The sequence below is a fragment of the Hydractinia symbiolongicarpus genome, chromosome 14 (genome assembly GCF_029227915.1).
Source record: "Hydractinia symbiolongicarpus strain clone_291-10 chromosome 14, HSymV2.1, whole genome shotgun sequence".
Taxonomy (NCBI): domain Eukaryota; kingdom Metazoa; phylum Cnidaria; class Hydrozoa; order Anthoathecata; family Hydractiniidae; genus Hydractinia; species Hydractinia symbiolongicarpus.
In genome coordinates, this window is record NC_079888.1 from 2,373,405 (window position 1) to 2,445,292 (window position 71,888).

The following is a 71,888-nucleotide window of genomic DNA, read 5'->3' on the forward strand; positions in this document are numbered from 1 at the left end:
ATTATTGAGCGTCTTGCTACAATACATTTTCAGTTGGAGCTATATCTCTTAACTTTCTGCGCAAACTGATCCAAATGTTAAAATATTTTATCCTGAAGCAATTTTAATGCTCTAGAATTTTTGTGCAAGAAAACCTGATTCTTTATCGAGTTTTGTCGAGGGGGCGTTCAATAATAACGCTGCTGTTTTGTATAAACGCAAATAAATTTGTGCGACAAAAGTAATAAATAATTCAACATCTTGTTCCGCGTTTTACTAATTTGTTGACTTGAAATATTCCTTTTTAAAAAAGGCTGTAGTCCTTTCAAGATTTTTTTTAACTAGTCGTTAGGCCGTGAAAAAATCCACGGGTTCGCCCGTCCTTTTTATATTGCATTGCGTGCTACTCGCTACATGCACAGCTAAGCTACTATTTTGCATGACAGACAGACGGAGGAACAGACGTATACGGGTATTATAATATAGATTAACATATCTACTTTTTCTGCGTTGAATTTTTTCAAATCAAGATTTTCTTCTCCAGATATTAAATTTTACGTTGTTGTTTTGTGTATTCCGTGTTTGATAAAGTATATACAGTTTAATTGCACAAACCGCAGCATTTCGTGCATTTTTAACACGAAGCTAACACTGATACAACAAACCTCTTTACATTTTATTTAAGGGCACAATGAATCGGTTCCAGCAACCAGTTTCAACACAGAGCCTATCCTTGAATTGCTGTGATATTTCAAGCCAATCTTCCGGTGATCTAGGTACACAAAGAGATAGATAAATTGCTTCACGAAACGAGTCGACTCACACAGGTTCTGTCCATCCTGAATGATAATTTCAGTGTTTGCTGTGTTTCTCCAGTTGCTAAAAATCTTAAAGTTAAAACAAGACTTTTCTTAGCCGGGATACTTTTTGGAAGATCGGTGTTTTATTTTGCAATCCATCCTTCTACTAAACTTAATAAATGTTGGAATCTGTCTGGACTCATTCTTAAGTACCGATAATGATAAGTACCGATAATCTCTATCATCTTTTAAGTCTTGTATAGAGTATTAAAAACACGGTGTGTCTGGCGTTGTTGATAGATTTTCCTGATCCACAATATTCTTTTTTTATTTTTTAACATTTTTTTTATTCTGACCTTTATATCAATGGTAAAAATATAAAAACAAATCTTCGACTTCTTCCAATTCCAATTCATTATTATTCATGTTGCAACTTTATTTTTTTCTCTTTGCTTTTTGTGATTAAAAAGATAATGTCCCCACCGTAAACGCACTTAATCGCAAATCATGCGCACTAAGATATACGCTCTTATACGCACTTAAACGCCCAGTGAGTACCGAGCTTAAGAGTTTCTTTTTAGGGTAGTTGAGCTTATTTTTGCGGTATTGAACCGAAAAGCCTATCCTTGGTCAATACTTGCCATACGTTTTATTGACCTCTCTATAGCACATCATATGCAATGGATTGAGAAATTTTATTTTTTGACATTCTACTTGAGACGCTAGTTTAAGATTATCGTATTTTTTGTAGAGATAAGAAAAAAAACATTTACTTCATAAAAAGGCAAGCATTATCTAAAATTTAGACCAAGTTGACGAAAACAGCCTCAAAGTTGGACAGCTTAAGATTAAGAAAATGTAGTAGAACTAAAAGATATCCTAATTGTGTTTACAAATTGACGTAATGTGGTGATGACAGAGCATCTCATATCCTCAAGTAAGGCACATTTTTTCAATCACAAATAAATTTGCTATGTGCAGTTGTTGTTTTTTCATCCATTAACGGTTCATGACTATATAATATCCGACAGCTTTCATAAGAAGCGTGAGACCAAAGCAGTAAGGAGGAAACTCAAATAAAAGTACCATGTGTTATTCAAAATGTTTTATTCTACTCAACTTGACATACTGGCTGGTAGCAAGGTACGTGTTTATATATAGCATAAATTTTCTAAGATAAAACTGAGAAATTTTAAATTCTTGTTATAGAAGGTAGGATATGTCTCAAACCTATTTGTAGCATTTGTATTTATTTTAGGGATCAGACCAAATAAAGTTGTATTGAACAAGCTTTAAAGTTTAGAAATTCATTGCAGTTATTTGCAAAACAATTGATGATATGGACGTCGCATTGAAACCACTGAATAAAAACAACCGGTAAGACTTGTCGAAAAGTTCAGTATATTCGTGAAAATACCAAATGAAAATTCTACATTTTCCTTTACCAAATCGGGTAGAGAAAAGCTTCAAGCTGCACTTCAAAGGTACATGTTAAGTCTAAATGATAAATCGATTCCACTTGTCACCAGACAATTCGTAAAACACATGGGGACAAAAAGAATAATGGAAGAGTATTTATCTCTTTGAAGAGAGGTAAAACAACCATTGGTTTTGACATTGTCTCCTTTGCATTAGTCTTTGCAAAAAGAGCAAAGAAATAATTGATGAGGCGATCATCAACAGGACATTTAACCTAAGTAAAAAAATGTAGTCAGAATATTAATCAATGCATTAAAAGAGAACAGAAACAATAAGTAATAACCAGAAACGGGAGAAAGACACAACCACACCCTGCTCAAGTAAAGTTGGTGCACTCAACTGTCAAAATACCGAGACCTCCACCTATGCTAAAGAAAGACTGAAAAATGCAAGAACAGGCAAAGACTGTCCTAAAGCTGATTGATCTTTGCGTTTAGAGCTTGACAGCAAATATTAGATGAGGTACCTGTGTACCAAAGCTTCGTGTTAGCATTTTTATATTAGCAATAACCTAATATTTGAAACATTATATGTGTATTTGTTTAATGTTATCTTGTTTTACTTTTAACATTTGAAAAGGACATGTACCTATCATATCAGGATGGCTGTATCTTAAACACGAGCGAATTTTTTGTTAAATAAAAAGAATATGTTTTAAGTTTCCTCAGGTTTCTATTTTGTAACTTAGGCATGTAATGAAGCCAACGGGTAGTCAAATTGGTTAAAAAATTCGATAATAGTTTTAGTTGAAGCGGTTTTGTCAAGACCTGGGACAACAGGTACAATCAAAAGATACAATCTTTGCAAATCTCCCTCCTGTTAAATTGAATTTGTCTGGACTGGCAACATTTGCATCTATATTACATCAAGAGTTAATAATAACTAAAGAAATTTAAGATCTGACATTTATCGACAATAGCCGTTGTCTTCCCGCCGGCCAAGCCAGCCGCATATAAAAAATGCTATATAGTTTGATGGATGGATTTCGCTATGGCGGGTGTCTTTTAAGACAAAATGGAATAAGAATGTACATTCTACGCGTCGATAAGGGCTAAAAAAAGATCAACGCTAGTATTTAATTTTTTTTACATTTTAGTTGTGTTTATAAGTAGCTTTCGATTTTAGTCACTAAAGAGTGTGTTTGAGCATACTAAACAACAATAAGTTATGTTAAAATAGATATTTTGTAATCGATCTAGGGTCTAACAAATTCTAATGTTTATATCTTTGATACTTTTCTAGCTGTTGTTTCTTGTACCAAGCAGTCGCGTTGGACATCACTGATGTATCTATGTGAAATAAAAATTATTCGAATAGGATAAGCGCGAATTAACTGAGCGAAAAGAAAAGAAACGCATGCAGAAGTGACCGAAATAAAATAGATAAAAAAAGGAAATAAACAAAAAATAAAAGAAAACAAAATAAGAACAGAAACAGATTAATTGCGTTACCCTTTAAGATGAGAGGGCACGAATGGCCTGATTATTCAAGTCTAGATATTTTTTACGAAGTTCGTATAACTTATGTACCAGTCCATTTATTTTCTAAAAAAAAGCATTAAATGTTTATTAAAAGATAACAAAATAACCAAATATGTGCAGAATCAATGTATTTTTACTACATATTTTTATTCTACTTAAGTTCTTGCAAAAACGGCAGCTGCCGTTTAACTTGGTCATGTCAACAATTGAACTTATCTTCACTTAAGCTTTTCTAGGATCTACCAAAATGTTCCTTACAAATACCTCATAAATACGCCGGGTATTTTGATTACCGTTTAACTCACATTTCTCTAACTGGAACTATATTTGCATGGATCACATTGCTGCACTTATTTCTTAGATAACGCACGAATGCTACAAGGAAGACAAAATAAATGAACGAAATGGCAAAATGTACTGCTTTAAAACACATCTTATATTCATCATATTTACTTACCTTGAAATCACAAGCACCTCTTCTTCCCTTCTCACCTTTGAAACCACTAAAACCTGGTATTCCATCAAATCCAGTTTTACCAGGTGGACCTCTTAGACCAATCTCTCCCGGTGGCCTTCTTATTCCATTGTCACCTGCATCTCCTCGCATTCCCTATATAACAAACGAAATGAATATTAGAATTAACGATTTAAACTAATCACAATATTCCGCGATTCACGAGTCGACTTATTGATTTTGATTTAGCAACTTTTCCAACACAACGTCTTCTGAAAGCAGGTTAAAGTCGCAGGTGCTAAAATTATATTTGTCAGGTTTTCTGAGAAAAAAGTCAGAAACAAACAAAACAAAACAAAACGCATTTCGCCTTTTGTGCGAATTTCTGTTTTTTCCGTAAACTTTGGCGCTCACATTTCACAAAATTTTTTCTCTACGGCACTTGTTGATACAATTTGTTGTAAAATTTTATTTTTCGTCATTTTTTTCTTTCTCTTGTTACTTATTTTTCTTGTCATTTCATATGTTCCTTAACAATTTATAGGAAGTATTTAATCGAAACTTAATATTTTATTTGCGCTCGATATTTTAGTGTCGCCATTGTGCTTACCGTTTCACCGTGTCTTCCTGGGTATCCCTTTTGACCAGTTATGCCTTTTTCTCCAGGACTCCCTGTATCTCCTTTTACACCGCGATGTCCAGGCTCTCCCTTAGGACCTTCCAATCTACGCGGAGCTTTTACGATATACGTCTAAACAAATTTTTGGAAAATTGAAAGAGAAAAGTTGTGAAGTCTGTGGAGACCTGAAATGTTGATTTAATACTACTTTATTCGGAGAAACTTTCGCAAGAGAAACTTTCGCAAGAGAAACTTTCGCAAGAGAAACTTTCGCAATAGAAACTTTCGCAAGAGAAACTTTCGCAAGAGAAACTTTCGCGAGTACAAAAACTCGCGAAATTTTTGGATAAATTTTCGCAAATCTACAAATTAAAAAATTTCCGCGAGATAAACTTTTGCGAAATCTGAAATTGGAAAGTTTTAGCGAGAATTGATGTGTGAAATAAATAATATAATTTGAAGTTTGCCATTAACTAAATTCCTTCTGCAGCTAGGTCTCACTTTGAGCCTTGTTTTCCTTGAACTCTTCTCATAGTTTGTCATTCTTTCCAAATCCTTTTGCTTGCTGAAGTACTGAAGAACACGAAAACAAAAAAATAATTTTGTCAATGAAAACATTGTAAAAGTTGACTTACTTCTGCATTCCCTTGAGCTGCTAACAAGTTTTAGCGAGATGAACTTTCGCGATTCGTGATTTTTTATGTTCCTATAACAAAAGTGGCCTATATTTTTTATGATAGAAAAGTGTTTTTTAACGATGTAAAGTTCTTTCTAATGGTATGTAAAAACTTCTGTTTACAAACTGGCTTCATCGTCAAAATCTCAAAACAGATCAAGCGCATTTCTAGGCTCGTCTTCTTCCGGCTCCCACGCATTGTCGTCATTGCCTTTTTGCCAGTAACTCGGTTATAAGCCATACATATACATTTGAAACATCATCTGTTTTGTTTATTTCTAAGTTTATTCCAATCTTGTTCCCAGTGCCCGTTGTCTCTTTTTTTATCAGGAGGTCAAGCCAAGTGAGGGCGAGTCAAGAAATAACTTTTAAAATCAGCAAATTTCTTTTAAATTTTAGTGGATAAACTTTCGCGAATCGACAATTTAGAAAGTTTGTCCTGAATAAACTTTCGCGAATGGTCATTCTTAAAAGTTTCACGAGACAAAGTATCGCAAAAAAGGTCAAAAAACGTAAACGTTTCTCCGAATAAAGTATTTTCCTAATTTTATACCATTAGCTTACTTTGTCAAGTAGAGCGTGGTCAAAATCAAAAGAGAATTCTGTCAAGTTTGTAAGGGCACACCCAGTTTAAACAGTAGTTTATTTTTACTTACTTTTTTGCATCCACTACATGCAACACTCTCACCAGGTTCTCCTTGCACGAGAAGCACATCTCCTCTTTCTCCTTTCTGTCCTTTTATTTGCAGCTAAACATTTTTATTAAAAGAATATACATCTTATCCTAGTAACTTCGTAGTATCTGAATTAACCAGATTTTTCGTCTGTGAAACAATTTTGCTTGCTATGCTTTTCAAAACAGATCATAATATACTCGCCTCCTGTAGTAAAACATTTTCGTCTAAAAAATATTTCTTTTATTTTGCTTTCATTATTATCATTGTTTTTTAATTAGAAAATTTTCCATTTTCACAAGTATTAAACTTACAAAAGCAAATTATCAAAAAAGGTAATGTATTACGCCGCAGGAAGAAGGGTTCCATGAAGAGATAATCTTTTCGGTGCGTCAAACAACTTTAGCCAAACCTTGCAGTACAATTCTGTAATTCCATTCTTCTTTAACTCATTTTGAAAATTTTGAAGATTTTCATGTTTAGTTCTTAAGGAAATTCAAATCTTTTTTTAAAAATTTTAAAAACGAGTAAAAATAAAGAAGAATTTAACGCGACAATTTGCAAGTAAGTGATAATTACTGCTCTTTCTCTTAATTTTTAGAAATTCCTCCAAAATTCAAACTTTCGATATTTCGAACATTCTTTTTGACCCTATTACAGTTGCAGATTTTGGGAGTCAACTGTATCAGCAGCAAAATTGAAAACTTGCTACATTAGAAGTCTTGATATGTGCAGGTATCATGAAAACATAATGATTTGATTACGTCAGCAGTGTATATGCAAAAAAAATGTTTTGAAAAATTTGTTTTTGACAAACATTTAAGGATTTGCTGTCATTAGCAAGACAAACAAATTTTTTTTAAAACCGTTTGCACAAAATCGCTGATCAAAACAATTTATAGAAATATGTGCTTTTGACAAACGGTTAAAGATATACAAATCGTTGAAACCTCATATTTTAATATGCATATTTAATATATTTAATTTCCAAAAGACGTTTTTTTCTAGTCACTAAAGAGTGTGTTTGAGCATACTAAACAACAATAAGTTATGTTAAAATAGATATTTTGTAATCGATCTAGTGTCTAACAAATTCTAATGTTTATATCTTTGATACTTTTCTAGCTGTTGTTTCTTGTACCAAGCAGTCGCGTTGGAGATCACTGATGTATCTATTTGAAATAAAAATTGTTCGAATAGGATAAGCGCGAATTAACTGAGCAAAAGAAAAGAAACGCATGCAGAAGTGACCGAAATAAAATGGATAAAAAAAGGAAATAAACAAAAAATAAAAGAAAACAAAATAAGACGAGAAACAGATTAATTGCGTTACCCTTTAAGATGAGAGGGCACGAATGGCCTGATTATTTAAGTCTAGATATTTTTTACGAAGTTCGTATAACTTATGTACCAGTCCATTTATTTTCTAAAAAAAAGCATTAAATGTTAATTAAAAGATAACAAAATAACCAAATATGTGCAGAATCAATGTATTTTTACTACATATTTTTATTCTACTTAAGTTCTTGCAAAAACGGCAGCTGCCGTTTAACTCGGTCATGTCAACAATTGAACTGATCTTCACTTAAGCTTTTTTAGGATCTACCAAAATATTGCTTACAAATACCTCTTAAATACGCCGGGTATTTTGATTACCGTTTAACTCACATTTCTCCAACTGGAACTATATTTGCATGGATCACATTGCTGCACTTATTTCTTAGATAACGCACGAATGTTACAAGGAGGACAAAATAAATGAACGAAATGTATTTTTTTAAAACACATCTTATATTCATCATGATATTTACTTACCTTGAAATCACAAGCACCTCTTCTTCCCTCCTCACCTTTGAAACCACTAAAACCTGGTATTCCATCAAATCCAGTTTTACCAGGTGGACCTCTTAGACCAATCTCTCCCGGTGGCCCTCTTATTCCATTGTGACCTGCATCTCCTCGCATTCCCTATATAACAAACGAAATGAATATTAGGATTAACGATTTAAACTTATCACAATATTCCGCGATACACGAGTCGACTTATTGATTTTGATTTAGCAACTTTTCCAACACAACGTCTTCTAAAAGCAGGTTAAAGTCGCAGGTGCTAAAATTATATTTGTAAGGTTTTCTGAGAAAAAAGTCAGAAACAAACAAAACAAAACAAAACGCATTTCGCCTTTTGTGCGAATTTCTGTTTTTTCCGTAAACTTTGGCGCTCACATTTCACAAAATTTTTTCTCTACGGCACTTGTTGATACAATTTGTTGTAAAAATTTTTTTTTTGTCATTTTTTTCTTTCTCTTGTTATTTATTTCTCTTGTCATTTCATATGTTCTTTAGCAACTCATAGGAAGTATTTAATCGAAATTTAATATTTTATTTGCGCTCAATATTTTTGTGTCGCCATTGTGCTTACCGTTTCACCGTGTCTTCCTGGGTATCCCTTTTGACCAGTTATGCCTTTTTCTCCAGGACTCCCTGTATCTCCTTTTACACCGCGATGTCCAGGCTCTCCCTTAGGACCTTCCAATCTACGCGGAGCTTTTACGATATACGTCTAAACAAATTTTTTGGAAAATTGAAAGAGAAAAGTTGTGAAGTCTGTGTAGACCTGAAATATTGATTTAATACTACTTTATTTGGAGAAACTCTCGCAAGAGAAACTTTCGCAAGAGAAACTTTTGCAATAGAAACTATCGCAAAAACTCGCGAAATTTTTTGGATAAATTTTCGCAAATCTACAAATTAAAAAATTTCCGCAAGATAAACTTTTGCGAAATCTGAAATTGGAAAGTTTTAGCGAGATGAACTTTCGCAATTCGTGATTTTTTATGTTCTTATAACAAAAGTGGCCTATATTTCTTATGACAGAAAAGTGTTTTTTAACGATGTAAAATTCTTTCTATGTAAAAACTTCTGTTTACAAACTGGCTACATCGTCAAAATCACAAAACAGATCAAGCACATTTCTAGGCTCGTCTTCTTCCGGCTCCCACGCATTGTCGTCATTGCCTTTTTGCCAGTAACTCAGTTATAAGCCATACATATACATTTGAAACATCATCGGTTTTGTTTATTTCTGAGTTTATTCCAATCTTGTTCCCAGCGCCCGTTGTCTCTTTTTTTATCGGGAGGTCAAGCCAAGTGAGGGCGAGTCAAGAAATAACTTTTAAAATCAGCAAATTTCTTTTAAATTTTAGTGGATAAACTTTCGCGAATCGACAATTTAGAAAGTTTGTCACGAATAAACTTTCGCGAATGGCCATTTTTAAAAGTTTCGCGAGACAAAGTTTCGCGAAAAAGGCCAAAAAACGCGAAAGTTTCTCCGAATAAAGTAGTTTGCTAATTTTATACCATTAGCTTACTTCGTCACGTAGAGCGTGGTCAAAATCAAAAGAGAATTCTGTCAAGTTTGTTAGGGCACACCCAGTTTAAACAGTAGTTTATTTTTACTTACTTTTTTGCATCCACTACATGCAACACTCTCACCAGGTTCTCCTTGCTCGAGAAGCACATCTCCTCTTTCTCCTTTCTGTCCTTTTATTTGCAGCTAAACATTTTTATTAAAAGAATATACATCTTATCCTAGTAACTTCGTAGTATCTAAATTAACCAGATTTTTCGTCTGTGAAACAATTTTGCTAGCTATGCTTTTCAAAACAGATCATAATATACTCGCCTCCTGTAGTAAAACATTTTTGTCTAAAAAATATTTTTTTATTTTGCTTTCATTATTATAATTGCTTTTTAATTAGGAAATTTTCCATTTTCACAAGTATTAAACTTACAAAAGCAGATCAGCAAAAAGGTAATGTACTACGCTGCAGGAAGAAAGGTTCCATGAAGAGATAATCTTTTCGGTGCGTCAAACAACTTTAGCCAAACCTTGCAGTACAATTTTGTAATTCCAATTTCCTTCAACTCATTTTGAAAATTTTCATGTTTAGTTTTTAAGGAAATTAATATCTTTTTTAAAAATTTTAAACGCGAGTAAAAATTCAGAAGAATTTAACGCGACAATTTGTAAGTGATAATTCTCTTAATTTTTAGAAATTCCTCCAAAATTCAAACTTTCGATATTTCGAACATTCTTTTTGACCCTATTACAGTTTCAGATTTTGGGAGTCAACTGTAACAGTAGCAAAATTGAAAATTTGCTACATTAGAAGTCTTGATATGTGCAGGTATCATGAAAACATAATGATTTGATTACGTCAGCAGTGTATATGCAAAAAAAATGTTTTGAAAAATTTGTTTTTGACAAACATTTAAGGATTTGCTGTCATTAGCAAGACAAACAAATTTTTTTTAAAACCGTTTGCACAAAATCGCTGATCAAAACAATTTATAGAAATATGTGCTTTTGACAAACGGTTAAAGATATACAAGTGTTTGAAAATTTCCGCCAAAGCAGGACTGACTTAGTCAGCCACGTAAAAGTAAAATCATTTTAGAGGGCAAGTCGTAGTGTCTCTCCTCGGGTCTACTATCGTTAGCCCCTGATTGGTAGAAAATTAGCCCCCTCTGACTCCTGCTGCTGAGAGCATGCTTAAAGTTCGACTATCCTTCGTTACAGCAGAATTGTTTTGTGAAATAAATAATATAATATGAAGTTTGCCATTAACTAAATTCCTTCTGCAGTTAGGTCTCACTTTGAGCCTTGTTTTCCTAGAACTCTCTTCATAGTTTGTCATTCTTTCCAAATCCTCTTGCTTGCTGAAGTACTGAAGAACACGAAAACAAAAAAATAATTTTGTCATTGAAAACATGGTAAAAGTTGACTTACTTCTGCATTCCCTTTAGCTGCTAACAAACCAGCAAGTAGAAAAATTAAAATTGTTCCCATAATGAGGAAGGTTCTGGTTGCCAATCAAACTTTATTTATACTTGTCTAAAGAAAATAACACCGTTTGCTGTTACCGTCTAAGAGTCATACTTGGGGCAGAAGAAAAAAAATGAAATCGTTGAAACACTATATTTTAATATGCATATTTAATATATTTACTTTCCAAAAGACGTTTTTTCCTAGATTTAAATATTTTGCGCCGCTAAAATCCAAAAATGGTGGTGGCGCAATTAAATCCTGTAATTTTGAGCAAAACGTATTCAAGAAAAGGCGAAAAGAAAACTTCGAAAGCCATCACGACAAAACCAATTGGCTACGCTGGATTGAAACTGATGCCTTCGAAATTTTTATAAATGCTTCTGAGCCATTATTACACTCCTACTTGAGTTTTTCAGGGCTTTCCTAGTCCAAATGCTAACTGTTACGTCATGTGGAAATGACGATAGTGCTGCGTGTCTGGGCTACCTTTGACCAAATGTAAGAAATTAATGACTACTACATACAGACAATTGGCTATTCTATAACTTGCAAAATTTCGAAACATGGTGAAAAAACCTACTGTTTTGTCCAAGAAATTGCTTTGTCCAAGCTCTTTTGTGGGTGCAAAACTTATGACGAATAATACAATGTATATTTTCTCTAAAAAAATTACAAGCCACAAGCAACATATAAATAAAAATGAAAGAATTAAATTCCAAAATAGAAATATTAACGAGCTGAACACACCAGACAAAAGTTTAAGACAGTAATAAACAATATAAATAAAGACAAAAACAAAAAAAAGGAAAAACAGACAATTAAAAAAGCAGAGGCTAAGAAGAATCAATGCATTGAAGAAAACCCAAACATGTCACCACTGAATTCATTTCAAGTATATCTCATAGAATGCTGCATTGCGTAAAAGTTGTCTTTGATCCTTAATACCATGTTAGTTCGACGAGGCTTAGTATCTTTTCTAAATTACATAATTTCATCTGTTTCTAAATAGAAATAAATCATTCCTAATAACTATGCATATTTACCTTATGTTCACATTAACATGGATGTGTTCACAGCTGTTGCCGTAAATAAAAATAAAGAATTAGTTACGAAAAAAGCAATTAGCTATTATCGTAAGATATAAAAATATTTGGATGATATCAGTCCGTCAAAATGATGTCGTAATACATTTTCGAACACAAGAAAAAGAAAACAACAGTCTTGCAATCAATTCAAATGTTCAAAATTGCTTAATGGACGCACAGAGTTTTGGAGCTAAGTAAAAATGATAAAAATTTGTCAAATTTTAATTCCCAAAAAATATGCTTTAAAAAAGGTTTAAAAATCAAGAGTTTTATGTGTCCTAAAAGACAAAAGGCAATTAATTTTTGTAACGGATTCTTTTTCCAATTTTGTCTGACACTGGTAAAAACCTCCATCGATTGCAACAAAACTAGAAGCTACCTTTCATCAAAGTACATCTTGATTTTTCTTAACTCTTTTTCCAGTATTTTAATACCATCCTCAATATCCTAAAAACGCAAAGACAGCGTCATAACAAATAATTGTAGTGACGCTACGGAAACACGAAATCCAAAATATAAAGAACGAGAGACTCCTCGGATTCTTCCTACATGTGACCGACAAGTCTATTTAATAAAACCCGTGTATGTCTGTCTGACACGCAAAATGGTAACTGTAGTAGCAAGACACACGAAATGCCGTAAATAAAGGACGGGCAAAACCGTGAATTATTCTACAGGCCACCGACTAGTTGTATATTCAACCGACTATGGAACATAACCTTGATTTTTGGATGTTTTGTTTAATTAATTACCGAGAAATAATTTTGCTAATAAAAATTAAATTTAATGCTTATACTGCTTTTAATCACATTGAATTATGTAAGTCCTTGAAACCGTACCCTCTAATTTTTCTTATCCTATATAAAAGTCAAGAAAAGTCACAAAGTTTCTGAATCAAATGACATAGGCCGCGGCGATTATCTCACTCCGACCAATAGGGTTAACTTGGACAAATATTGTTTCCCGTGTGTGATTTAAAAATAGCCAAAACAAAAGTTGCAACAAACCTGTGTACCACAGTCACCTGTAGCTCCTTGGTCTCCTTTATTCCCGGAATGACCATTAGAACCTTCTGGACCCATGGGACCTTCTTCTCCTACTTCACCAACCCTTCGGACCTTGAATCCCTTGCTCGCCCTTTGCACCTTTTTCGCCCTGTTATGAAAAAATAATTTTTGTGTAAAAGTTTGTGTGTTTTTAACACATTGCTACTACAGTATGGTCAGCAAAAAGCAGACAAAGCGATGTAATGAGAAGGAGGAAGGGGGGTTAGTTAAGTGCACTCAAAACCTAGTCTCCTATAAAAACACATCTGTAGTCGCGTGTGCATTTTTGAAACACAAAAGCCATCTTGAGAACGTAGTTAGCTTAAATTTCTTTACTGTTTATAAAAACAAAGTAATGTGGGTCTAGATTTATAAAACACAATTACTTCCGAGCAAATTTTCAGGTTTTTACATTACGTCAAAATCATCTATTTCTTCTATTCCTTCTATTTATTTTCATTTATCTGACTAATTATTCTTTTATGTTTTAAAAGAAAATAAATAAAACATTTATAGTTAAAAAAAAGTATTTACAAAAAACCTTAAACAGCCGCAGCTAAAATTTAGACTATCTTCCAAAAACGTTTCTCTTAAAAAATTTGTTCCTAGAGTCAGTGTCCAAATGAAATAAATTAATTAAGGAATAAGTAAATTAACAGCCGCCACAAACGCAGTTAATGGTTTGGTCGAAATTTCTTGAAGAATATATCCATTATTTCGTTATGATTGGTAACCACAACCGCAGTTACACCTACGACCACACTTATTTTTTAAAAATCACTAGGCTTAGAAAAAGTGTCTGTCAAGCCTAAATGCCCATAAAATGTAATATTCTCAAAAGAAAGTCAAGTTTCCCAGGGAAAAATAAATTAAAACATAACAGATTTAAAAATAGCAAATATAAAACGTAATAGTTTAAACCTGGAAAAGAGAAGAAAATGGAAGGTGTAATGAAAAGGGCTAAGTATTATGGCTTGTTTACCTTTAATCCGGAAAAACCTGCTTGACCAAATTCTCCCTTTATTCCCTGGATACCTTTTTCACCTCGATCGCCTTTAATACCCAAGTAACCCCGCTCTCCTTTTATGCCTGGTTCTCCTCGTTTCATATTGCTATTTTCATAGGAGAACATAGGAGCAATAATAACATCAGTTTGAAGCATCTAAACCAAATAAAGAGCTTTTAAATACTTTTAAATCATTGACACTGGAATTGTATATTAATAGTATTTTTATTCTGCAGTATGCTATGTCAATTAAAATACAACCAAGGAACAAAGTAAGATTTGGAAAGCGTATTTTGTTGTTATTTTATCACGGAATAGTTTAAAGATGATTTTTATAGTGGTTTCCCACAATGATGAACTCGAGCCGTGTTTACTGTGATGAAATAAAGGTTTGGCTTTCTTATAGAGTTTCTTCGAAGCATGTCAATGATTAGAACTAATTCTTAAAGTCATCTATAGCGCATACGTACTTCGTAAACAAAAAAGTACAAAGTGATTATTTTTGCACCTCATTTTAAATTTACTATTTCTAAAACAAATTCGATAGGTCACTCTAATAGTGGTAATTTTTAAATATTGGTCACAGAATTGATCTTAAATCATACGTGAGTAATTCAATCTAGTTATACCAATATCCGGGAAATTTTTTTAGGCAGAACTTACTTGACGACAGATTAGACAGGTTATTTGTTCACCCTTTTCTCCTGGCGGACCAGTAATGTGAGATAAGGCTCCTTTTTCCCCTTTTCCCCCAATCATAGCTGTTAAAACTCCAAAATCTTGGAGATTATGCTTTAGTGCATCCTAAATGAAATGTGATTACTATACAATAATGATACGCAATATTGTATCAATTGAACAGACATTAAAGTACATCAAATCTAAGACTTGAAATTCTAATAAATTTAACACAACTTCTTTAGACAGAGCTAAAATACTCTATATAATCAGTAAAAAATTAGGCGTGACTTATTAAGCAGATTTACCTAAATTAATTAAATCAAAAATAATGAATTGTCGAGAAGGACAAATGTTTGATTACTTCCCACACAATATTCGATAAAACAGTTCCCGAGCTATAACACTAATCAATCTATGATAATGAAACACATACCTCCGGTACTACGCTACCACCTGCAACCACCAAGATTACATGCAAAACAAAATATTTGGCAAAACCATTCATCTTGCTAGGTTAGCTTTTTTTCTTTTTATATAAATAGAGTACTAGAAGAAAAATATTTTTTGTTTAAATTTAATTAATAAATGCGCTCGTTGAATTTCAAACCATAAAACATCTCTCAACAAAAGTGAATTCTACGTAATATACGCCATACATAATCTATTTTTTAATCCCTGCCCACCCGGCTCTCTCGGACATTTCCTTTTTAATTTGGTGCAACAAGGAGCGTTCAATTACCAGAGAGAGCTGTAGCTTGCTTTTTTTCTATGAAAAAGTCTTTCCAAATAAGGTCGCTCATTCAGAGAAGGAGTTCCATTTAGTGTGTTTTGGGATCTTTTATACGTCTTTTGAAAGTAAATAAATTCGAATCTTGTAGTATACGCATTTTAGATGTCTTTTAGAAGATCTTCAAAAGACGTCTTTTAAAAGATGTCTAAAAGTTATCTAAAATATATCTTTCAAAAGACGTCTTTCTCTTCTTGCTATAATGCATCTAAAACGCCTCTTTGAAAAGACGTCTTCTCCTATTTCTAAAAGTGGTCTAAAATGCGTCATTCAAAAGACGTTCGTTTTTTATATAAAAAATTCAATTTAAAAAGACGGGGGTGTTCGCAAACTTAGTTAGCATGTTTTTTTTTTTCGTGTATTAGCTGATGTATTACGTTGTCACTCTTCTATGTGTGGTGTGTTTTGTGACTACGGTTCTGTGAAAATTTTTCTGGAAATAAGCTATTATTTTCTCTCTAGAATCTGTCAACGAGCGTTTTAAAGATGCGGATGAATGAGAAATGCGACACGTGATTGGGACCAAGCTGCCAAGCCCTCCCAGTTAGTGGATCAGAGACATAAGGGGTACATTAAATGTGTAAGCAAAGGAAAAGCCCTTTCGACTTTACTCATTTATGAATTGCATTTATATTCTTTTTGTTTTTTTCTGAACTGACTTTCTATTATTTCAAATATTTATTTTGTTTATTTCGTCCTTGCAAGCGTTACGACGAATTTCAACTACTAGCAATTTTCACAGAATTTTTAAGGTGATTCTTTTCTATGGCCTAGTAATAATAATTAATAATTACAATTTGTAAATATGAATATGAATGATTTAATTGTATAGTGTTTATTATAAATAATATTTTATTTATTTATTTCCGGTTATATTTGCTTACTGTAATTCTAAAATATATTTATTTTTTAAAGTGTCAAATTATTTTTTAAAGTGTCAAATATTTTAATCGCAAAATATTTGTCGTCTTGGTATCGGTATTTCTGCAATTTATTAAAAATGTACGTTTCAAAACGTTAACATACAAAAACGTCTTAAATTTATTTAATAAAATGCCTATATTTTCTAAAAAGTTAAATAAAAAAAGCAATAAAAACCAAGGAAGACGTCTTATAGATAGATAAAAGATGTCTTTCTAAAGATGCATTTAAAAAGTTGCATTAAAGATGCATTTTAGTCGGTGCTATATCTGCAAAAAGTCTAAAAGACATCTTTACAAAGACGCATCGTAAAAGAATTTCTTAAAAACGTCTTAAAGACGTCTTTGAAAAGACGTCTTTTAAAAGATGTCTAAAAGAGATCTTTCGAAATGCATCTTTGAAAAGAGCTCTTTTAGACGCTTAAAAAGATGCATTATAGACGGACATATCAGCGCTAAAAAAGGCGTCTTTTAGAATTGCTAAAGATGTGTAAAAGACGTCTTTAAGAGCTCTTTGTGCCGGCTGGAATGATACAAGTGAATCTGATATATAATATGATACCTTGTCAGCTCATAATGCAACAGCTTTTTACGACTTAAATGTTAATGATGTGAAATGGGCAGCTTTAGACATTTATGTAACTACATGTAATAAGTATTTTAAAAGAAAAATAATATTAAATAAGAATTCACTACACAATGGGAAGGAAATTTGAAGTACTGGATATTTTTTAAAAAGTAGTTTAAATAAAGAGAAATAGTTGACGATATATTGCATTGATTATAAAATTTTAAAAAATACATTTATAATAAATGCCATTATTGTTCTCTCATTTCGACCGCATCCATCTAAATAGAGAAGAAAATACCTCAAATGATACATATCAGGCGGAAACATTCGGTTTGACAAAAAATAAAGATCCTACTTAGACGGGATACAAAAAATGTGTTAACCTTTCGGTTCAATTTTAGCGATTAGACCTTCCTTTGACTTTGGCAGTATTTTTGACACATTAGCCATCATAAAGCTTCTACTGTGCACGCAAATCATTTTTAAAGTGGGGAGGCAACATTCTCATGATAAATATACTTACAAAACTTTTAACCATTGTCCGCAGTCTTTCTATGTCATCCCGCATTACTTCGAGGCCAGTTCTGTATCTGTCTATTTTCTAAAGATTGAATATAGTAACCATTTTATAACGCTCTTGAGAAGATGTTGACGATGAGGTCACAACACAATACACCTTTCCTGAGACCATGAGTCATACTGTTTTTTTATGAATACCATATTTGAATTCCGCATAGTTTGTTTAATTTATGTGTAAAAGTTTAACTTGATACGCCAACAGAAAGTGCTATTTTGAGGAGATATATATCACAGTTAAAGTCTTCTTAATGCTGAAGTTACCATGTCCCGCCTTGTTTTCAGAAAGAGGTTAGACATGCCACAAATCTTTAAATTAGAATAGCAGGTTGTTTACTTGCTGCATTGTTTCGAAATTTTCTTTGTTTATGACATTTTTGATAAGGAATTCAAATCTGTTGTCCGTTTTTCATAAAACTCAACAGAAAAAGTTGCGGCACATCAAAAGAATAAGTCTCGGGAAAGGTGTATTAGCTGTAATGATAATTCTTTTTCAATGCAGGAAAGGAAGGAGAGTGGAGGGATCCAACACTTTAAAGGTTCTGTGTTTCAGCAAAATATCTTTTATTGAAGGAACTTTTTCATGAACAAGTCATTGACCACAAAAACAAGTGCCATAGGAGAACACAATGATAAGCAACATATAAAGACTGACACAAAACAATTTAGCAAGTCAAACAAAATCAAATATGCACACAAGAAAAAGAAAAAATATAATAACGTAATTCTGTTGCTAAAATACTGTTATCTTTTATTAAAAAAATTCAATTTCAAAAATGTCTAGTCGTTATTAATTTTTAATTCTTTCGAATATAGTTCCAGTGCTACGCGTTTAAAAAATACAAAAAATCAGGAATCATTAAAGACAAACATTAATAACAACGTAAATGGCGTGCAATGTATAAATTTTATAATCTACACTGTACTGAACTGCGCAAGTTTAATATCCTGTGCCATTTTTGTTTTCCTTAAAAATTTTATGTATGTTTGGCGAATCATAAATCTATTATAAGTTGGCAAAAATACTTTTGTTTCCGCAAGTCTATTGTTAAAACTTTGCGCACTCTTTATATGAGGAGTCTGTAAAAAGTTGGAGCTCGTAGGAGCTATTTTTTTGTTTATCATACATTATAAACGGAAAATTAGATGATAAATCATTTTCATAATGATGCAGCTATTTGGCTCGCTACAAAAGGCTTACCGCATCAATGTCTCCAGTAGTATGAGTTAAAACTCCTTTTTCCCCTTTTTCCCCAATCGGACCTGGTAAAACTCCAAAATCTTGGAGATTATGCTTTAGTGCATCCTAAATGAAATGTGATTACTATACAATGACAATACGCAATTTTGTATTAATTTATTAATTCTTTCGAATATAGTTCCGGTGCTACGCGTTTAAATAATACAAAAAATCAGGAATCATTAAAGACAAACATTAATAACATCGTAAATTGCGTGCAATGTATAAATTTTATAATCTACACTGTACTGAACTGCGAAAATTTAATATCCTGTGCCATTTTTGTTTTCCTTTAAAATTTTATGTATGTTTGGTGAATCATAAATCTATTATAAGTTGGCGAAAATACTTTTGTTTCCGCAAGTCTATTGTTAAAACTTTGCGCACTCTTTATATGAGGAGTCTGTAAAAACTTGGAGCTCGTAAGAGCTATTTTTTCTTGTTTAATACACATTTTAAATAGAAAATTAGATGATAAATCTTTTCGTATACGGATATACTTAGTAAATGATGCAGCTCTTTGGCTCGCTACAAAAGGCTTACCGCATCGATGTCTCCAGTAGTATGAGTTAAAACTCCTTTTTCCCCTTTTTCCCCAATCGGACCTGGTAAAACTCCCAAAACTCCAAAATCTTGGAGATTATGGTTTAGTGCATCCTAAATGAAATGTGATTACTATACAATAATGATACGCAATTTTGTATTAATTTATTAATTCTTTCGAATATAGTTCCGGTGCTACGCGTTTAAAAAATACAAAAAATCAGGAATCATTAAAGACGAACATTAATAACAACGTAAATGGAGTGCAATGTATAAATTTTATAATCTACACTGCACTGAACTGCGCAAGTTTAATATCCGGTGCCAGTTTTGTGTTCCTTTAAAATTTTATGTATGTTTGGTGAATCATAAATCTATTATAAGTTGGCGAAAATACTTTTGTTGCCACAAGTCTATTGTTAAAACTTTGCGCACTCTTTATATGATGAATCTGTAAAAAGTTGGAGCTCGTAAGAGCTATATTTTTGTGTATCATACATTATAAACGGAAAATTAGATGATAAATCATTTTCATATACGGATATACTTAGTAAATGATGCAGCTATTTGGCTCGCTACAAAAGGCTTACCGCATCGATGTCTCCAGTAGTATGAGTTAAAACTCCTTTTTCCCCTTTTTCCCCAATCGGACCTGGTAAAACTCAAAAATCTTGAAGATTATGCTTTAGTGCATCCTAAATGAAATGTGATTACTATACAATAATGATACGCAATTTTGTATCAATTGTACAGACATCAAAATACATCAACTCTAAGACTTGAAATTCTAATAAATTTAACACAACTTCTTTAGACAGACCTAAAATACTCTATATAATCAGTAAAAAATTAGGCGTGACTCATTAAACAGATTTACCTAAATTAATTATATCAAAAATAATGAATTGTCGAGAAGGACAAATGTTTGATTACTTCCCACACAATATTCGATAAAACAGTTCCCGAGCTATAACACTAATCAATCTATGATAATGAAACACATACCTCCGGTACTACGCTACCACCTGCAACCACCAAGATTACATGCAAAATAAAATATTTGGCAAAAACATTCATCTTGCTGGGTTAGCTTTATTTCTTTTTATATCAATATAGAGTACTAGAAGAAAAATATTTTTTGTTTAAATTCAATTAATAAATGCGCTCATTGAATTTCAAACCATAAAACATCTCTCAACAAAAGTGAATTCTACGTAATATACGCTATACATAATCTATCTTTTAATCCCTGCCCACCCCGGCTCTCTCCGACATTTCCTTTTTAATTTGGTGCAACCAGGAGCGTTCAATTACCAGAGAGAGCTGTAGCTTACTTTTTTTCTTTGAAAAGGTTTTTTAAACATAGGCGCTCATTCAGAGGAGGAGTTTCTTTTTACATTTTGTGTCCTGGGTAATTATGATACATGTGAATCTGATATATAATGTGGTACTGTGTAAGTTCATAATACAACAGCTTTTTACGACTTAAATGTTTATGATGTGAAATGGTCGGGTTTAGACATTTGTGTAACTACATGTGATAAGTACTTCATAAAAAGAAAGAAAAAAGAATTCGCTACAAAATGAGAAGGGAATTCGTAGTACTGGATGCTTTTTAAAAAAAGACGTAGTTTAAATGAAGTCAAATAGTTAACAATATATTGCATTGAATATAAGAATTCTATGCCATTAATGTCTCACTTGGTCCGCATACTTCTAAATAGAAAATAAAAATAACTTTAAATGGTACACAGCAGACAAAATAAAAATTACCTACACGGGATACAAAAAATGTGTTAATCTTGCGGATTTATTTTAGCGAGTAGACCTCCTTTTGAATTTACCTGTATTTTTGTGTACGTGGGTTACCCAATTCATTTTCGAATTCCGGAGGCGACATTCTCAAAATAAATATACTTACAATATTTTAACCATTCTTTGAAGATTTTTTACGTCATCCTGCATTATTTCGAAGAGAGCTCTGCACCTTTTTAACTTCTAAAAATTGAATATAATATTTGTTTAAGTAACGATTTTAAAACACTCTTGACAAGATATTGAAGATGAGGTCACAACACAATTAGCTGTAATGATAATACTTTTCTAATGAAAAGAGGACGCACTGCCCCGGAAAAAACGGAGTTAGTTTATTGCTTTGCTATTAAACAAACTAACAAGCGATGACAACCAATTAGGCCCATTCTGCCAATTTATATACTTGAAGACCAAAAAACAAATAACATGAAAGCGAGTTTAGTTATGAGCAAATTTTTAGTTTACAGCAAAGTAGTGCATATATAGTTTGCAAAATTGCTATATATATATATATATATATATATATATATATATATATATATATATATATATATATATATATATATATATATATATATATATATATATATATATATATATATATATATATATATATATATATATATATATATATATATATATATATATATATATATATATATATATATATATATATATATATATATATATATATATATATATATATATATATATATATATATATATATATATATATATATATATATATATATATATATATGCCTGACACTGGTCTTTTCTACTGGTTTGTTTTTATGATAGTATCAGTAAGTGCCGCCATTTTGTAACAGGATGGGGGAGGGTGCATTTTGTAAAAAAACATATGGCAAAAAGTATATGGCAAGTACAAAAAGTATGTAGTTTGTACATTATAACATGACAACAGAGATAATATCGTAATTCTAAAATTTCGTATTAAGAGAGTTACCATGTTGGAGTTTTTTTGCGCAAATGAAATTTCTAGTAATTTTTTTCCGCGAAAACAAATTTTTCCTCACCAGACAGACAACCAGTGTACTAAAATAGATTAAGGCTAAGATTATGCCAAAAATTAAGCACGTTCACAGCTAAAATTCAGACGTTGTGATAAGAAAACAATATGTACAAGACAATTTATTTTTTCATTCTTTTCCTTCTTACTGGATATTAACCTGAAAATAATAGATTACCATTAAAGGAAGGATTTTCTAAACTTTTGTTCTTTATATTGCCAACAAACTGTAAGTGTTTAGGTTAACCATCACAATGCTTCATACAATTATATGATTGTTGACAGTTAATAAGATGGAGTAGAGAGAAACAGGGTTTGTGACAGACTTAATCATAATAGTAAATAGTTGAAAATATTAAAAAAATGCTAAAACTGCTTTGTTAATTACTCATGCATAGCTACAACCCTGGTAAAATGATTGGGAAATGTGATAAGAAATCTGGTATTTTTCATTATTCTTAATGATGAAATCTATTTTCTCTCTTCCTCTTCCCCGTATCATCCTATCTGATTTTCTGGGAAAAGGGAGAGCTAAAAATAAAATTCTCTGTAAAATTCTTGTTTTCATAAGTATTTCTTCACGAAGGGAAAAATTAAGATTAAAATCACTGGGGACGTAAGGGAGTTTAACTACTTTGTTTTAATTTAAAAGTGTTTCACCACGACGGGTGAAAATTTCGCCTAAAATCACTGGGCACAAAGGGTGGTCTATCTCCGTCGTTTATATGTAAATATTTTTATCGACAAAGGGTAAAAATTAGGCTTAACATCACTGGGCACGTACGGGAGTTTATCTACTTTGTTTTGCGCTATTCCATGTAATTAACGAGTCAAGAAATTAACGCAAATTAAATTACCGGTCATGAAATTAACGCGATTCAATGAAATTATGATTAAATGAAAAGGCATTTAATTAACGCGGTTGAGCAAATTTTTTTTCAGAAATGCATTTAATTAACGCGAATTTGAGAATATGCGATATCACACGAAGCAAAAATTACGGCAACAGTCGAACCCACGGTAGTGCCGCGGTCTCTATTACAAGGCTGTTTGGCAATAGAAATAAAAGTTTTGTTTGGAAAGACAATGTTAAAAATTTAAATAGTTTGGAAGAAAAAGTGCTGTTAGTTAATTTTCCACTTAAATCAGAGTATGAAGATTATACAAAAACTATTTTAAGAAAAGATCGCTAAAAAACAACACCGTTGAGCTATCGTCGGTGGGGAGGAACTAGTAAAAAATTTGTAAAAAAAATTAGATTTTTATGTTTTTTAAGCTTTTAGACATTATAAAAAAATCACCAAATTAACAGTATTTTAATTAACATGTCATGAAATTAACAGTGCTTAAATTAACACTGCATTTAATTTAATTTTATGACTCGTTCATTTCATGGAATAAGGTTAATACAAAAATGTTTCTTCACGAAGGGTAAAAATTTAGCCTAAAATCACTGGGCACGTAGGGGAGTCTATCTAAATGTGCATAAAAATGCATTGACGTTATAGAATATTGCGTCACTGCAATATTTGTACAAGGGAGAAAGAGGGTGGGGGTCTATTCCCATGAAGATTTCAAAATGTTCAAGGTAAGTTTTCTAGATTTTGTCAGAACTCTAAATTTTAACAACACTGAAGTATAATTTCGGCGCGTATTTTTGAAGATTTGTACGTTGACTGTTACAGTACAGCTTCACTTTGGAAATACCAGGGTTTTTAAAAACATCAAGCAGTGACTTTGGGCTAAATTGCGCAACGTCAGCTTGTTGCTGACTGTATTGAATTAAATCTACTACGTTATACTAGTCGTTAGTACGTGGAAGATTCCGCAAGGGATCAATCGCCCTATCGCATATATTTACCTCATCGTTCTCTCGTGTCTACTTGTTCACACAAATTAAAGAAATTAAGTCGTCAATAGTTATTACCATTCTCAGAGGTTCGGTTCTCATTGATAATAATCATTGACAGACAGACAGGCAGGTTGACATTTCGTGCATTCTTTCCCGCTTCTTACCATGACGTCATGAAAATTACTGGCACGAAGGTTGTTACTATGATTATAGGTTGTTATTATTATGACAATTTTTTTGAAAGGATAATCAATTAAATATTATATATACTAGCCAGGAAACCCGGCGTCGAAACGCCGGGGTAAGCCACCAGTAATCAAGTATTGATTATTGGTGGCTTAGGTGGAGGTAGACATGCGGCTTTTAGTAAAGATAATGATAATGCCTGAGAGAAACAAAGATAAAAAAATATACGAAATAAATAAAACATTACCTTGAACTAAATCAGGAATAAAGTTTCCAAGATAAAATTTCATTTATTAACTCAGTTTTTAAGCTTTCTAGAAAAAAGGAAATAATTAAAATGATGGTAATATAAAAATATAACAGGTTCAGGCTTGCTGGTCCCCCGAACATTTTATAGTGTTCGTATTAACTGCTTCCTACCTCTCTCTGTTGTTTCGGATGATCAAGAAGAAATTGATTTATATCCCATGGAGTTTATTAATTCCTTAACTCCAAGTGGTATGCCACCACACCAATTAAATGTCAAAGTTGGATGTGTTGTAATGTTGTTAAGAAATCTGTCCCTTAAAGACGGTCTTTGTAATGGTACAAGGTTAATGGTTCGGAATCTGCGTGCAAATGTTATCGATTGTGAAATTCTTACCGATATCCGTAGAGGTGATCCTGTGTTAATTCCGAGAGTGTTCCTCTGTCCAAATGATACAAATCTACCCTTTTAAATTAAACGCACCCAGTTTCCTTTAAGATTGTCTTACGCATTGACTATAAATAAGAGTCAAGGCCAAAAGAGAAAGTTGGTATATACTTGCGTAGACCTTGCTTTAGCCATGGACAATTGTATGTTGCTTTTTCACGAGCACGGTCATTTGCTGCAGTAAAGGTAAAGGTTGTCAGTACTTATCAACAAGGTTATGTAGGGAATAGATGTTTCACAAAGAATGTTGTTTTTCCACAAGTGTTGTAAATATTTTAATTTTCTATTACTGATACAATGATTGACAGCAAGTTACTGTTTACCTCTTGAAAGGTATGTGGGCTGTACTGCAACAAGTTATTGTGTACCTCTTGATAGGTATGTGTGTTGCGTTTCAGGCAAATTACTGAGTACCTCTTTGAAGGTATGTTTGCCATGTTCAGTAATCTGTTCAAATTAATTGTCCTGTTCAAATTAATTGTCACTTAAAAAAACAGTTCTACTCCCTACTTCACCATGTTGTTATTTCTCATTACTGTGTTTCCATTTTTTTGAATGTGTTTAATTAGCTGAGTGTTTTATAGGGTGGGGTGCATAATTCCGTGGCTTAAAACATGTTTTCTACTTTTTTATTTCACTTAAAAATACAACAATTTTGTGTACTTGCAAAAAATGAAGACAAAAACGGGGGTACAAAACCATGTCTTTGCTGTACTACTGCTGTATTGAAAAACATGATCACTACTCACCCTCTATTTTTTTCCTTTTAGTCAAACAATACAAAATTATAATGGCGGAACACATAAAAGAGGGTATTGTGGTGGACAAAAGTGTCAAAGAAGCCGTGGTCCAGGAGGGACGTGTAAATGAAGAGGAACATGTTGTAGAGAAGGTGGTTGAAGGTGGTTGTACAGATGTAAGTAATCCATTGTAACCATCCATCAAAGATCTTTAAATCTCCAAATGCAAGATTTTAATCTATCTTACAGTTTATTCTTACTGTCACACCATTTTATTTTTAGGAACTAACCTATGCTCGGTACAAGGAGTACCGAAATGTACATAAAGGGCCGGTTTCCAACCTATGCTCGGTACAAGGAGTACCGAAATGTACATAAAGGGCCGGTTTCCAACCGGTCCTTTCAATTTTGGCAAAAAAATGGTGGGAAAGATAAAGACGGTTTTCAATGGAAAAAAAAAACCTCCAAAAAAATTGAAAAAAAAAGAAAAAAATAACAACATTACAAAAAATTATATGCAAAAGTTTAAGGTGATGAAAGAGGCTATATGTAGCCCACAGCTATAGGTACGTAGCTAGCTAAAGAATAAAAATTGACGCAGCTAATAAACAACAAACTAAAATTAAGCAAACACCAAAGATGTAGCTAGCTAGCTAGCTAATTGTATTCTCACAAGTAGAAATAGAAATTAATTTCAAAAGTAGAAATTAGGAAGGGTAAAAACGGCAAATAATTAATGAGATACTTTCCAAAGAATTATTCAGGAAAATTTCTTGTCTTATCTTGCCATAACTTCGTTGCTACATCGTATTTTCTATTTTCTTATCCGGGCAGTAAAAGTGTAACAATTGCCGCGGAAAATGCAATGCTTATTGATTGGCTTATACATATAATCAAGACTGTTGATTGGGTAATTAAATCGAGGCACAAGTGCAGGGAGGAACAGGATAATTTATGTAAATATTTATCCGGTGAGGGTTAAAACATGCGATAAACGGCGATTGAGGTCACGGGGGTAACTATTATTAAAAATGGCGTATTAAAGTAATTCATTCATTTTTATCTCTTAATTTATTTTTTTCATCAAGGTTCATAACTTAAAGTAATTAAATTAAATAAGGTAATAAATTAATTTCTTGAGTTTAGTTCAATTAATTATAAAGTTTTCCATTAAACAACCCCCTGTTTTCTAAAAATTCGCGGAAAGATCAAAGGAATATCGGTAACCCTTTTGAACAGACAGACAGACGACGGCTATTATTATAGAGACAGTAAATTATATACAAACAAATTTGTTCTCTCATTGACTCACATTGAAAATCTAAATAATAAACTAAAACCGGTGATAAAATTATGTGTTGGAGAAAATAAAATTAAAAACATTATTACGAACTTCCTTCTCTTTTTCTACATATGAGAAGAGATGGAATAGGGACGCTAGCAGCATTTAATACTAACCCTATAATAACTGTTTATGAGGGCAATACCGGAGAATATTGACCGACGTCAAAGTATTGCCCAAGCTTGTGAGGGTAATACGTGACGGAGGCCAATATTCGAAGGTTCGAAATGCAGTACCCGGGTTATTATCCGGGTACTGCATTTTACGACCAATAATATAACATTATAAGCAGGACGTAGAAACCATGTTTTTATAGAAATCCCATAACTATTTCCATATGGAACGTACATTCGAACTAACTAATATAAATTTTTTTAAACCAAATATCGTGTAAACATCACACGATTTTATTGTAACTGCAACATGAACTCTTAAAAACACAAAAGTAACTTTCAATTTTTGCGTTTTGCTTACTTTTTTCCGTGTTTATTTACACTTAAAGCTACCATATTTAAACTTTAAACAAGGTTGCTATGGTAGCGGGCAATACCGTGGAATATTGGCCGCTGTGACATGAGTTCAAACCAATCACATTGCACAATATTCAGAAATATTGATGCCGCCCTTTTACCCGAGTAATAAATCTATATTATAATACCCGTATACGTCTGTCTGTGTGTCTGTCACGCAAAGTGATAGCTTAGCTGCGCAAGTAGCGAGACGCACGTGATGCGGTATAAAAAGGACGGGCGAATCCGTGGATTTTTCCACGGGCTAACGATTGTATACTATAAATTCTCCCTTAAGAAGATTATTCATTCGGTCTTTTTCGTTTTAAATTAACCATAGGCGAGAAAAGTCTCTGATTCTATAAGTCTACTTCTGGCTAAACTGATGTGTTTTTAGATACGGAGAACAGAACTTGCTTGGTTTAACGATTATTTATGTAATATCACGACTCTTTATCCTCTGCTAAACCAATAACATCTGGGGTTCCACAGGGGTCAGAATTTTCACCATGGTTTAATTGTGTTTTAATTTAAAATCCGAATCCGCCTTTCTCTCTTTCTTAATATTTCACAAATAATTGAACGTTAGAAAACACATTTCCCAAAGTTTTTAACCTGAAAGAAGCTGAACTTTCTTGATTAAAAACTTTTCCTCTCCCACCTTAAAAAACATGCAAAACAAGTCACAAAATCGTTGGAAATCCCTTCGGCATTTATTAAACTCATTTAAAACGCACTTAAACCACACTAATACACACAGGTTACCTACTGTCTGCCAAGTTCCAACCCAAATTTTTCCTCACTGCTGCTTGATATGTAGTGTTCCACAAATTCTAAATAGACATATTTAAATTTAAAAATATATCTGGTAGACGAGAGAAACTGACAGAGTGGTTACATATTTTCAGAAGGAATTTGTCAAGTAAAGATATTTTTATAACAAACTGCTAGACCACGCATCTGTCAAAAAAAGAAGACCAGAATCGGGTTTTTACGCTAATATAAAGATGTTAGAGAATACAAGATTGAAAGGGAACTGAAATTATTCTTGCGGGGAGCAGCGAAGCCTATATCCTCATTAAATAGCCAAATATAAGTGACAGTAAGTACAGTGGAGAGTATATAGCTTTTTTATACGATTTCATTCCTATACATCTAAAATTTTAAAAATTATGCCATTTTATCAGTGTTGCCCAGTAAGTTTATCTTGTTATTTGTTGGTTTTTCTTTTGTAAATTTCTTATTAAGGGAGACGTGTCTTTCCCAAACTGTACACCGATGCCGTATACCATTCTTGTTTCGTTTAACATTTTTTAGCATTTTTTGAAACATAAGATTTTAAACAACAATGTCACTGGCCCGTGGAATATTGCGTTCGGAACAGACTGCGATACTGCTAATGCGGGATATATTTCATTAAATTAAATTCGCTATGGAAAATCTAAAAACCGTTTGATGGGATAACATGAAGCAGGTGAAAACTTGTTTGTTATACGATTCGATCAAAAGGGCGCCTACGATTTTTCGCTTGCGAACCTAGGGGACCCTGACAATCGCTCCACAACCCTTTCCATATTGATTTACAAATCTGATTTTTCACCTAATACCTTAGATCGTTGCGGTCTGTTGTTTATATTTTTTTACCTGACCATATACGTAAACATACCCATTGTTCTGGATGCAAAATTAAAATATTACGTCACGCTGCAACTTATCTATACCGACCTAGGTAGGTTATTGATGAAATACCTTTGACAAATACATAATCATGGGTAACATTACGACAAGAAGAGGCAACAACGTTTGGTGTGTTTTTTATTCGACCTGTTTTTTCAAGAGATTGAAACTTTTCTAATAGCAGTTTTTTATTTTTCATGACTGTTATTGGTGATGGAGAAGTAAGTACAGAAGACATATCTAGAAATTTAAATGTAAAACATTTTAAAATAACCAGCTACATCTATTTTAAAACCTTGATCGCATAAAATTTAATATTTGGCAAACTTACCACTTCCTGCACCACTTCCATTGAACTCTGACGCAGTGGACGGTTACAAACTTGTTTCTCAATAGTCATATAATTTTCTCAATCGCTTTTGAAATCCAAGAATACGATTGTAACAAATTCATGAATTAAAAATAAATGCGCTGAAATATTTTAACCAATCCGATCGCGAAAATGCCATTGCTTTGTTTTTTATTGCACATGCAGAAAACATTGTCTATCGTTACAATTTAAAAATACTTTGAAAACCTACATTTTCTTTTATAACCTTGTTATTTAAATTATCAAAGACACTATGTACATTCTTACCCCCCCTGTGTCTTTTTGTCCTTAAATGCTCTGTAAGTACTCTCGTTTACAGGTTATTTTTGTCTTGTCCCGTAACTTCTCCCATATTTTTTAACTACCTGATGCATAAGATGTAATTATTATTTATCAAATATTTTATCAAATATTTACACTTCTCATGTGAGAGACTTTTTGTTAAACTTTTTTTTTGAACACTATATATTTTACTAGCAAAGAGTATATTTATTTAGAGATCTTTATCACAAATATGTGCAATTGGTAAAAATATTTCTTTTCTCCTCACCAAGATTTTATGTTGTTTTTCACCAGTTTTGGCTAAGTAACAGAAAGGAAAATTATTTTTGTGCATAGCTATCTGGAAACTTTTTCTACATCAGAAAGAAAAACTTGCTACCGATTAAATAATACCTTGGAGGAAAGAATACAGAAGGAGAAACAACTTCATTTCTGTACGCTTTAAATGTATTAAATTTTCTATTGTTTTTAATTTCAAAAGAATCAGTGCGTGACGTGCTCGACCGAGTCTTTTTCGCAATAAATGATCAAATTCCATATTCTCCTTTAATAGGGGCTAACTTTTTTCTATTGAAATCTGACTGTAACACGCTGCAGGCATGTGATATTCGTATGGAAAGTGTGCATAATATAAGTCGGTAAACATTGCTGTTAAAAACTTCAACAGTACATTTGGAAATAAGCGTTTAACCATGATATTAACCTATTTTTGCAGGCTTGAGTATACCACTTTGATCATGAAAAACAATATAGATAGATATGCGCCGGACGAGTGCCGACAAAATGTGTGCTGGATTAATGTTTATTCTAACTAAAGAAATAACTTCGTATAACAGAACGTCGTTTTAAAACAAAATATAACCTTTTTCTTTTTGTTTACGAAAGTGTCGAGCATGTGCTTCTTCGCTAATTATGTTAACATAAGAACAAAAGAAATTTTACCGATTTCAATATGGCTTCTTGTTTTGATAATATTATCAAATTCATCATCAAATTATCTAATTGTTTTTATAACCAATCATAGTTACGAATTGTTATTCACGAATAATTTAGTCACACAACCGCCAAAATTTGAAATTAAGTTTCTATACAGACACCTGCTAGAACCTCACGCAGTGTTTCAATAGAATTAAAAGAGTTGTTTCTCCTTCCGTATTCTTTCCTCCAAGAAAATACATACCTAATCAGGAAACCAGTTTTAGTTTTTTAGTTTAATTTCTTACCTTTACCAATAAAATTTGAGAAATTTTCGAATAAATTGTCTTGCTATTTTCTACAAGATTGATTTAATTATTGTGACTTGATAATTAATAGGGATTTGTACTTTTTAGGTCGTAAATTATATAAATATTGCATAATGGAGGCAATCAATGAACCTAAAAATTGTTAAAAGTACAAAAAACTCTAAGTTTGCTTTTCTTTTTTTCAATTTAAATTATGTGCATGTGCTATCTTCAATGTTGTATACACTTACACCATTAACAATGTTAGAAATTATGTAAGATTTTAAATAATCACTACTTTTGTATTTACATACACAGACCATCGACCCCATGAAGATAAAAAGAGAAGCACAATAGCAAGAAAAAAGCAAAAGGTATAAGCTGAACTTGGCGAAAAGGAAGGAATGTTAACCATGAATAAGGAGGTTATGCATCTTAGATCACAAAATACAATTTTATCTAGAGAAGTAAATCTCGCCAATAAACCATTCAACCTTATAAATAGCAGTGTTTTATTGGAGCCATCCTAGCTTTCCGTTTTTTATGGTTTGATTTCTCCAAACAAACTTCTTATGGAAATTATTAGCGATATGCTTAACAACGTCAGAACGAAAACGCATTTCTGCGAATTTTCATCATGGTCTGACAAAAGAAAAATGTTGGAAAACATAATAAATTATACTGTGGAAAGTTTATCATTTCTTGAACATGATAGTTTAGTAGGCGACGTTTCAAAAGATCCTTCTCCCATCATCGGGCAAAGGAAAATGATGTTGAGGATGTATTTATATAGTTGCAGGGAATCGAAATTTATAAAAATTAACCAATCAGAAACGAGCTGATAATTACAGTTAATTACGGTAATTAACATTTTCGGACCTAGATGTAGGTCACTACTTTTTTCTGTAGGGCTAGTAACCAAATCTCGGGAAGTTGATACGAGATGCTGTTTATGTGTTTGTTACGTGCTACACTGTTGATGGTTTCTTTAATCTTCCTGGCTGTTGTTCTGGATTCTCTGTCAATGATTTTCTTCTCATCCCAATTAAACTGATGACTTTTGCTCCAGCTGTGGTCCGCAATTTCGTTTTTCTTCACATCTACGTTTCTCACTGCGCGCATATATTCTTGTATTCATTGCTTAAACTTTCTTTTTGCTTCGCCTATGTACATTGCATCACAATCTTTACACGGGATTTCGTAAACAACATTACTTGTTTGGTAAAGAAAAGCCAATCATGCGGTGCTTGTCCTATCATAAAAATTTTTGAAGGTATTCTGTGAGAAAATCCAGCATAATTGTGGAGGAATGGACCCACAATGGTTGAGCGACCAAGGTTATGTATTTGATTCAATTCTTTAAGGTTATGTAGTAATCTTAAGAAACAATTTTTAGCCGTCAAGAAGCCTAATTTTACAGGGCCTTCTGTTCAGTCAACGAGAGTTTCCCAAAATGGCTGTGGTATACATGGGATGTGTATATGTTGTTTAAGCAGTATTTGTCTCTTATAATAATACGATAATACGGAGAGTGTGTCTGTGTGTCTGTAACAGACAAAGTGGATGCGTTCATTTTCCTTTGATGTTGCCGAAAATATTACATATTTTCTTACAAGAATAACCACAATTCTAACAAAGCTGACCATTAGTTTTAATTGTCTACTGTTCTAAACAAATTACCTAATGTTTTAATCTAAAATCCCAGCCTACAAAAAAACCAAAAAAACTTGTACGTTTTTTTTGCTGAAAAAAGCCGCAAGATTTAGTTTGTTTGCATTATAAATCATATGATCAACATAAAACATTTTCATTTGCTCAAAAAAAATCAAAACACGGCATCAAAATAGGGTAATTATATTTATTGGAAAATCCAAGTTTTCCTTGACGACCAAAGCAGCCGCACGTTTTTGAAATTCAGGAAGACGGACGAAGAAAGTATAGGTTACTTGCTAGCTATTTACATTTATAAATATTAAAGGAAAACAAAATTTATATGTTGTGACACATTCACTATTTTGGGTTAAGAGAGAAATTAATTTTCTAAGTACAGTCAAAGAGAGAAAGAGAGAGACATCAATCAAGATAAAGAATTAATTTATAGCTAGCTAGCTAACTAGGAGTTTTAGTAAGTAATCAATTTTTTTTATTACAATTAGAATTCCCATAATTTTTTAATATAGTTGGCTAGCCAACCGCGTTTATAAATTCCTTTGTCTTCCTTTGTCAACGATAAAAGACGTAACAGGCAAGGTTAATAAGGAGAGTGTGAAAGTAAGAAATTTCAAATTTATCTTTAGCTAAACTTCTAAGACTTTATAAGAATGATACTGGTAAAAATAACAGACATTGTTTATTAATTCATAAAAAATGAAACGAGTTTGAAAGTTGTCCAGAATAAACTTTTTTTAGTCTGAAGATGTGCTTAGTTTAGTTAGTAACGAAAAGCTTAACAAATAAATACTTCTTAACTTTCAAACTTGTTTTATTTTTTCTCAAATAATGATACTATTTGCGCAATACATTAACGAAACAAAACTATTTCTTCTGGTAATGTTTACATTTTAACAAAAGAGTGATTCTAGAAAAAAAGAGGCTGGTTTTGACTTCATTGCTAAATTTCATTATCAAGGAAACAATAAAACTTACTTAATAAGCAAGTCAAATCCTTATAAACAAAATGTTCTTGCCCAATGCTTGGTTTTTTTTTGGAGAATACACATGTTCACGTCCTCAATTAGGCATTGTTAAATCTTTTTTTATTACAAAGCAATTTAATTTTTTTTTTAAAAAAAAGCCATTTACAAAAGGAGGTAAACTTCTATGAGGGCTCTGATATAAGAGGGCTCTGGTCGTGATAAGAAGTTTAGCACTATTTTTGTTCAAAATTTTTGAACATTTCCCATTCCTTGACATACCGTTATGAAGCTATTTCTTAGCTTACTGTATGTAGGGTTACTGCAAAAAACATACGAAATTTTATTATTTCTTCAGAAAATGAGAAATATAATGCCAATTGAAAAAGCCTTAATCAAACACGCTCTGTTTACTTCCTTTTTTAATTCAGAAAATTAGTGAACGTTTCCGTCTGTACAGACATTTAAGTCTGTACTCAAATAAATGTTTCCCGATTTGCAGTATGATATTCCATAACAGCTACTCCACCAGGTTTAACTGTTTTCTTATTTTGTTTATTAGAATTTGTGGTAACTAGCTAGACTAGGCTGTGTATTTTTCTCCAATGTCAAAAGAGTAGTAATAAAAGTAACAACCCTAAACGTGCTTTTAGGCTTTTCAATAATGCTGGTGGGTATTGCAACGCCCTGGGAATAATCAGAGGTTAGTAGGTCTCATTATGGGCCAAATGTTAAGTATTCCTCAACATGGTGAACTGCCACATGAAGTTCATGTAAACTTCATACTACGTGCATCAATTATTGATGATGTGTACTTAGCTAGGCGTAGACTTGCACAATGTGTTGCGTCTTTGCGTTGTACTGAAACTGTTAACCATGTCAACAGCAGGCGTCATAGTGATGCTGTAAGGCAGGCAGTTCGTAATGCTAAAAGCAACGAGCAAGCTGCCAACAGACGTGCTCAAGATGCTGACAGGCAAGCTGTTTCACGTCATTTAAAAATACTAATCATGCTGCTAATAGACGTGCTCAAAATGCTGCGGCACGTCGTTTAGAAAATACTGATCACCCTTCCCGTATACGTGCTCAAGATGCTGCAAGGCAAGTCATGGCTCAACAATGGCGATTTTTATATGGTATCGTGGTTTTTGATATGGCATCGTGTTGGGGTCTTTACCCTCGTGCTCGCAGAAATGCCCCATACTATAATGTTGCACGTCGACATGTATTGCCTAGTGTTTATTATTTAGGTATTATGAACAAAAAATGTGAGTATTGTCAAGCTGTTGAGGTTTGAAAATGAAGAATGTTTCAAATGCTGTCATAACAGCAAAATTGCACTTGATAATTTGTGCAGCTAAGGCAACTGTTAACAAATAGTGATACTGATCAGGCACGGAATTTTTAAGCCAATATACGTAAGTATAATAGTGCAGTTTCGTTCGTTTCATATGGAGTAAATCCTCGACCTTCCTCTGCGGTAAAATATGGTATCGTGTTGGGATCTTTACCCTCCTGACGGACAAACTCCTGTAAAGGCTGATGAAATAGCTAGGGAAGTACACATGTGCATGAGAGTTGCCAGTTATCGAAAACGATACAACTTGCTACACCATGACGAAGTGGCCGCAGTTTTTGTTGGCCAAGATGGAGCTACAGCTGCAGAGATATTGTTACCTACGCACGTGGAGGCAATTTGCAAAATACTTTTGCGTTATCTGCAAATTTAGAGCCGATGGTTTATTCTCTATTTCTTCCAAGGGGGTGAACCAGGTTGGTATTATGGAATATCCCATGTTACCGAATGTGCAACCCGTAGTCGAAATAATACTGAATGTTGCAGTATGGAAATTAAAAAGTCCCGATAGTTTGCAACACGGTTTATCAAAACTTATTACATTACTCCAGGATATTCTTTCTCTGTCCAAAGTTCATAACATTCAAAATAGGCTTTATTTTGGTGATGGTTTAAATATAATTTACCATATTATGGGAGATGCGAGAGTTACTAGAAGGATGCGAGAGTTACTAGAATGATTCGAGTGGATGAAGTCAGACGTACCAAAATTTCCTGCATACAACGTTAACACACTCAATTTGAAAGAAGACTTATCCGAAACAATAAAAGAAATTGCACACCATGAAGAATCACCAGATATACTTGTTTTCACATGTGTAAGAAAAATATCTGACGAGGTAATATCCAGGTACGAATTGTCAAATTACATTATCGATCCATTAAAACATAGATTCAGTCAAGTTATCCGATTACTTGAACTTGTTTACAGATTTATCAGTAATGTTTTATTACAAAATCAAATTATCTTGTCCAGTGATGACTGGAAGGCTGTAAGAGAGTACTTTTGGAAAATAACAACCGCTGAAGTTAAGAAATTTACAAGAAAGGATGCTTATGCTAAAATATCAAAAGAAAACAACAACATACTGTATTATACAATACGTATTCTACCAGATCAGAAGTTCACTAACACGAGCACTATGACAGATGTTGTTAGATTTGACAAGTTCCACATTTTTTGTACCAATTGTTGATAAGTATTCACCTATTGCTTATAGTATAATCAATGAGGTTCATTGGTACCACCCTGTTGCTAAGCATTCCGGTATCGAAACCGTTCATCGATACGTCATGAAGCATGTGCATAAAATGGAAGGTAGAGGACAAGTCAACCTCGTCCCCAGGACCTCTTTTCGCTTTTTTGATATCGGTGATGGCGCGAAGAAGAAGGCCCTGGTCCCCGCCTGTCGGATTTGCAATATGATTGGTAGCCTCACTTTCACTAATTATGCTTAAAATTTATAAACATTCCGCGAGTGAGACGAGTCGCCCGTATCATCAAGTTATAAACAAAAATAGTAGCCCCTCTGTCTGGTTGAGTGTCTGGTGCGCACATGGGAAAAGAAACTTGGATGGAAAATAAAATAAAAAGAAGAGGCAATTTTTTCATTCTGAAAATATAAAATAAAATGTTATAATTGGTTTTTCTACAGAAATGAATAGAGATATTTATGTAGCTAGCTATTTACAAGAAAAATAATGGTTTGTTGTTGATATGTAGTTTTGCAAATATATACATCATATATATACACTATGTGGCAATCTCAGTACTAGCTAGCAGTAAAAATATTTTGCCAATGTAGGTGTTGTGATTAGCTAGATGATAGTATATCTATAAAATAATTAAGAGTAATATAGCGAGAAATAGTAGGTTTGTGTACTCTACAAGGTATTTTCAAATTGGTAATCCCAAAAACTTAATTCAGAATGAACAAAGAAAATAACAAGGTAAAGTATATATACTTTTTGTCTATAACTAGCCTACATTTTTTTTAAAATTGAGGAAAAAATTTTTATTATATTTTTAGGTACAAACTACACCAAAGAAGTTATATGTACGAAAAGAATACGATGAATGTCATTGCAGGGTATGTGCCAAAGCCTTCCAAAAAAAGCATATGGTGAATATATTTTCAAATAAAGCAAAAGAAAAACAATTGCAACAAAAAATTATTAGAACATGTGGACTTGATATTACACAAGAGGATTTTTTAACAAAGTTAATATGTAGAAACTGTCACACGTTTATAAATAAAATGCGGGAATTTCGAAGGTCATGTCAAACTAATCAAATCGAGCTCCGACAAAAAGTTTCCATTAAGCGGCTGAACACTTTTTCACCCAGGAAAGACCAGGACAAAAAAAAAGGTGTTATTGGACACTACACAATGTTTAAATCAACCAAGAAAAAGGTTACAAATGTCTGTTTCTGACAATAAATCTGAAGAAAAATCAAACAACAATATAGCAACACAGGATATTTACAACAACACATCAACAATAAATATTAAATCTGTATATAATAAAGACAGTGACAAACTTTCATCTGAACCTTTTAATATATATCAGCAAAATGCCATTGAGAGAGCAATCCATACCAATCAGCCATCTGCTTTATCACATGTTATCACACAAGTACCGCAAATGGATATATTACTCAAAAAGGACATAACAACTAAAATCAATAATGCTGGCAAGAAACTGTGTAAAAGGAAAAGCAACTCATCTTTTTTACTTAGTAAGGATTATACACAGTTGTCAAGCCATACAACAGATGAATTGTGGAAGGAATTAAGTGGTAATTTTCCTTTTGTTGTTGACATTTTCAATACTTTGTCGGATAAATCATGTGATATTGCTGACTCTCCGAATGAGCTAAAAATACAGTATTGTTTTTTATATGCAATCTTGATGAAAAACAGATGGCATGAACTCAGTTTAATTCAGAGAATCAATAGTGTTTTGCTGATTGAAGGTGGATGCAGCAAACAGGTAAGGTTTAACATATATATACTTTCATATTTATCTAAAAAAAATTATAGAACATAAAATTTTCCTAAAAGTTTACAGAACAATTAAAAAATAAAAAGGAACAAAATATCAAGAACACCAATGTCTCTGTCCAAACCAAAATAGATTTGGTGTGTCAAAATGTAAGCGTCATAAGCATATATAAGAAAAAGTAAGCATATGTTAAGGCTGTGCTCAAAATACACTAGGCTTATATATAAAAAAGGTGTAATTTATCTCATGCATACATTTTGCATTTAGCTGCAAATCCGACTAAACAAGCTTGGTATTTGTTTGTCTCCTTCAAAAAAGACCAATTTGTTGGAATTAACTGGTGGGCATTTTCTTGACTCGACAATTGCAAAAATAAAAGCAGGTTGTACATTTCGGGGAACAGGCGATAACTTTGATTTAAGAATTTTGAAAGAACATATGAGAAGTGATAACGATAATGAAGATCTACACCTATTTGCCACCAATTTTCTGGAAAATCGTATCAACTTCACTAATTTTCCAAATGTTACACCAAGGGCAGATATCACAACAGTTCTTAGAAGTAAATTTACCTTAAATCAAGCAGAATGGAAAGCCTACATTAGCACAACAAAAATTCTCATCGCTCGAGTGCTTCTGCAATTCTTTCCAAAGTTCAGTATCTTTAAGCAAATTGTTCCTAGCCACATAGAACACAAGTACACGAATAATTTGAGCAAAAAATCATTCATTGTTTCAATGCCAATAATGGATGCAAATGAGAACAAATATGGTGACTGTGTGAAAATACTAAGGACATATGAGGACTGGATTGCAGAACTATATAGTAAAGCTGGCTTGTTGCAAAATTTACCCAATCGGGAACATCCACCACTGCCTGAAGAACCTGCTTCGGTTGGTCAGACACAATCACATACGTTGTTTACAGAAGGTGATGTAATGAAGGAAATGAAAATTCCATTTTCCGGAGACCAGTTAACACGTGTGCGTTTTGCAGGTGCCAAAGACTTACTGGCTGGATCACACACTCCTACAGATCGCTTTGAACATTGCTTGCCTTTTAAGCCTGTAATGTGGCATTGCAAGGCTTCTCTTCTTCAATATTCCTACCACTTATTACATCAAGGTGATTCTGTCAATCAACAAGGACTTTTGAAATGTTTTAGAGAAAAATTTAATCGAAAAAAATGCAACACCCTCCAAAGTTCTTGACTCATATAATGGCAGTGAAGAATTATTTTTAAGCATGGGAAAGGCATATATTGTAACTGCTGCAATAAAATTCTTTGGTATGACTAATCTAGATGATATCCATTGTTATCCACCTAATCTGGCACATAAGTCTACAGAAGAAAAACATCAGTATTTTGATCACGTTTTAACTGAGTTTGTCGACACATACGTTCTTCAAAAATTTGTCACTAATGAAGATGACTATGTACAGAACTATGGCCTATGCACAATTTTTTTAACTCTCTTACTGATGCAGTTAAAAGACACAGCAAAAGAGGGAGATGGAGACAGAAATCTTATTAACCAAAAATTACTTTTGGTTGTCTTCAAATCATTAGGAGCTTAAAGCAAATATGCTATTGAGATGTTTCTCAGCATAGCTCAGATGGAATGCTTATTAACTCCCAGACTTTCTGAGGAGTTTAAGTGGGTTTTTTTAGCAACTGGAAAGGTGGGAAAGGAAATAATGTAGAGGACGATTTGGTACAAGAAATAATAAATAGAGTGACAAAGGGAATTGTTCAGAGAATGGGGGCAAATAAGTCAGTGAAATCTATCAGCAAAATCAGCAAGGCAGCAAATGGAATTAAAGAGATTGTGGAAAATTTTGATCAAAATGCTAAAATACATGCATCATCGACACATCATACAACGACTGACAGTATGAAGGATGAAAAAGAAATGATAAAAGATTTAATACTGCTTGATCCATTTAACTACATAAACGGACAAAAACATCACAGTTTTCCTAACATTAAAAGATCGCCCTTGCGTTATTATATATATATATATATATATATATATATATATATATATATATATATATATATATATATATATATATATATATATATATATATATATATATATATATATATATATATATATATATATATATATATATATATATATATATATATATATATATATATATATATATATATATATATATATATATATATATATATATATATATATATATATATATATATATATTCCAATGTGGAGAGCAATTGTGAGTGCATATCATTTAACAGGATACCATTACAAAGTTGCAGGGTAATCGCGAAATCCCTTTGCCTCGGCAGCCCAGGGACTCGAACCCGGGATCGTCGCATCAGATGCACCGCGGGCTCTTATCCACTGAGCAACGTCGTCGGCAAAAAGGATTCGTGAGAATCCAGACAACTTTGGTATTTCGGCTAACAAGCCTTCGTCAGCGGATACCAGAGCCAGTATTGAGCACTGCAGGAACTCTGGGGCAGCTCGAGCTATATATATTCCAATGTGGAGAGCAATTGTGAGTGCATATCATTTAACAGGATACCATTACAAAGTTGCAGGGTAATCGCGAAATCCCTTTGCCTCGGCAGCCCAGGGACTCGAACCCGGGATCGTCGCATCAGATGCACCGCGGGCTCTTATCCACTGAGCAACGTCGTCGGCAAAAAGGATTCGTGAGAATCCAGACAACTTTGGTATTTCGGCTAACAAGCCTTCGTCAGCGGATACCAGAGCCAGTATTGAGCACTGCAGGAACTCTGGGGCAGCTCGAGCTATATATATTCCAATGTGGAGAGCAATTGTGAGTGCATATCATTTAACAGGATACCATTACAAAGTTGCAGGGTAATCGCGAAATCCCTTTGCCTCGGCAGCCCAGGGACTCGAACCCGGGATCGTCGCATCAGATGTTCCTGCAGTGCTCAATACTGGCTCTGGTATCCGCTGACGAAGGCTTGTTAGCCGAAATACCAAAGTTGTCTGGATTCTCACGAATCCTTTTTGCCGACGACGTGGCTCAGTGGATAAGAGCCCGCGGTGCATCTGATGCGACAATCCCGGGTTCGAGTCCCTGGGCTGCCGAGGCAAAGGGATTTCGCGATTACCCTGCAACTTTGTAATGGTATCCTGTTAAATGATATGCACTCACAATTGCTCTCCACATTGGAATATATATAGCTCGAGCTGCCCCAGAGTTCCTGCAGTGCTCAATACTGGCTCTGGTATCCGCTGACGAAGGCTTGTTAGCCGAAATACCAAAGTTGTCTGGATTCTCACGAATCCTTTTTGCCGACGACGTGGCTCAGTGGATAAGAGCCCGCGGTGCATCTGATGCGACGATCCCGGGTTCGAGTCCCTGGGCTGCCGAGGCAAAGGGATTTCGCGATTACCCTGCAACTTTGTAATGGTATCCTGTTAAATGATATGCACTCACAATTGCTCTCCACATTGGAATATATATAGCTCGAGCTGCCCCAGAGTTCCTGCAGTGCTCAATACTGGCTCTGGTATCCGCTGACGAAGGCTTGTTAGCCGAAATACCAAAGTTGTCTGGATTCTCACGAATCCTTTTTGCCGACGACGTGGCTCAGTGGATAAGAGCCCGCGGTGCATCTGATGCGACGATCCCGGGTTCGAGTCCCTGGGCTGCCGAGGCAAAGGGATTTCGCGATTACCCTGCAACTTTGTAATGGTATCCTGTTAAATGATATGCACTCACAATTGCTCTCCACATTGGAATATATATAGCTCGAGCTGCCCCAGAGTTCCTGCAGTGCTCAATACTGGCTCTGGTATCCGCTGACGAAGGCTTGTTAGCCGAAATACCAAAGTTGTCTGGATTCTCACGAATCCTTTTTGCCGACGACGTGGCTCAGTGGATAAGAGCCCGCGGTGCATCTGATGCGACGATCCCGGGTTCGAGTCCCTGGGCTGCCGAGGCAAAGGGATTTCGCGATTACCCTGCAACTTTGTAATGGTATCCTGTTAAATTATATATATATATATATATATATATATATATATATATATATATATATATATATATATATATATATATATATATATATATATATATATATATATATATATATATATATATATATATATATATATATATATATATATATATATATATATATATATATATATATATATATATATATATATATATATATATATATATATATATATATATATATATATATATATATATATATATATATATATATATATATATATATATATATATATATATATATATATATATATATATATATATGCTAATTGAATTTTTTTTTGTGGATGAAATTGCAGATTTCACCAACTTTGTCATACCATGGTATATATATATTGTTTTTTACTAACCTATTTTAGGTGCATATTTGTCTATTAAAGCATATAATTCGTTAGAACACCTTTCATTCCAAATATCAAACATAGAAAGTAAGTCTGATTCACAAGAAATAAATGCTAATTCTCTCAGGATTTCATTTACGATGTTAGTGTTAATTTTACTGTGGAAAGAAAATATCACGTTTTCATCAGAATTGATATCTTCAACCGTTTTTAACAATTCTACTTTAAGCATCTCCATATCAGCCCCAACTATGTTGCGTGCTATCTTCCTATTGTCGTCAAGTGCGTTTAATTTGATATCAATTGTAGAATCAGCACTAACATTACAGTTCTTGCAACAGTTAATCTGAGTTTTACTCTTAAATCCAAAATAGTTTAGCAAAAACACTCTGAGACATCTATCCCATACTTAGATGCCAAATCAGAATTGTTGAAATATAAAAGTGAATCACAAGCTACACCATTTCTTCCTCCTCTTCCAATTTCTTGCACAAATGACTCTAATGTTGATGGAGGACTTATGTGAATAATATTAGATATATTTGGAGCATCAACACCCATACATAGAGCAGTTGTAGCAAATACTACTCTAATTCGTGAATCTGACTTCTTTAACTCCTTCAATATAACCTCTTTCATTTGTGAAGTACAAGAAGCATGAAACTGTGCAAACAATCTTGCTCTAGGACAAATATTGTCACCAACATAATGATTTCTTATAACATTTTCAAATAATTTGTACCCATACCCACAATATCTTAAATGCATGTAAATTATTGTCATGGGATAGTGTTCTCTTTGCACGTTTAATTTTTCAGCCAACGGTTTGAGAATAACTTCAAATCCTTTCAAACCCAAGTTAGAGTTTGGGCGTCTTTGTATGTTTAAATACACATTTTTTCGATTTGGCGATACAGCAATGACTTTATACGTAATAAGGGCGAGCGATTTAATCAAATATTCTACAGTGTCTGGTGTAGCAGTAGCGGTTAGAGCCAATGTAACAGCATCTGGAAAAAGTGCCTTTAACGTAGACAACTCGCTAAAATTTTTTCGGAAATCCTCACCCCTATAAATTAAATAAAGCACATTAAAAGTTTATATTTTTTGAAGATACACATTATATATAATATATGTTATTTTATGTAGCAATATACAAAGTTTTAAATTTATGAATTTACTTGAACGGCATAGTTTTATTTATAATATATAGTATGTATGTATGTAGTTTTAAATAGAGAGAGAAAAAATATTTTGTTTATAATAATTAAAAATACACACTGGAAGCTTGAGTTCACCATTGACAAAGTCAGGGTAGGCGAATTGATTCGTGAAGTGGAGACAACATCCAAAATAAAGTTTTACATTGTCGCATAACAAACATTTTAAAATTCGTTTCTAGCATAAAAGTGTTCGCTAGCCCTGTCTTTTTTTAAAAAAAAATACACAAAAAAATGATTCACTGGAGTGTTTTTACTTACCACATGCTTACACAATGTGCTTCATCTATAACACAACTGACAACATTTTCTTGGTAAACAGAACTTTTTAGCAATTCTCGTCCTCTGATACTAAGCAGAGATTCTGGGTGAGCAAATACTAGTTTTAATTCGCCATTTTTAATTGAAATTGGTATTTCAGGCTCACCATTCTCATCACACGAAAACAATTTTTCAGGCACAACTGTTTTCTCCAAATGAAGCACCCCAGCACCAATACCTCTCACTTCTAAAACTTTCAACTGGTCCTCTATGATAGAATTAAGAGGGCACACCACCAATACTATATTTTGGACACTCTTTCTTGGCAAAAAGTCTGCCAACAAATGAAACAACAAGGATTTCCCAAGTCCAGTAGGTAAAACACCAATAACATCATATCCATTTAAAAGATGCTCGAAACATTTAACTTGCTGTGGCTTTAAGATAATATTATTTATGTTATTAATTAAAAAAGTTTGTTGCAATCTACAAAATAATTGCAATATCTTGTCCATTTTGAAAAACGGAACCCTTTTAACACTTTAACTCGCCGTTCAATTTTTGAAATAATTTTAAATTCTTAGTTTTACTCCATATATGGATGTCACATATCCATATAAAGAACTTTCGACATTTAGCAAAAGTGCTGACGCTACAGTCTACACCCAAGATTTCTGGGTGTAGAAAGCGGCCGGGTCCAGGGCCTTCTTCTTCGCGCCATCCCCGATATCAAAAAAGCGAAAAGAGGTCCTGGGGACAAGGTTGAGGACAAGTAAAAGTTATCAGAAAAAATTGTGAAAAATGTCGATATCTAATTAAACGTACTATCGAAGTTGCTATGGGACCGATCTCCAATCACAATCCCAACATCGCTCCTGCGTTTTACGTGTGTCAAGTCGATCTAGCTGCCCCATCAGCCACATTCACGGCGCGCGCTTTTGAGGTATAGCCAAACTTGTGTGGGGAAAAAATCTGAAATTCGTGCGCTTCGACAGTTCAGTTTGTTAACAAATCAGTGTAGGTTGTATCAAAATGAAATTTTATTGCAGTTCATCTTTGTTCTTTAACAATTATTTAACGAAAGATGAAGATGGAAATAAACTAAAGTTTTATCGTTTACCTTGACAGCCTGACATTCAGAGAAAAGATGAGAAGATGTTTAAAATAACAGGAATGAACTTAAAAATGGCTCCTTATGCTCTGCACATTGGAAAGATGGCGTAAGAAAAGGCACAGATGATTTACCAAATATAATTGTACCCGAACCTCAGCTAGCAAAATTGAAACTTCGCTATAGCAGAGCTAAGATAAAATTGGATGCAGCTATCGACCCTTCAATTAAGATGAAGCTAGCTTATAAAAATTCAAAACAAAAGTTAAATGCTGCTTTAGAAATTAGCCAAACATTAGCCTGTTAAAAAACACAATGAGAGTGCTTATCAAAAGTACAACACCAAGAACAAAAAGGAATTTAAACCGTCGTTTAAATTGCAAACAAAAACTGCCAAGTACAGAAGACCTCACTAAAGAAATCATTGAGGTCAATTTACTGTTAGAGAAATGGAGGGTGAAATTGAAATTTTAAAAACATTGCAGCAAAAAATAACTACACTTGAATCTGAGAATGCAGATATTAACAGAAAGTTGTAAAGTGTACAACAAAAGGTATTTACATACGATAACATAAAACAATTTCCACAAAGGTTCAAATTTTTGTGCGGCTTGGAAATAAAAAAATTCAATCTTGTCATGGAAATTATGCAACCTTATGTACATCTTGTACCTTATGGCGATTGCAACCTAGTGCAAAAAATAAAACTGTTGATGTTGCCACACAATTCCTTACTGTTTTGGTAATTTGTCACCATGGAATTGATATAAGATTCATGGCTTATATTCTTGAAAAATCTGAGACAACAGTTCAGCGAATTTTCAATGCCTGGGTAATTTTCCTCGCTACGTTATTCAATCGCATCGACTTAAAACCCAGTCATGGTTATTTGTTACGCTAAAATCATTCATCGAAACTTGAATTCACAGATATTGCTATTGATGCAATTCAAATTTCAGCATGCCGGATTTGTTTTCAAATTCAGTGAAGCAGAAATTCAAGACAATTTTAACATTGCTTCTACGCGTATACACGTTGAAAGATTTATTGGCCGTGTCCGAGATTGGACTATATTAAACAATGTTTGGCCATTAAATCAAATGGATCTCCTTAGTTCTACTTGGATAATGCTTTGCCAAATTGTAAATATAACAATGCCTCCAATTGGCCCTAAAGAGTAGTGTGATCTGTTATCGTCATATTTCTTTAAGCAGTGCGTAAGAAACGTATATATATAATACTCTTTCCTAGTGGAGGTGTTATTTAAGTTTGTTTTTGTATATATTTTGTTACGAAAGCATAATGTTTTTTTAAAGTCATATGGTATTAAAATCGTCTATAAATTCAACAGTTTGTACCGATTTAGTGAAAGTTTTGACGAAAGTCCTGAGTGATTTTAATGCTTTAAAGTCCAAATTTTTTTCTAAGAGTGCTTTTCCAAGTTGTTCCAAAACTCTTGTCTCTGTGTATGGCCAATCATATATTTTTTGATCATTTATAATACAGTCGCAAATAAGTGTTATGATGTCCAAAATCGGATCATCCCTTTTGATGGGAAAAACGTACCATTTTGAATCTCAAGATGGTTAGAAACCAAAACACAAAATTTCGCGTCTGTGCATGACATCTGCAATTGACATTGAACAAAATAATTTGGAAAGTCCAATTTCTGACTGAGAGAGAACAGTGAAAACATGTTCTGATACAGGCTTTTCTAGATCTAACTTTGCATTTAGGTCCTGGATCATTGAAGAAACATTTCTTTTAGAGTAGGACTTGTCAGAATCTGCAGCACTAATAGCCATCTGCTTGTTTTTCTTCATACTAGCTGATTTTAGATTAATATCCTTTAATGGTATCATGGGAATAGATCCTTTTGAAATTCTGCGGTGCCATTTCTGAAATTTTCTGTACATGTTAATTCGAGTATTTTCTCTTTGGTATCGGTAAAGTGTTTTAAAACAACAATAACCAATACCAGACGAAGGAGGCCATAAAAATATATAAGAAGACATAAAATCACGTTTATGGATTTAAAGGGTAGACTTCACAAAGAAATGGGAATTAAATTCGAGACATGCCCTTTTGGGGGACACTTTATGCATGGTAAAGTAGTAAGAAAATTAACACTCACAATATTCATCCTTTCAAGACCTGTAAAGAATAGTTGGTATACATTTGTTATTTATTTATTTTTATTCATTTCAAATTTAAGCGTTTTTTTTTTTCGTATTTTCATATTTTCTGTGTGTTTATTTTAGTTTGAACCTTGTTTAACAACAAGTTCCAAACAATTCTATCGGGGTTTTTTGTCATCCCGCGAAAACTTAACAGCTATAGTCTGAAAAGGGTTCTTAACTGAGGGCTCAACTTACTAAAGAACAGGCACTCGCTTAATTGTAAAACATCACGACGATTGCGTCGATGCTGAAGTACCTACTAAGAATGTCATTGGACTGCACTGTGAATAGGGGACATGTTGCTATCTGGTGCACCCATGGTTTACGAATTTGTAAGGCACATCAGAAAACCAAAATTAGAGTTCGTAGCGTCTAGAAAGTGTAATAGAAATATTTATTAACAAGAAATATCTGGAAAATCGATGAAATTTTGAAAGTAAAAGTATTAGTATGCTTATCTATGATCATTCTCTTAAAGTAAATAATCCGCGAACTCTGACAATGCTGATGATACTGCTCTTTAACAGATAAATACAATTTGCAGTTTCAAAGTTATAGTATGCCTAAAGCCATTTTTAAATCCTAAAAGTATTTAAATGTTGTGTTGGGCATGCATATATATCTTTGTTCTTTTAGGCGAAGTGAAAAGTCCAATGCATCCTTGTTCTTTTAGGTGAAGTGAAAGGTCCAATGACTTATCTTCACGTGGTACACATCGTTGAGGAATTAGCATATAAGCTAATACATGTTTATTTAAAACAATAAATTTTATAACAATATATGCCTGAATTATTGACTATATTTTAAAAATGTTCAAGAAGACATTTACAGTTAAGAGTGAAGTGATTTTCACATTTCTTTTAAACTCAGTTAAATTTAAAGTGGTAGAAAGACGTTGAAAACTACATGTGCTGCTTACATGCTAATTATGAACTAAAAACCAGGGCATAAACCCAGTCAGTGTGTTTGCAGAGTAGTTTTTGTATACACCACAGTATATCTACATAAAAAATGACTGCACTAAAATTCTTACATAGTACATTTATTGTGAGAGACACTGTAGAGTAAAGCAGTAAATCAAAATTTTATTTTGTTGACATACTTTGTTGTCAAATCACATAAAACTACTGTTACACTTTTTAAAAATGTACAATATTGAGGTTTTATGTTAATGGCAAACAATATCAATTAAGGAAACCTACTTACAAGTCCTCAAATTGAAAAGCCAGGTATCTTTCACAAGCATTTTTATAATTTTTTTATTAAATTAAATATGTTTGCTAGCGTTAATTGTTTTTAAAATAGTAGCATCACATAACATACACACATTTACTATTCAAAACTTTACAGGTATACGTTCTTTTTAGTATTGTATCAGTGCTGGCAAGGCAATGGAACGGCAAGGCAGGGGTGCATGACTTTAATAGAAAATCTCCACCTTACAACTCAAAGATTGCGTATACTCAATATTATCAAATTTATCTCAGGTCAATATACAGTGAATCATAGCCATTACAAGTATTTAAACAATCGGTCATAACGACATATCATTTTTTGATAAATCTGAGATTAACTTGGTTCCAATGACAACAACATTAAAATGTCAAGATATAGAAATAATCAGAGAAGTCTTACTTAAAGATTACCTATTATATGAAAACCTGGTTGTTGTAGGTGCAAGATAATTATGTTTTTCCTAGCCCTGTCCAGGATTTGAACCTGGATCTCTCATTTGCATGAGTGTCATAGCCATTAGACCAGCAGGGCATAAACAGAAATATATATACAAAACTTTACAGGTGAGTATTATATACACTTAGGAATTTACGCTGGTTAAGCCACAAGTAACTGTGTTACCTGGCGCTAAACGCTTGATGGAACAATTAATACAAATTTTAAACTGTACCACACAATCATAAATCGAGTGAAACACACAACATTTAAGGTGTGTCGGGTGTGTAATTATATTTTTCAGATTCACAAAATATATATTTCCTTCAACTTTAGCTTGAATAGAAACACAATTTACATATTGTGCCATGTCATAGCGAAAACTGTTTCACAAAATGTTCCCGGTAAAACTTAAAATATATATGTACTTTAATCTGTGGTGCGCCATTAGTATAGGTAAACAAACCCTTTCAAAAAAACTTTAGCACAACTTCTGTTAAATAGAAACACAGGTAATAGCTTGTCGTTAACACTAGGCTGAGTGATTAGTACAAATATACTGTGGCGCACATCCGAAAAACTTTAGTTCAAATAAACAGACAGTAAACACCCTGTTGTTATCCTGCACAGCTAAAACAATCATGCAGCACTTTTATTTTGCGGAAAAGTTTTTGTAACATTTAAAAATAAAAACACTGCTCAAAACCTGTTTTTATGCTCCTAAAGAATCCTACAATATTTTATGGGAAAAGTTTGTGCTAGATCAAAAATTAATCATAAAATCGGACAGCCGTAATACATTTTTAAAAAAACCTTTACTGCAACTTCGGTTTAAAAAAACACAGCGGAAACAGCCTGTTGTTAGCCTGTGCAGCTAAAAATCAAATAGCAGTATATGTTTTGTTTGCAAACAAGTTTTCATGACAGTAGGATAAAAATCTCTTATTCCAGACTGAACAAAAACATCATTAGAGCCACATGTGTAAGGATCGGGTCAAGTTACAAAAACAGAAATTATTGGGACATTATTTGTATACATATCGTGAAATTAGGTAAAAAATAATGAATACACTTGGAGATTTTCAATACATGTTGACGATTGAACGAGATATCTATCTACATCTACATCTATCTATCTATCTATATATATATATTGAAATAATTTTCGCTTCTGCAACTTAAGCCGGATGTATGCTCAGCGGCAGGGTTAAAAAAGTTTACTTCCTGACGTGTGTACAATATATATAGCTAGCTACAACCGTCCACGAAAATATAGCTCTTTATTCCCCCTTAATGTTAAGAACTGCCCATTTGTGGCTAAGCAACGTAAACAATTACACGTGACATATAAACATTTACTATCTGCAAAATATCTAGCTGGCTATGTTTGGCCATTTTGTGGACGATTGTAGCTAGAACAAGCTGTATGATGGGACATTCCTACAGAGTAGAATTATCTCACTCACTGTGTAGTATATATGTATAATAGCTAGCTGCTAGATAGAGGATAGGTAGAAAATCAGTCTCAAACAATTTTTCTATGCTAGCTATGTTGCTGATTTTATGCCAGCAAAAATATCAATTTATTGCTAGCTACATGGGTAGTTCTATCCCAGCTAAGTAGTTAATTTTCTGCAAGCTTTGTAGCTAGTTTTATGCTAGCTATATTGCATTGTTTGTTTGTTTTTATGCTAGCTAACTCTTACAGTAGCTAGGTAGCTAAATGCTATCTAAGTTCTATTATTATTCTATCTAAATCTGCAGTTTTAAGCTAGCTAGCTTTAGGTGTGAGTGAGAATAAGAATGGGTTCATTACATGTAAAAAATAGTGATATACAAGCGAGCTAAACATACCCTTTCTTCATTTTCTTGAACAACGAAAAAAAAAAAAAGTTAACGAAAGTTTGAGTTTGAGGCGCTATGTGTCCGAGAAAAAAGTCATGTGATATTAGTGAAATTAATATGTGTATCACGTGGCTAAAAATTGTAGGCAAACTTAATCTCAACTGGAAACAGCACTATTTACGCTTGGTTAAAAAACAACAAAAACTCCATCGCCGTGCTAAAAACATATTGTCTCGCTTACTAAAAAATGTAATTAAGAATGACCATATTAAATCGCTGGGAAACTGACTCAAAAACGGCCGAATTTTGGATATTTTTGATGTATAGGGGGACGAGGCGCGGAAATCGTATAGAAATCCTATATACTCTCCACCGTACTTCCTTTTTCTTTTATATTTGGCTTATTTAATGAGGAAATGGGCTCCGCTTCTCTCCGCAAAAACTAAACGCCGACGCAAACACAAACAAAAAAAGCACACGTAATTTACAACCAGTATAACAATTGTCATTTAACACAGAAATAATTTTACTCACGCATACATTGTTTATTGTTTAAGGGCATTATTTAAAGAATTGTTGAACTTTGACTCCGAGTAGTAGATATTGGTGAGCATGCGCAAAGGAGAGTTGTTACGGGAGAGTGGAAGCAAAGTGACGGAGAAGACAGACGTAGTTTTATTTTAACGAATAGATATTGTGTTTTTACATGAGCTATATTTTATTGTGTGGGCTATTCCCAACTCGGGCAACTTACGGCGCGTCTTTAATTTTTTCGGGAGAAGCACGTGTATACCGCGTTTCTTTAAATTATTTCCCGCGTTTTACTGTTTGACGTGTTCTTTTGACGTGCTGATTTTGTGGGAGGATACATCGCTGACATGCCATTATTTTTAAAGTGTGGGAAGAGAGGAGGGCAAGAAGGCAGCCATCTTCTTTACGAATGTCTTTTTGACAGAAATGTTTGGGACGTATTTGTAACAGAACACAGAAAAAAAAGGTTTGACACATTTAGTATTGTATATATTTGATCTTTCCAGCTATAGGTAAAATTATATACATATATATATTTTACTAAGAACTCCCAAAAGTGTTTACCTGGCTAGCTAAAGTTTAAATTTTTACCATCATGGTTTGACAGCTAGCTAGCTATACCTATAGCTATAGCTATATAAACAGCAATATAAACAGTAATAAAAAACAGTCAGTCAAAAAATACAAACTCTTTATGTAGGTCTTAGATCACTGCAGATTACAGATTAGCTAGCTAAATAGTCGTGGGTGCAAATCCCGCGTCTGTACAAAAGAGTAGCTTAATTAGAAAAGCAGTTTAGCTAGCTAGTATTCTCTTGCATTAGTAGGGTACGGATATATGCACCACATAATGAACCGTAATGAGTGAAAGTTTTTGGGTGCTTTAGAAAAGATTTTGTTATTTTATTTTTAAACTGATCTGAACTTGTTTCATGGGCGTACGTCTAAAAGTCCCTTAGTGGTTGTTAAAAACAATACATCTTTAATTTTCTAAATCAAGGATAGCTAGCTGATAAAGTATATACAAAAGCTATATTTAATAAAAGCTGTTGAAAATAATATGTATATACTCACAAGTTTTAATGTTTATGTTTTAACGGGAGTATTGCACAGGTTTAAAAAATCGACAGGCAATTAAAATGCTGACTTAGAAAAACTTATTTTTTGTGTAAAGTTAAAACAAGACCAGACTTGTGAGATTTGACCTTTTTTATAAATATTGTCCTCAAAATTTCTAGAATATAATATTTAAAATATAAACATTGTTTAACAATATATATATTCTGAAAAAACAAACACTTTATATCTTCCTCCATTAATCTAAAAGTTTCTGAGCAATGTTTTTTATTTTATATTTTTTCCTGTAGGTGTTATTTAACCGCAAGTCATTTATACTTGGCACCTTCAAATTTTTGTCTACAAACGGTTTTTCCCAAGTTTGAATACAAACTTGTGCTTCCTGTTGAGCATCCATAATCAATTTGCGGAAATGAAAAATTAAATCTTTACACCTTTTTCTTGACTTTTCGTTTTTTGTATTTTTAAATAAGACATGATGTTTATCAAACTCTTGCAATTTTACTGAGTGTCCAATAACATGTGCAATCATCTTACCAACGCTGGACACAAGCAAATCGCTGCTCTGTGTAACAACCATTTTTGTTACTAACTTGGAAGAATGATTTTCCTTTACCTGTATAAATTTTTCAAAATCGACGGCTTTATCATCCATGTCAAGTATTCCAGGTTGTTTCATCATCATACACAACTTTGACAGTCAGCAGTAAATGTCCAGCATTGAGAATTGATGCATGGTCTGACCACAGTATAAAATATCTTGCTAAAGTTGAATATTTATTTCTCAATATACCCATTTGTTCATGTTCTAGAAAGATTTTCTTGCGTATTTCGCTTATTGAAATGCATCTACCAGAAACTGTAAACTCCTCTATTGATATATGACCATTTTTCATTACTATCTTTTTATACTTTTTTGGTTCAATTAAAGACCCAAGTAAGATCTCTCTTGATTCAATTTTTTTTAAAACTTCCTTCTTTATCTTTTTAAATGTGGGAGACATTGGTACTGAAACACCACTATCATCTGTAAAGTATATATATACATCTTTTTGGTACAGTATTATACATTTTACAATTTATAGAACAGTAGTATAAAGTTCATAGAACAGATTATAAAGTTCATAGAACAGTAGTAGAACAAAAGTAGTATATAAACATTAGAATATTTAAAACTACAAATTTGTGTGATAAAAATACAAAATTTATTGTGTGTAACCTTTGTTTTTGTACAAAAATTGTAAAAAATCATACAGCCCAGTATAGTTCTAACTTGTTCTAAAATTAGTTTTACATATGTTGGAAACAGTTGCTGTACATATATTTATAGATGTATATATATATATATATATATATATATATATATATATATATATATATATATATATATATATATATAAAATATATATATATATATAAAATATGTATTTATAACATTGCTTTAATATTGGATAAAAAATAAATAAATTTGTTCTTACCAATCATTCTTTCAACTGCTTTTTCTTTATTCTCAAGATACTGACTGGATCTTGATTTTTTGTAGGTAGATTTGGACTGTCTGATTCCCAAAATCGTATCCATGACTTTGCCTTGACCAAAACATTTTTTTCCAGGCATTTTTTAATTTTTGTATTTTTTTGCCTTAACTCTCTTTTCTTTTCGCAATTTGTTTTTACTTCCGCAACGTTAGCTGATTTCACTTTCGTCAAAATTTTAGTAAACGGTGTATCAAATATTTTATCCCATTTGTCATTGACACTGTCAAGAACAAACTCGGCTGCTCCTTTCATATATGAAATGTCATTTTTTGTGTGCGGAATTTCGAGAGTAATATTTATTGGCGTATCTGGTGTATTTGTGATATCAGCTAAGGGTGTTTTCAACAGATTAGGTTTTTTGCGTCCGTGTGTTGTTGAAATTGGAAATGTATTTATATCGGCTTTAAGTGAACTGCATCCTACACATTCGTGCCTTGTATGATATTTTTACTTGTCACTGTCCAGCTTTAACCACTTTTCTCTTGAAAACTCCTCCAGGTACTTACACCTTTTTTCGCCCATTCATTTAAATTTTCTGACAAATGCATTAAGCTCGCCGGCCTTTCTGTTAAAGTATTCCTTAGTTAATGATTGATGCGGAAACATAGCCAAAAAATTATTAAAACGTACATCTTTGTTGCGATAACTAATACTTTGAGTACTGCGTATTACTTCAGCTCTCATAAGCGCACATTGAAAAAAAGTTCCCATACTGCAGTAATTGTTCGGCAAAAATAATGTTTATATATTTTACCGCCTTAAGCTACCATTTTCAATTTTCGCGCTTCTGCTAACATTACAGAAAAACTCGACGTATTCCCGACACTGTCGTCAAATGTTGACGAAAATGCCCTATTTTTACGAAATATTTGAAAAACTGTCGGAAAACAGTGTTCTCACTATGCGCGGGCAACCTGTAAATATTTTATCTGTCACAATTCGTGCCTGATATGTCAGTGACTAACAAAAAAGCTGTTAAAAGTTTCCGGGAGCCGTATTTTTGAATAAATTCAATTAAAACGAACCGACAAGGAAACTTGAAATCGACGCTGTGACGTCATTTTTTAGTTTATAATTTTAACAGCTTTTTTTAAGAACAGTCCATCAAAAGCTACGTTTTAGCCTAAAAACCGACATGAAAAGTTTTTTCCCCATAGTGAGATCACTACATTGGCCTTTTAGGGACTGTCCGTAAGTTGCCCGAGAACACAAAGTGGAGCCTTCGGAAAGATAGTATACGATTAGTTGTGGATTTTACACATTGGTTTTACAGAGTGAGATCGTGATTATTATGCAACAAACGAACGTAAATTTGTGAACTTTTGGTTATATGAATCAAGCAGTTATTATCGATAGAGAACATTTATTTAAATCAAAGGTGTCGACGGAAAATTTATTTATTGAGTTTTGCTCAAGTGACATAATTTCTAATCAATCAAACTTTTCCTGCATACGTTTATCAAGGTCATTTTGGTTTTATTTTACAACTCAAGTTTCATCACTGCACATTAAACTAGAAAGGTCAACGATCACTGATTTTGAACAACACTTGTACAGCAAAGATAATACAGTGTAGCTATGTTAAAAAACTTCGCATACATAATTGATGATTGAATTTCAAGAACTAAAACAAACAACTGTGATTAGTTTACAACTTATGTAATTGAACAATACAAACAATACATACGAAAATCATATGTTCGACGATATGAATGATAGCGCAACGAACTTCAAACGAACATAACTCATTGTCGCGAGTCATGGTACTATTATTACAAGCTCGTGAGCTTGTATTAAAACGCAAATGTGTCCCACAAGATTGGAAATTTTTGCTTCTCTGAGCACCGAAACGGGAGTAGTGGTGTGTTCGAATCTCATCTGGGTAACTATTTTTACTTTTTTTTCTTTGCTGTTATAAAATTTATTTTTTAAAAAGATAAGTTAAGTGTTCAAAAGCATTAATTACCTAAATAGTAAAGTAAGGTGTTTCCACCAAAGTTTACAAAAGTGAATATAGGCAGAATTATAGAATTTGGGTCTCCCCAAATGTCGTGAAAGTAGTCTACGAAGAATAAAATTTTCACAACATTACGTAAGAGAGAAACGGAGACGCTCCACCATATCAATTTATACATCGATTTTACAAAATTTGGTCAAAATGTAAGCGGAAGGCAAATGATATTGTAAATAATGAGGAGAACGGAATTCTTTTCGCCACGCTAATGACACGCCAATATTGAGAAATATAATTTCAAAAACACTCCGAAAATACGTAAAATTGGGTTCCATATTATACAATGGTTCTTCGCCCTAAAATCAAATAAAAAAATAAAAGAATAAGTACATACAATTTAGATAAATTATCAATAAATGTTAGTTTAAAAACGGATAAAATCAGTAGTAAATAGTACATAGAAACTGACTTAAAAACGCGTTACGGTAGAATGAAGAGCGTAGGAATGCAAAGGACGATATTGAAACCTGGAATAGAATGGAACATTGAAAAAGAAATCAAACAAGATTGTCAAAATAAAATCAAAAGAAAGAGATTAGAATCAAATTGATAATGCACGAGCAAGAGGTTCGTCCCTATAAAATTGCTTTGCTTTTGAATAAAAACTATTTTTCTCTTTTATTTGTCTGACCGCTAAAAGAAGTTCATCAAATATTAAAAAACAGAAATGTTGATGCACACAGCTTCAAGGAAACTGAGCATATATGATGTGATATTGTCAACACCTCTGGTAACTTTCACCTCAGCGTCGAGGTGACAAAGGTTGACAAAGAAGTCCTATTGACAGTAAAAAATCTGCTGGAAGTCTACATCCATCCTAAAGGAATATGGATCGAAGATCGTGACACGAATCCGGAACTACCCGTGCACATGATACTTGGTTCTAACGTGTACGTCCAGATCAAGATTAAAGTGTTACCGTTGGAGGTAGCGGATTTCATGTAGCAGAAAGGACAAGATTCGGTTGGTTCATTATATCGCCTGGCGTAGATAACGAAAGCAAGATGTTTCTTACGCAAGGCTTTCATCAGGATTATGACAGACTGTGTCGTTTGGATGTGTTAGGGATGAAGGATCGTCCTGAAATAGACCAAGTGACGGTGTTCAAAGAGTTTAGAGAACAATTGATAAGAAGTGCAGAAGCGTGGTATGAGACAGGCTAAATGTGGAAAGAGTCTCATCCGAAGCTGCCAGATAACACATCTACTAGTTTAGCTCAGATGAAAAACTTGCTGACAAAGCTGAGAAGAAACCCACTGTTGATGGAAGAATACCATGCAAAAATTCAAGAACAACTGGGGATGAGAATTGTCGAAGAAGCACCTGCCGAACTAGAAGGCAAATTTTACTATATGCCTCACACAGCTATAGTGAGAGAGTCTGTTGAGAGCAAAAAGATGCGTGTAGTATACAATATCGTCAAAGGGCGATAAAGGAAGTGTGTCGTTAAAAGAATGCCTGGAGCCGGCTACCTTTGCAAAGTCAAATTTGGAATATCTTAATTAGGAATCGGATGCGACCAATGATCCTGCCTAGAGATATAAAACAACTCGACGTAATTAAGAAAGGGATCCGCAAAATACTCGGTTTTTGCGATTTTGAAAAGTGCATCTTTTGAAAGTCGCAGAAATTCACTTTTAGTGTGTCCTGGGTCTTGGAAGTGATATTATATCTGGTCTGGCATCTTTCAAATTCTAAATTAAGGCCTGATTTTCACCGAAAACCGTTTGTTGCTTTTTATATAGCTTGTTAAGGTATACTTTTTACATGTTTTTGGTAGATCGCACGCTTATGTTATAGTGTAATGATGCGATTACTATGAAATAAGATGACTTGTATGGCTAGTTAATAGAATCAAACGAGTCTATAGATTTCCAATGTTTATATAACGAGATATCTTACGAAAACATCATCCACTTCCTTCACCAGTGGTTCAAAAAGTACTCAAATATGATAACCATAGCAGTAAAATGGACGCAGGGATTATAGCACTTTCCCAATATGTTAATATTTCCACATCTTTATATGCAAATAAGCATGCAGAACGTTGGAAAAGCTAGTTTAGGCTACGTAGCCAAAATCAAAACAAACATAGGAGAGGAAAGCTCAACGTGCAAAACAAAGACCAGAACGGACGCTCGCTCGAGAACCAATCAAAAAATGCCACGTCATTGGACTCGACAGAAAATGGCGGGGTCTTGGTGAATCTCTTTGGTTTGTTGTTAGCAAGAAGTAAGTAAGGAGGTAAGTAATATATTTCCTTTTTTATAATGTACAGGTGGTGTAAAAACTATATACCCAAAAAACAACCATTATATATGGCTTTCTGGTTGTGCAAATAAATATAGTTACAAAACTGATTATTTGATATGCTTAAAACATAAATATGTAGAGAAATAATTTACAAACAGGTGGCAAGCCAGCACAGTGAACTCAACCTGTTAGGTCTTTGGAAATAAGCTAGAGGTTGTACTCCTCTAGAGAAAATGCCTCTAAAAGCACAATTCTCCCTTTTTACAAGGAATTAATTTAAAAAATATATAAAAAAATAAAAAGGACACAACACATTTGAAAAGATGAACAGAACTTTAACCAAGGGCAGGTAGGTTTAGACCCATTAATACTGCTTAAGAACAAGATGTTTTTTTGAGTTGATGAGACGGAAACGCAGGGTTTTCTTTTGCAGGTTTGGGTTTATTGTATATTTTAAGCTATTATTATACCCCAAACATTGGAATCAGTTTGGTAAAAGGATAACGACTAGAAGGATAACGAAAAGTATTCGTTTTAAGTTTAGCTATTAAAAAACTTTGCAGTCAGGTCACTAAAAAGTGAAATAAACAGATAGTGTTCTAGGATTGAAAGATTAGATGCTCAAAAGATTACATAAAAGTGTTTTCATCATGAGAAAAAATATAGCCAGACATATTTTTATTATTACTAGACAATATATTTTTTGTTTGTTTTGAATTTTGCAGGTAAAATTTTAAAGCCTTGTATTTTCAAATTATGATTAATGATGCACGAGGGTGCTGATAAGCAATAGTTTTTACTGGAGTTCGCCTGTTGGAGTGTTGCCAAAAGTGTTTCTGGAATCTATATAGCTAGCTAGAGTCTCTTGCACGCAGACAGTATATACATAAACCATTATTATTCACTGCAAGCGTCACTTTTTTGCCAGCAACTGTTCTACGGCTTATCGGCATCCTCATTATGATGCATAAACAAGCTTGTGGGGTGTTGTGGTCAAACCTGGAAAGGAAATGAGAATATGTTTTTTTTGTTTGTTTATAGTTAAATATCTTAACAGTTATGTTCTTGGATCCTTTGACATGTGGTTTTGAAGGACCAACATAAACTTGGAAAAAACGTCTCGCAGTCTGATGCATCAACAGTTTATCATGAACACTTGAGTGGTTTCAAGTTTTACAAAAAAATGCTATCAAACTGAAAGAAGCTAAATTATTTTATTGTTTTTAAAAACATTGTCATTTGAAGCATGGGAGAAACCGTGTATCAAAGAAAAGAGAAAACATTCTTTTATAAATTGTAAGGGATGTATTTGCGATGAAAAATACTGCATACCACTTGCCTTATTTCCAATTAAATCTAGACCATTGAGAAGAAAAGCGACAGATGCTGAGTTATTTAAACCAAAAAAGAAAATTTTGTTAGAGATAACTGATGAAACTTTTGCTTCTTTGGATCAGAATTTCAAATAAGATCACTCCATCTCTTTTAAAAAAACCTTTACGCTCTCAAAAAGGTCAAAGAGAAGGCAAGAAAGGCTGAAATTTGCAAAAATATCAAGTTGGATATAGAGAATCAGTGGAAGGAAACTTCTGTTGCAAGGTATATTCAACAGTATATTATATTGAAAATGAAAATGCAATTTTTAGCATTTTTTTATTCAACTTGCTTGAGAAAAACTTCTGAAATAGCTCAATATTTTTCAGATGAAACCATTACTTCCATCGCATCTGCAAAAATGTGTTCTAGAGAATCATTTTCGTTTTTTCAATGAACTTGATAATTGAATTCATTTAGATTATATGGCACGACAACTTCAAAGAAACGACATAATAGACTAAGAATAGCTAGGTCATTTGAGAGCTATGACAGTACATTAGAAAGATCAAACAATACTTTGAATGAAATTGCTGCTGGCTTAAAGCAACCACATGACCAGTTGGGTAGACGTGTTAACTATAGTTAGGATTCAGCTGGCTGTCTCAAAAAAGTTAGCAGTTTACCTGATGGTCATCCAATCAATTATGCCCAGCTTGCCATGAATTCAACTCATTGAATGCACAAGGAGAAAAACCAAAAAACTCTGGACAGGTAGTTAAAACATTGCTGGATGAAAGTGGTTGTGACTTGGATCGCTTCACACCAGTTAGTATGAAAACTAAGTTGAAAGATCAAAAGGAGGTATAAGTTGTGGTGCAGCGTAGTCTTCATAGTATTGAACCTTATAAGACAGTCTATATAGTCTGTAGAATAAGTGAAGAAGTTATGGATTTTTCCAAATTGATATGAATATGAAAACTCAAATTCTTGTTTTCATTCATTTTAGGCTGACTGGTACAAATATCTCAATACGAACAGAAGAAAGAAGTGCGGAGGTTGAAGCTCAATTGAAAGAACAGGTTGCTAAGGTAACTCGCTTAAACGTACATAAAACGTCGGTGAATATATTCTACTTTTATTTATTTTATTATGGTATAGGGTGTATATTCGATTGGAGAGGCACTGGGCCCGCAAGAATTTGACAGACAGAATTAGAAATGAAAAGATTGTAGTTGAAGGTATTTGATTTTATACCGTGGATAAATTTTCGCGAATTTCGGTAAAATATCAGCCAAACTTTAAATAACTGACTATTCGCCAAATTAAATAATCACCAAATTTAACACAATTTACTTTTCGCCAAATTTGAAAAAAAATTGTTTTGTTTTTTAAATTATGAAAAGAAAAATGTTTTTTCCCAAAAAACGAACTTTTTTTATATTCACAAGTTTTATAAATACAAGTATTTTTTTACTCTCTGACAAACCTTTTTTATAAAACATTTCAAGACGCAAAAATTTATATCTTTGTGTCATTCGCCAAAATAAATCCCTGCCAAAATAAACATCTTTTTCGCATTTGCTAAGTTAAATCCTCGCCAAATATTCCATTTTGATCATTTGCCAAATTAAACACTTTATTTTTAAATATTTATCCCCTTAAGGAAATTTTTTGTATTTACCTTACTGTATTTTGCAAATACACAAAATCCCATTGTTGAATGGTTCAAATGCTGTTGTATACTTGATTGTATTATAAACATTTTACTTGCGAGTAACTTTATCTATGCTCATATTCTTGTAGGAGAAGAGAAAAACATGGATGTCGTACGACAAGCATTGACAAGAAAGCATGGGCCATATCTTCAACCACATCCAGATTCATTTTATGAAAACATGGACAACAGAACATTGGAATTGGAATATAAAAGATTAGGTCAGTATTGTATTTTCTGTTGGCTGTAGCAAACGCATCCTTTAAACCTAAAGAACAGCAAACCTTGTGTATTCTTCTTCTTCTTGAGGTGAGGAAAACGATCATATACAAAATAATACAATTATATATATTAAATGAACAAATCTTCACCATTATAGGTGATTCTCCTGCATGGCAGTTTGAAGCTCGTCACAACAAGGTGGTCATTATTTTTGCTGGACTTGTGGACTATTTGCAGAAAGGTCCAATGAATTAGATCATGTATTCATTCTAAAACACATCACTTCAAGAAAAAATCTTTTACATAATGGCAACAACACATGGCCAAAGAGTGATTGGAAACAAAATCCTTCATTACACTGAAAACATGTCAAAAGAAGGTATTGTTACTGATTTACACGAACGTGATGTCAAACTGCAATTGGCATCCAAAAAAGAAGATTATTTGAAATTGCTTGATCGTACATTGTAGGGTGCACAACGTGCTGCAGCTTTGATGTACCAAACAATAAATTCTTCTTTGAAAGAGCTAAACTTGGCCAATCATGAAGTTCTTCCATGTGAACCACTGCATGATATAAGTGGACACATTCAAAATCTTTTGCATGACCTCCCGTATCATCTACACAGTGAACGGAAGCTGTTAGAGCAAACAATAAACGCGCCATTTAGTGGAAAAAAGCCAAACGTGGCAGACTACAGATTGTGTTTAATTGACTGTACACGAAATATTTGTGGAAAGATGTGATCATTGTCGTGCCCCAACAATTATTCTGCGTTTACACAATGTGACATTTCTCCATGGATTAAAATTGGGAAAAATTATTACCTGTCCAAAGTGATTGACAAAACGAAAGTTATATGGGCAGTATTTCCGTTCATTGATAGCTCATGCACCAGAGCAATACCGGCTGTTTTCCGGTCCAACAACAAACATTGATAATGAAGAAAAAATTTTCAATTTTTTGAAAACATCGAACCACTGGGTTGTTAAATGTTATTTTGAATGCTTTTTTGATATTGCAAGGCAAGGAAAGCACATCAAGTACCATTATTGAGGCGGGTGTGTCAACGAAAATTGGAAAATAGTAAAAACTTAAGACACCAACCAACACTTTGATACCATATTATTTCATTAAAAAGAAACCATGGTTATACCAATCACACTTAGAAAGAATCGCAGATTATTTGTTGATTCCAGAATTTTGGAAGGAAAGCGACAGAATTCTTGGACACTGAAAAAAATTTTGACACCCTGAAAAGTATTCACCACTTCAGAGAGTATACGATCAAAACAGAAAAAGAATATTTGGCTACCTATTGAAAAAAGTGCTTAGTAAACCCAGGCAGAATACCCGCATTTAAAGTAAAAATCTGCGTCAGTGACGAAATATTTACACAACAGCTAGCTACTATCAGCTTTTCCCAAACTATGAAGCAAGAAGATGAAATACTTACCAATGAAAAGATTCAAATCAAAATGTTGGATTCGGTGAATTTAGAATCTTTCATGGATGTTTCCAAAGGTGAGGATACCATTGATCTTGCTAAAGGATCAGTTTTCCATTTAAAAGGATCATCCATTATTGTTCCAAATGAAGAAATGCCTGAAATTGCGTGAATGAGAAAAATGAAGAACAACAAAAATATAATTTAAATTCGAAAAAACTAGCCATCACAAACAGTTGGAGAACCACTTTCAAACTAATTTCAATGAGAAGAACGAATGACTTCCATTTCCAATTTTATTGATTTCTATAAAGTTTTTTCAGATTCACTTTTTGAACGGCACAGATCACAATTTTTAAACATAGTGGGGCCTGGTATGAGACAGAGGGGGCAATTATATAGACCAGTGGCACATTAAATATTTTTTAATTGTTCTTACGAAACAAGGGTGTGGATAAGACCTAGAAGTTCCTCCATCGGTGGAATACTAACAGGCAGATTTTAGACTATTTTTTCGCTGCACTTGATAAGTGCTGTGGTAGTTTTCACATATCCTGCACTAAAGGTATGGCAAAATGAAAATCATTTTGAAAACGCTGTACCCGTCTGCAGCACTTTAGCCAACTTACATGATGTCATGAATGACTGCTCCTGCTATTTCTATAACTTCTTCAACTTAGAGAATAATAAATGGAGCTACTTTAATTTCTTGTTTTTTTATTGCAAGTTTATATTATGAATTCATTTACAGTTGATGTGTTAATTTTTGATGGTGAATCAAGTTGCTAGATATATTTCTTTTATAGATATATTTTAGATATATTTTTCCTATATTTGTGGCGCCGTAGATTAGTGGTTATAGCTCTCGCACTCTGTGCGGGAGACCGGGGTTCGATTCCTGTTGACGGCGATTCAACATGGGCGAGTGAATGTTACCATAGCCTCGGGTTAACCCAAGCCATGTGAGGAGATGGCACATTGTGTGGGCTGTTGGATGTTGCCAGGAGTTGTCTAGTGGAGCGCGGGCCCTAATTAGGTCTGCGTAGCTCAAAAAGAGCATTAAATACTCTAGGACTCTCCATCTAAGCCATGGACCCTCCTGGAAATAATAGACAGCGTATATCCCTCGATATTTGTGAGGCTAGCCATGTAAAAAATGCACATCTATCATCTATCAAATTGCTAGATATATTTCTCCGGTACTTTTTATATTGGTGGTTCTCATATTATATGTGACAAAAATATATTTAGCTAGCTAGCTATACAAGTTACGAGACTTTTAAGAGTTATTCCATAAGAAGCTACAAAATATTTGCAAAGCCACTTGTTAAGCTGGTGTGTTGGTATGAAAACGTTTGTATACAAAACTAGTAAAATTACCAGGAAATATATAAAAAATGACAATTTTACTGAGGATTAAAAAGCTTTCCACAATATGGCGCTTCTATCCTTTTCACAGTCAAAGCTCTAACAAATCTTCACACGAGGCTTCATCTTTAAAATAGCGGACCTCGCTATCGTGGTTTCACGTGCAATATAAATATTCTGTATACGGAAAAATGAGTGCGTATACCACTAGGCCACGCATTAAGACGATTACGTCATTTGATTGCCGTATTTATTTGCTTATTTATTTTAATTTATTTTATTTTTATTGAAAACCCGGGGCAGCGAAAAACCTGAAATTGCTTCCTTAATTGCGTCGTTAAGCGTTTTTACAAGTTCGCATTAGGAGGGAACAGCGTGACTCGCTTAGATTCCAATAGATGGAAGACCAAACTTCATTACGCATCAGGGTTCTACGATTCACTGGGGCGGTTTTCCGTCTAGTGCGGTTTTCATACAATCGCCTTTTTTACTTGGAGGAACAATCGAGTGTCATTTGGAATAATACCAGGAAGACTATCGGAAGGTGGTGCAGCAGCTTAGGTATGGCATTTATGTCGATGACATTATTGCAGGGAATAAACGGCAACAGAGGTTAAGAAGCTGAAACAGTTGATCAAAAAGATTCTTGGGGACGCCAAATTCCAACTTCATGAATGGCGTTCGAATGTCCCTGAACTTGTATAGGATGAAATGTTGAGCGACATCACACGCGATTAAACGTATACTAAACAACAACTCGACAAGGAGAATACAGAGTCTGCGATATTGGGAGTAACTTGGGATTAGAAAGACGATACTATCGGCGTTAGAATTGAGAAGAAAGAAATCAACCCAACTAAGAGAGGCATGCTACAGGAAACAAAATCTTCCAACCGAGATAAAAGTACCGCGTTCTATACCATCCTTCCAGACGGAAATCCATCCAGTAAGTCTCACGCCATTGCCGATGTGAATAAAAAAGGCACATAGGTTGATTTGTACGAAGTTTGCTATCAAGATTCAGGTGTTAGCCAAGGGTTGTTGGGATCGAAATCGCGACTGGCTAAAAAAAATTGGACTATTCCGAGGTGGTAGCAGCAATTATGGCGGTAAACCTGATCGGGAATGTAAACCAAGCTCTATTACGCTTCGCAATCGCTTAAACAGTTGCATGGTCAGATAGCTCTGCGGTTTTGCAATGGATCAAGAGAGGATGGCAGTACAAGTAGTTTGTGCATAATCGTGTCGAAAAGATGGAAGCAAAGGGTGACATAGTTTGGCGTCATGTTGGAATTAATGAAAATCCGGCAGATATTGACAGCCGAGGTTGTCGAGTAGACAAGCTAAAGGAAATCTGGTGCAAGGGAAATTGGCCAGCTGATATCTCCACCACATCTTCAAAGGAGTCAGAAGCAGAAGCAAAGATTGTAAAAGAGATTATTATGACAACTACAACTGGGGCGAAGACAGGATAGGGGCATTACTCGAAAAATTTTCTCTGTGGAAGACTTTTCCTCTTAAATATGGTGGTTTACAACGGACAAAATCGAAAACCAGAGAAAAAGAAAGGACCTTTAACAACAGAAGAAACAGAAGCAGCGATGAAGTTTTGGATCAAACGAACGCAAATCCATTGTAAAAACACCGACAAGTTCAAAGAAGACAAGGAGCAATTAAACCCTTAAAAAAATAAAGAAGGGATCTACCTATGTATGGGGAGAGTTGAAGGAGATTACCCCGTGTATATGCCTCCTAAAGAATTGTTCACCCTAAAGATTGTCATGATGGCGCACGTGAAGACTTTGCACGGTGAGTTGGATTTGCGATGTAAGTACTGGATATCTCAGCTACCACGAACAGTGAAAGGTGCAATTCACAAATGCTATGGATGTAAACGTTTTCGGGCTATGGCACTAACAAGACCAAGAGAAGCCAACCTGCCGAAAGATCAAGCACAAGGAAATAGTTCGTTTCAGGTTGTTGGGGTAGATTTCGCGGGACTTTTTGCGTACCGGAAAGCCGCCTAGTGTAAAGGTAAAGCTTACGCTTTTCTTTACACTTGCAGCTTAACCAGAGCTGTTTACATTGACGTGTTATTGGACCAATCACTCTATCCAGTTATCGCAAGCATTAAATCATTTATTGGTAGAAGTAGATCCGAAAAAACTACTCCGATAATTTTTCGAGTTTTGTAGCAGCAGCGAAGTGGATTAAAAGAGTCAAGCAGTTCAACCTTGGTGGGGTGACCAATTCGAAAGAATAGGGGGTTGATGAAGCAGACTCTGTTCAAAGCAATGGAAAAGACGAAATCAACTTTGACAGAATTAAAATTGTTGTTTCTAAAAGTTGAAACGACAGTTAATAATTGTCCACTTGGATATATCGAAGACGATTCAGTCAGTCATCTTAACACAGAACGTTATGATGTTTGATTGTCCAATTCACATTCCAAATAAAGATGTAGATAAAGACGCAAGTCTAGATGTCAAGACCAGATTTAAGTTCTGAAGAGCATGCAGAAAGCGAATAAGGGGACGATGGACGAACAAATACCTGAGATATCTAAGGGAAAGACACAATGTGGTTCATCAAAAGAAGGAAATGAGGTTAGAATTAGGCAATGTAGTTGTCATTAGAAAAGACGAGAAGAACAAAGCATATTGGAAGACAGGTATTGTGGAGAAATTGATCACCGGAAGGAACGACATTGTTAAAAGAGCACGGTTACGAGCAGGAAGAGATCATTTGGAGTGAGCAGTGGAACACTTTTATCCATTAGAGTTGATGTCTGAACGCCAAAGAGACAATCAACAAATGAGAAGGTATGAACAGACGAACAGCAACAGCGATTCGTTAAATCCTTCAGCACTCGAACTTAGACCGAAAAGAAACGCAGTCGCAATGGCTAAAGTTCTGATAAAAGATCAATTTGACGAAGAAAACAGGCCTGTTGCAATCGAAACGTGAAGCTAACTCTGTTATCAAATTGGGGCAGTCTGTTGAATTTGAACCGGAGTAGTAGATATCGGTGAGCATGCGCAAAAGTATCATTTGTTTTGATTGGTAGCTAGCAAGGAATCATTTTAATACCTCATACTTATAGTAACAATATGAAGAAAATAATTTACAAACAGGTGGCAAGCCACCACAATGAACTCAACCTGTTAGGTCTTTGGAAATAAGCTAGAGGTTGTACTCCTCTAGAGAAAATGCCTCTAAAAGCACAATTCTCCCTTTTTACAAGGAATTAATTAAAAAAAAATATAAAAAAATAAAAAGGACACAACACATTTGAAAAGATGAACCAAACTTTGACCAAATGCAGGTTGGTTTCGACCAATATTTTTGAACCTAAGTACCCTGGATGTTTAGCTGGGTCACCTCGAAGAGGTCCGCCGACGGTCATCAGCAGAAACTAGACATCCCTATCTTCCTAAAGTAAACTTTGACCGCTTTCTGTTCAACTGTGCTATTCTTTGTTTTCAACTCAGGTAATAAGTGGATTCGTTACTCTCCTAAAAAAAATTATAAAAAAATAAAAAGGACACAACACATTTGAAAAGATGAACAGAACTTTGACCAAATGCAGGTTGGTTTCGACCCATATTTTTGAACCTAAGTACCCTGGATGTTTAGCTGGGTCACCTCGAAGAGGTCCGCCGACGGTTATCAGCAGAAACTAGACATCCCTATCTTCCTAAAGTAAACTTTGACCGCTTTCTGTTCAACTGTGCTATTCCTTGTTTTCAACTCAGGTAATAAGTGGATTCGTTACTCTCCAAAGACAAGACCTAGTATGATCAAACCCCCTTGCTAACTTAATTTTTATTTGATTTTGTTTTACTTTTGGCTGGGGTAATAAGTGGAGTCGTCACTCTCCAAAGACAAGACTGAGTGTAGTCAAGCCCCCTTGCTGACTCATTCTGCTTAAAATATTCTTACCTCAGCTCTTCTAAAAAGAAAACATATGACTCGTGACTGTTAATAAGGCGGTCATCACAGAAAATTACTGCTCTATCGTTGCAATGTATCCACCTGTGAACCATTTGGTCAAAGGCTATGGTTGTGTAGTGACCATTATTTAAGTTGCCGCAAAAACGAAAATTTTTTTTTACGAAATTTCACTTCTCCATCTACGGTAAAAGGTATGGAAAGGGTACCAGGGTAAGCAGTAATACGAGAGGCAATTTTTGACACAAGGCCGTTGGCACTGGCAAAACGTTTTAGCTGTAAAATGAGATGGGAACCGCACGACACTACCTCTTTTTCAACTAGAGCAGTTTGATGAGCGTTGCAAACATGGCAGAAGTAGGCATTGGTGTCTGACAACTCCTCGCTTTCAAAGAAATCATCTAAGGAAGATTGTAACGTAGGGTGCAGAGAAAGTTGGATGCATGGTGCTATAACTTCTAAGGAGCTGGTAATATGACATGAATTGCAAGTGGTTGATGTCTTGATGCCAATACTAAAAAGACTTCAAAGAAATGGAAAGCCCAAATTTTTAAGAAAAAAAAACGGTTCTTTTAAGAACTACATATTTATATTAAAATTTAATAGTTATTTTAACTACATAATAGTGACTCACGTTGAAGCCACACAAGATCTTTGCAGATTATGTGGTTCAGAAATTGTTTTAAAAAATGGATATAAAACAGCCAAATATGTAGAAGATTTTTCCAACTTGATAAATGAATTGTATAGTATTACAGTGGAACAGGAAGATTCTGAAATCTATCCAAAATTGTTATGCAGTAGCTGCTGTAGCAAAATAAGGAGATTGGATAGTAAAAATCGTTTAGAAGCTTTCATATTTTAACCATGTACTAACACTTGTAAAGTTCGTGAAATGAAACCTTTTTTTTCTAAAAATTACATCTGAAGGAGCTGGATTACTTTTTCTCTGAGAATAATTTTGTCAAGTCAAATTATTATTTCTTATTGAGAGTTTATTTTCGTCAGAAAAATAAAAAAAAGGTGCTGTTAATGAAATAATTGTGTTTATTGACCATGATGATGCATGGTTTTGTAATGTCTACAACAAAAAATAGAAAAAGATATGAAATTTCTTGCTAAATTGTCCTATGTGTCTTTAGATTCGTCTGTTGGGATGTTTGCGAGGGAGTTAGGAGCAATTAAAATTTGGAAATCCTTACCAGATTATGGCAGTGTTGTTAAGTCTAGACTTGACATCAAACAACCTTTTTGTAATGCAAACAATGATAGTGTTGTGGCATTTGTTGAAGACGAATGTCATACCTCTCTTATCCAAAAAAATTATAAAAACGTGAGGCATGCAGTTTTTGCGTTCTTGTGTGGCACAGCAGTCTTGCTCATCACAACCGGAAAGAAAAAAAAAGCCAAAATTGCGGATAGCTCAAAAGCCAATTATCGATACTTGATAAATGACGAACTGCAAGAACGTTTACGAAATGCGCAGAAACAAAATAGAGAAGCAGTGATTAGCTGTAAAAGCTGAAGAACAAGAAACATTAAAGGAAATAATGAATAACGAAAAAGTAGATTTTAATGTAGAAAGTGTGCAATGGTTGTTGTGGCAGCAACAAAAAGAGCAAGTAAATAAAAAAGATAATAGAGGCATGAGATAGCATCACTTCGTACTACGTTGGTGTTTAAGCATTTATTATACATCTGCAAAAGAACACAATCAAATGTCAAAAAAGAGATTACATTTTTAAGGATTGCCACATGTGAATACTTTGAGAAAGTATGCCTAGTTTACTACAGCTAGCTCTGGCTTTAATGCAGATATAATTTTAGCAACGTATCGAATAATCAGATTTCTTAAACCTGCCAGAGTCAGATCTGGTATTTAAAAGAACAACTGGCCAGTTAGAAGGTTTTACTGAAATTGTCAACTTGAAGTAAACGAAGAAGTCAGTGTTAGTCATGTTGAAATGAATAACGATTTTGCCAGACATGTTGTTACAACTTATTTGGTTCGAGGGATTCTTCTTTATTCACGTACCCATTTGGATATTTTGCAGGTACAGGATTTACATCTGCGTAACTTTACCCATGCACTTTTGAGGCAACTAGATTTCTTCCAGACATAGGCTTTCTTTCGAGTTTTTGTTTGTGATAGTGCAAGCCCTAGTAGAAAGTTTTTTAAAATATTACTAACTGATGTTGATAACAACATGCATTGGACATGAAACCCTTTTTGTTATGATCAGAAGGTTTACTTTATGTCAGATGCACCACATCTGTTTTAAAACAACAAGAAATTGCCTTGAAAATTCAAGTTGGAACAAAAACATGAGAAATCTTCATGCATGCCTTATTTTTTTCAAATCAGTAGCCCTATCACATTTACCTGTCAGTACTCTATATTAAACTTCTCAGTGTTGTTACTTAGAACATGTTTTTTCTTTATTTTACCCTTGCTTTCAATGCTTTTTTATATATTTTTTATAGTTTAAAGGTCACAATATTTCTTGTTGATCTTTTTTAATGGGATTTGGGATTGAATCGTGGAGCTCCAGGGTTGCGAAATCTGCAGAAAATCACTGAAGAACACATACAGTCACCAAGATTAAGAATGCAAGTGAAATTGGCGGCACAGGTACTTTAACATTATAACATACAGGACATATGATTGTATAAACAATGCAGTTGTTGAATATTGTTTATTCATTTTTTTCCAGTTTTGTCATTATCTTGTTATATGTTTAGGCGCTAAGCGAAACAGTGGCAAACGCTCTCAAACTACAAGGCGGCGTGACACAGTATCCCTTATAAAGTTTATACGAATGATAAATCGAGTGTTCGATTCTTTAAATGTATCAACTATGCGGGAAAACAATCATGGAAGAGCCGATTTGCTGCCTTATATAAGTGTTGACGACTGGCGATTCATGGCATTTTTTAAATTGCTTTTATTATAACTTATTGCAATGACTTACATATACATGTCCCACAAAAAATCATGCAAAGATAATAACATTATTTATATACTTTAATTCTTTGAATAAGATTTCTTCCAGAACTACTTGAGTAGATGTAGGCTGTTTAGTCACGTGTTAATGAGGTGACAAAACAGCAAGCTGTAATGATAATACTTGTCTAAAGACAGATTTTCCCGAGATTTTTATTAGGCATATTTCGATAAGCACCTCTTTGCACAGAGTACAGAGTTTGTTTTGATTGATGATAGAAGTTTGATGTTGAAGAGTTTAAGTTTGCGATTATTTTTGTATTGCATGGCTATTTTATCACTATAATTGCTTCTAGTATGGATGCTAAGGTATGTCTAGCTAGTCTTCACAGCTTGTTTAATGTTTTTATCGATTAAAATTTTTTATTAAAAATAAAAAATAAAGTGTTAAACTGGTGTGTTTCTGTGGGATCAGGGCTCAATCATTTACAGCTTTAAGATTTCCTGACAGAGTTTAATGTTCAAGTAGAGTGTGATTCCTGTAGTTTATTGACAACAATTAAAAGATTAGCCATTATTAAACATTATTAAATTGGGAACAGGGAAAAGTTAAGAGCTTAAGTAAGATTGCTAAGAATGTTAAAAGATCCGAGTATTGTGTGCTGTACGCTTCTGAACCCGACGA

General features: G+C 33.6%; 6 protein-coding genes and 1 long non-coding RNA gene across 11 annotated transcripts; all 7 read right to left on the reverse strand.

Moving 5' to 3' along the window:
- Positions 1-2,316: 2,316 nt before the first annotated feature.
- On the reverse strand, positions 2,317-6,450 carry LOC130625923 (ryncolin-2-like). 3 transcript variants are annotated; one of them, XR_008981778.1, is made up of 5 exons: positions 5,448-6,450; positions 4,804-4,944; positions 4,197-4,349; positions 3,710-3,802; positions 2,317-2,472 (listed from the first exon to the last, which is right to left on the reverse strand). XR_008981778.1 is itself a non-coding variant. In XM_057441048.1 (4 exons), exons 3-4 carry the CDS (start codon positions 4,344-4,346, stop codon positions 3,713-3,715), a joined length of 240 nt encoding a protein of 79 aa, XP_057297031.1. In that variant the 5' UTR covers positions 4,347-4,349; positions 4,804-4,944; positions 5,448-6,448; the 3' UTR covers positions 3,557-3,712. The 3 variants fall into 3 exon arrangements, 2 of the variants coding, with proteins under 2 accessions (XP_057297032.1, XP_057297031.1); XM_057441048.1 differs by lacking the exon at positions 2,317-2,472 and having other exon boundaries at positions 3,557-3,802; positions 5,448-6,448; XM_057441049.1 differs by lacking the exons at positions 2,317-2,472; positions 4,804-4,944; positions 5,448-6,450 and adding an exon at positions 3,260-3,547 and having other exon boundaries at positions 4,197-4,789.
- Positions 6,451-7,231: 781 nt separating this feature from the next.
- LOC130625999 (pulmonary surfactant-associated protein D-like) lies at positions 7,232-11,064 on the reverse strand. The gene is made up of 3 exons (XM_057441119.1): positions 10,955-11,064; positions 8,585-8,725; positions 7,232-8,130 (listed from the first exon to the last, which is right to left on the reverse strand). The coding sequence occupies exons 1-3, from the start codon at positions 11,012-11,014 to the stop codon at positions 7,876-7,878; spliced, it is 456 nt and encodes a 151-aa protein (XP_057297102.1). The 5' UTR covers positions 11,015-11,064; the 3' UTR covers positions 7,232-7,875.
- A 336-nt stretch (positions 11,065-11,400) lies between these two features.
- LOC130625738 (macrophage receptor MARCO-like) lies at positions 11,401-15,353 on the reverse strand. 2 transcript variants are annotated; one of them, XR_008981753.1, is made up of 4 exons: positions 14,794-15,353; positions 14,107-14,286; positions 13,086-13,233; positions 11,401-12,525 (listed from the first exon to the last, which is right to left on the reverse strand). XR_008981753.1 is itself a non-coding variant. In XM_057440842.1 (3 exons), exons 1-3 carry the CDS (start codon positions 14,887-14,889, stop codon positions 13,180-13,182), a joined length of 330 nt encoding a protein of 109 aa, XP_057296825.1. In that variant the 5' UTR covers positions 14,890-15,353; the 3' UTR covers positions 12,544-13,179. The 2 variants fall into 2 exon arrangements, 1 of the variants encoding a protein (XP_057296825.1); XM_057440842.1 differs by lacking the exon at positions 11,401-12,525 and having other exon boundaries at positions 12,544-13,233.
- Positions 15,354-17,414: 2,061 nt separating this feature from the next.
- On the reverse strand, positions 17,415-20,525 carry LOC130625053 (uncharacterized). Its single transcript, XM_057440136.1, has 6 exons — positions 20,454-20,525; positions 20,179-20,278; positions 20,039-20,100; positions 19,449-19,562; positions 18,867-18,971; positions 17,415-17,690 (listed from the first exon to the last, which is right to left on the reverse strand). The coding sequence occupies exons 1-6, from the start codon at positions 20,523-20,525 to the stop codon at positions 17,550-17,552; spliced, it is 594 nt and encodes a 197-aa protein (XP_057296119.1). The 3' UTR covers positions 17,415-17,549.
- Positions 20,526-20,842: 317 nt separating this feature from the next.
- LOC130625623 (uncharacterized) lies at positions 20,843-28,293 on the reverse strand. Of its 2 annotated transcripts, XR_008981747.1 has the most exons (4): positions 26,108-28,293; positions 24,579-26,055; positions 21,370-21,446; positions 20,843-21,164 (listed from the first exon to the last, which is right to left on the reverse strand). It is a non-coding gene; the product is annotated as an uncharacterized LOC130625623 (long non-coding RNA). The 2 variants fall into 2 exon arrangements; XR_008981746.1 differs by having other exon boundaries at positions 24,579-28,293.
- Positions 28,294-42,913: 14,620 nt separating this feature from the next.
- LOC130625054 (uncharacterized) lies at positions 42,914-43,730 on the reverse strand. Its single transcript, XM_057440137.1, has 2 exons — positions 43,720-43,730; positions 42,914-43,607 (listed from the first exon to the last, which is right to left on the reverse strand). The coding sequence occupies exons 1-2, from the start codon at positions 43,728-43,730 to the stop codon at positions 42,914-42,916; spliced, it is 705 nt and encodes a 234-aa protein (XP_057296120.1).
- A 35-nt stretch (positions 43,731-43,765) lies between these two features.
- On the reverse strand, positions 43,766-44,564 carry LOC130625915 (ATP-dependent DNA helicase Q1-like). The gene has a single exon (XM_057441041.1). The coding sequence runs from the start codon at positions 44,532-44,534 to the stop codon at positions 44,016-44,018; it is 519 nt and encodes a 172-aa protein (XP_057297024.1). The 5' UTR covers positions 44,535-44,564; the 3' UTR covers positions 43,766-44,015.
- Positions 44,565-71,888: the final 27,324 nt, after the last annotated feature.

What these genes read in the sequence shown, in the direction of transcription:
- LOC130625999 (XM_057441119.1), bottom strand. Translation starts at nt 11,014, where the DNA reads ATGGGAACAATTTTAATTTTTCTACTTGCTGGTTTGTTAGCAGCTAAA. An exon ending in CAGCTAAAGGGAATGCAGAA is followed by an intron (nt 8,726 to 10,954) that starts GTAAGTCAACTT and finishes AAATTTGTTTAG; the next exon opens with ACGTATATCGTAAAAGCTCC. An exon ending in CAGGAAGACACGGTGAAACG is followed by an intron (nt 8,131 to 8,584) that starts GTAAGCACAATG and finishes TTTGTTATATAG; the next exon opens with GGAATGCGAGGAGATGCAGG.
- LOC130625053 (XM_057440136.1), bottom strand. Translation starts at nt 20,525, where the DNA reads ATGAATGTTTTTGCCAAATATTTTATTTTGCATGTAATCTTGGTGGTT. An exon ending in TACAATTGATACAAAATTGC is followed by an intron (nt 20,101 to 20,178) that starts GTATCATTATTG and finishes GAGTTTTACCAG; the next exon opens with GTCCGATTGGGGAAAAAGGG. An exon ending in CTACTGGAGACATCGATGCG is followed by an intron (nt 19,563 to 20,038) that starts GTAAGCCTTTTG and finishes CATTTCATTTAG; the next exon opens with GATGCACTAAACCATAATCT.
- LOC130625915 (XM_057441041.1), bottom strand. Translation starts at nt 44,534, where the DNA reads ATGGACAAGATATTGCAATTATTTTGTAGATTGCAACAAACTTTTTTA.
- LOC130625738 (XM_057440842.1), bottom strand. Translation starts at nt 14,889, where the DNA reads ATGATTGGGGGAAAAGGGGAAAAAGGAGCCTTATCTCACATTACTGGT. An exon ending in CCTGTCTAATCTGTCGTCAA is followed by an intron (nt 14,287 to 14,793) that starts GTAAGTTCTGCC and finishes TATTTGGTTTAG; the next exon opens with ATGCTTCAAACTGATGTTAT. An exon ending in CAGGTTTTTCCGGATTAAAG is followed by an intron (nt 13,234 to 14,106) that starts GTAAACAAGCCA and finishes TTTTCATAACAG; the next exon opens with GGCGAAAAAGGTGCAAAGGG.
- LOC130625923 (XM_057441049.1), bottom strand. Translation starts at nt 4,346, where the DNA reads ATGCGAGGAGATGCAGGTGACAATGGAATAAGAAGGCCACCGGGAGAG. An exon ending in GAGGTGCTTGTGATTTCAAG is followed by an intron (nt 3,803 to 4,196) that starts GTAAGTAAATAT and finishes GCTTTTTTTTAG; the next exon opens with AAAATAAATGGACTGGTACA.